Below are 72089 nucleotides of genomic sequence, written 5' to 3' on the forward strand. Positions count from 1 at the left end.
TCAAATCACCGACAATATACGTCGCGAGTGTCGCGCGGCCAGCTAGAGATAATTGGTTCAATAGCTCCGTGACGGTGCGCAAACAGATTCATTTATTAATAATTTTATCTTCATATTATCTGAAATTAGTATTTCCAATGATGATATCGGCAATAGGTAAGGTATAAGTAAAGTATACTTTGACGAACATAATCATTCGTAGTCTACGTGTCTCCGTGTATATTTTATATAAAACTAAATATGTCACAACAAAGGAATAATATAAAATTAATTACTGGTCAACGAGGCAATTTATTGGTTTTATTTAACCACTACAAATATAATCAAAATATAAAATATGCGTCTGGTGAAATAAAATGGAGGTATGATATTATATAATATTATAATAATAATATTCACTTATTATTACTTATTATGTATTACTTTTAATAATATATAATATTAATTTTATACCACTACTCGATTTTCTTCACTGGCGGAGTTTACAAGAACCCAATTTTACCTTTTTTATTTTTCTGACGGAGTTTACAGTAAAAAAAATGTACTTGTGGCCATTTATGCATGCAGGGGGGGAGGTTAAAGGGTTGTAACCCCCCCAAATTTTCTACGATGTCTAGGTTAATATTTACAAATTCTACAAGTTTGAAATATGAAGAGCTAATATAGAATATCTAGTATCATTGATTATAGAATAGTCTATTCTATTATCAATGCTATTATAAACTAACTACTCTGTAACCAATTTTTATACTATGGAAAATATTATCATCTGAAGAAACACATAACCTTTATTAAATGTAATTTAATAACCTACACACTTAATCATTTTTTCTCTATAATTATTTTCATTCATAGACATAAATATATGGGACTTCGCTGAGAGAAAGAAAATTAATATCACAGAATAGACTAATATCACTACCTAATGTTAATATCAACTTCTAGTGAGAGAGATAAACTACAAATACACTCATCATGGATTAATCCACGTACTATAATTATTTATTTCATTATTGAATGTAATGATAATCTTCCTATCCTATATTTCACCGGCTTTTTCATTACGATACTTATTATTGGAGAAATATCAAAACGATCAAATTTAATTTAATATTTAATTATAAAATCAACAGCTCATCTAAAAATTAATTAATTATTCACTGGAACATCAGATCGTATTTTAAATCAGTCCCCATTTAATAACCATCTTCTAAAAATTGTAAAAACATATATCAAAATAAGATTACTCTTCATTAATAAAACGAAACAGCAAACTAAAAATTAGATAATGATCATTTTTTACAAAACAAATACATTTTAGAAATCAATAATATGTTAACTTGAATTCCTACTTATAGTATGTAGGTACATTTGTTTGTTTTGGAAAACATAATATATACTCTATTGGACTCTTGAATAAACATATTATAATTTAAGTAATATTTTTTAAATGTTCATTTGATGGTTAGGACTATGTTTTGTGATATCTAATTTTGTAATAAATTAATCCTAATTAGTTTGTTTATTTATACATATATATATATATTTTAAATATTTATGTATAATTTTTAATTTGTATAAGTGATTAGCTCATGACAAAATAGAAATATTGTCATGTATTAACTAATGTATGAAATATACTTATGTTCTTATGTATGAAATGGATTTCTTCGTAGAAATATGAAGATAAAATATTAATATAATTAGATATTATCAGTGCCGTATTTCCCAAGAAACACTATAAGCTAGTGCTTAGGGCGGCAAATAATTTTTAATATTACATTTTTTTTATATGCAACTAAAACTAAAATAAATGCGACTAATTATAAAATGTTTTATTTTAATAAAGCCAATGAGTATCAAACTATTTAATTTTTAATATAATTTAAAAATGAACTAGGTATTTAAGCTTTTTTTACTACCATGCTTTTTATCATTATATTTTATATCATATCTTTATAGTTAAGTTTTTCATACAAATGTATGTATGAATTTTTATTACAGTCGTATATTTTTATTTTACATCATTAAAATTTTAAGTCATAAAGAAAACAACTTTAATTGTGTACTTTAATAACATTTATTTGACTAGAAAAATATTTATAATCAGGCATGGCGCCAGAATTTTCTTTCTAGGGGGACGGTAAAGGGCAAGTAAATTTTTTGAAGGGGCAAGTTCAACGATTTTACTTCTTTCAATAACAATAAAAAAAAAAGTTAGGTAATGACTATTGATTTATGTATCAGTAAACACTGTAATATTGTATAAGTGAATTTCTGCATGTAATATGAAATTATTACATGATAGTAATATTTGAAAATAAAAAATACAATTAAAGGATCTATGATTTAAAAATTAAAAAAAAAAACATTTTAACTGTATAGGTGCATTTCAGCATAAGACATAAATTTAATACTAATATATAATAGTAATTAGTTACATTTAAATATGAAAACATTTTTAAATATTTAAGTGAATTTCTGCATGTAACATAAATTTATTATATAATAGTAATATTTAAAAATAAAAATACAATTCAAAGAAAAAAATAAGAAAAAAATTTAAATAAGCATTATTTTTCGATTGTGATGAGCAGCAGAAAACTTGTCCACAACCTTTTCCATATCTAGATTTTTGGAAATGTTTTTTTCAATTGAAAGAATTGCTATATCTGTTAGTCTTGAGTTAATCATTTTATTTCTTAAATAAGTTTTAATTTGTCGGAGGCTAGAAAAAGTTCTCTCCACTCCGGCACTGGAAGGAGGTATGATAATTGCTATGGTACATAGTAAATATAGTTCAGAAAATGCCAATTTGTAATATTCTAATAATTTAATGAAATCGAGTATAGTGTTAATTTTAGTTTTTTTTTCTATCTGATGTCTTTTTATGAGTTTGGGTATTAACTTAAATTCAGATTCCAAGCTTTCAATATCAACATCATAATGCTTAGCAAAAGGTAATAATTTTTGAAAGTCTAAAAAGGATTTATTTTGAGGATTTAAGGAACTTATACCAGATAATATTGGATTATTATCAGAAAATCTACATTGTAGTTCATTGATCATTCTATCAATTACAGGATTAAATATGATTATCTTTACATCATTCTTGCACATAACCGTACTATTTTCAGATGTCGGTAGTTCTGTAATATAAGATGCAAATCTAACAGGCAATTTACGATTAGTTCTTTTACACATTATGTTTTCTTCAGGCAATAGAATGTTATTATTTTCCGCAAACAAAACAACTTTTTCCAAAAGCACATTAAATAATCTATCAACTGTTCGAAATTCCTTAAGATAATCAATTAATGATTCAACCATTAAGCAACTAGTTCCTATATCTGAATTGGGTAATTGTAAATAATCAGATACAATTTTTATTTGACTAAATGTATCACAAAAGAGATGTAAACAAAAAATAAATTCAAAATTAATGTGTACTAAAATGGATTTTGCCTCCATACTTTTATCAGATTTTGATTCCACACTGATTTTATTTAGTAGTAATAGTATAACTGAAAACGTTTCTCTTACAGCAACACATGCTGATATCTGACAAATCCATCTGGTTTCGCATAACTTTTTTAGTTCAATAGTATTCTTTTTAGGAAAAATTTTTTTCTGGTGATCCAAAAAAACCATATGTACAGTAGATCTGCTTACAAAATTATACAACTGTTGAAGAAGTGTTATAAATTGTTCAATTTCTGGAATATTTTTACAAACGTCCACAATAACTAAATTTAAACGGTGGTTATAACAATGTGTGTATAATGCTTTTGGTACTTCCTTTTGAAAAATTGCTTGTACACCATTTTGGTAACTACTCATTACGGAAGCACCATCATAGGTCTGTGCTATGCAATTTTGGATGTTTATTCCAGAAGCTGCTAAAGTTTTCTTAATAAATTCAAACAAGGCCTTGGCATTTAGTTCAGAACAAGGTACATATCCCAAAAACCGTTCATTTACTGTATTGTTATAAAAATAACGTACCATAATTGATAATTGTTCAGTTTTACTGATGTCTTTGGTTTCATCCGCCAAAACTGAAAAGTATTTAGATTTTTGTACCTCATTTGCAATTGATTCAATAACCATTAGACTCATAATACTAAGTATTTCGTTTTGTATACTGTGATGTGTATATTTTGCATTTTTAGGCAACTCATCGATTTTTTTTTGTAATCTTTTATCTCTTTTAGCACAAAGATTTAAAAGTTCTAAAAAATTACCTTTATTTATGCTTTCACCACTTTCATTATCTCCCCGTTGAGCAATGTTTTGACGGGCTGTAAAAAGTAATATTTCTGCAACTGTTGCAATATAATAACGATTTTCTTTTATTAGTGTCTCATTTTCTTTATTAATAAGGGCTAAAATAGATTTATCAGTTTTTTCAGTCATTTTATATCCTTCCCATTTAGTCATACATAATTTATGTGAAACTGATTTATCATGTTGCTTTATACCACTATTTTTTTCCATGGCATTTTTCCAATTCTTAAATCCCGATTCGGAAAATGGAGATCCAGAAGGATCAGTTGAAAAAATTCGACAAGGGAAGCAATAACATGAATTTTCCAAAATACTATATTCTAACCATGGATACAACTTAAACCATTCAGAATGAAAATTTCGCCATTCTTTGCCAAATTTTGTTCGTGGATAATTTTTTAACACCGGCTGAGTAGGGTTATCAGAAACAACTTGTGTGATGTCACATGGTCCACTTTGAGGTAATAAAGATTTAATGCTTACTTGATCTTTGTTACGTGCAGTTTTTACTAAATCACAATCAGCACCGTCTGAATCTGTTGACGATTCGTCACAACTGCCTATAAAACATTAAACTTTAAGAACCTTGTAAACTAAATAACGTATCTGGTACCTTTAACCTAAATTCACCAATTTAGCTAATGAATATTAGGATAGTATGATGGCTAGTGGCGTATTTACGGGGGTATCATGGTGATCAATCCCCCCTCATAGGCTGACAGGCTGTATAAATACAAATAATTATAGTCATCTAATTTTTTTTTTTATCAATTATTGATTTTGTGATGTAATAATTAACTCAACTTAATTCAATTTTGTTTTAATAAAATATTTAATCTCTAGTAATGTACAGGGCCTGATTTAATAAAATTATGATCAAGTGCACAATTTTTTTTGGGGCCCTCAAGTCAAAAAAATGTTCTAGAAAAATTCTACATAGAGAAGTGGGGAAATGTAATAATAAAAAAAAAATATTTATATGTTAAAAGTGTTAAATACCAAAATACCTATCTCAAAACTCATAAAATATTTGTACATTATTTCATATACTATAAATACAATTTAGTTACTTGGTCTAGTAAATTAAGGACAATGAAAAGACAATACTAATTAAATAACATAACAAAACTATACTATATTAAAATATTAAAAATACTTAAGGATATTATTTTATAAATTTCAATTTAAATTAATTAATTTCAGTCTTCCATAAAATTATAAAAATGGAAAATAACAAGCTCAGCTTTTGAAAAGAGAACCAATGTATTTTAATTTAATTTTTAGTTTGTTACTCATAAATTGTTTTTAATTGTTAATTTGGTGACAATAAATATTATTATTATTATTATAACTTATTAATTTAACAATTTATTCTATATAATTAAAATTAAATAAAAAATGACCAATTTTTATACAAATTTTATACAATGTTTTTAAAGGAATGTACAATAATATATTTTTCCAAATTTTCTGGAGTAAAGTTAGTACGGCGGTCCGTGATAATTGTCTAATATATGCTGAATATCCTTTAATATAATCCAATATATCAAATATAACGGAAATATGCTAAAATATTCTATAATATGTATTATGTACCATAAACTAAAATATTCTCTGAAGTCAAAATATGCACTAATATGCAAAAAAAACTTTTTTTATCTAACCTATTAAAATGTTTATTTAAATGTTAAAATATAGATGTAAAAAAGTAAAAAATATTTAATTATTGAAATATCTTTCACATAAGTATTACAATATGTGTTATTATACCTAATGTTAATACTAATTTAGTAATATAGGTAATTATAAATAAGTAATATTATATTATACTTTTTAGCCTATACTATTTAGGTCTTCAGATAATAATAATAATATATTATATAATGTACTAAAAATATTAAGAATTTTAAGTTGTTTTTTGAGAAAATTGAAAATGTGATGGCATCAATAAGTGATGCATTTCTTATTAAATAAAACGTTGGTATATTTGAATTTTTATATTTTGTGATGACGAGAAATTGCAAGGGCCGGTCAAATATAGATTTACCGGGCCGAAATGTTGCCCCAGTCCGCCCCTGGGCGTATCCCCCCTCGAGTTTATAATTACTGTATTAAGTCACATCCCCCCCTTTCATGACAAAAACCTAAATACGCCACTGATGATGGTAGTAAGTAGTACTGTTGGTTACTTACTTGTGTTTATGTCTAAATCACTTTGCACATCCCATGATTGCACCAAATTAGTAATTTCCGCCACTGTATTTGTAGTTTTTTGTTTTTTTTTGTAATTCTTCTTCATTAGTCAAACTAGTTTGAGGACCAAAGTAAGAATCAATTTTTCTAACACTCATTTTGATATTTTAACGTGTTAAACGCTTAAACTGGTCATACAGTCGTCATCGGTGACTATTAAGTATAAACTGTCGCGAGTGTTGCCGTTATGATTGTTGAGAATGTTGAGATTAATATAAATATGAAATGTATCTATTATATCTATATACAAACAAAATGCGGCAAAGCGGGCGCATTAACACACACATACATATACAATGAACAAAATATGTCGAGCAATGACAAGTTGTGTGGGAAACCCGACTAATAGGCGAACGCCGCTATTTTTAAACATTTAATCGTGGCACTTTTATCGATTACGGCAAAATTACGGAGAGTGGAACAATGAACATAATCATCCTATTTATTATTTACGATTACGAAATAATAAATCAAAATAAATACACTCGTAAACTGTACAAACTTTAAAGTATAGCACTACACTGCTACAGTGATGGTGAATAATCGTCGATAAACATTATGAGGAAACCAGCTGGCCATGGTCCGGTTATTCGAAATCTCAGAATATTACTTGTGTTCAAAAATCGTTTATATTACAAAAGTTGGGACTTGGGGCCGTTGGGGAAATAGCTTTTTATAGTGCTCCATAGTCACACACCAGTTAATAGGAGTTAAAATATCTGGGGGGGGGGCGAGAGCAGGGCGAGAACTAATCCTGGGTGGGCGATCGCCCACCCTCGCCCACCCTTGGCGCCGTCCCTGTTTATAATAAAAGGGGGCAATTTGTTTAATGCTTAAAGCGGCACAATGATTAAATCTGGCACTCGATATTATACCTTTATATATATATATATACTAGCTATCCCGACACGGCGTTGCCCGCGTATTAGTTGGTTTTTTGGCATTTTCGTAGGCCATGTATTAGTGTTATTATGTATGAGAAAATTTAAAAGTAATAGGTAAAGTATCTAAATGTTGAAATTAAGTACAAACCAACATATATATTTTCTGAATTTACGTCGTACCGAACTTCGCATTTTATACCTTTGAACATTTCTCGAAAATTCTATAACTTTCTTCATTACAACAATTGTAATGCAAAAAATAATATTGAGATAAAAACTATCCTATATATTTATTAAAATAATTGCAATGCAAAAAATAATATTGAGATAAAAACCATAGGTTAGGTTAGTTATATAATTCTCGGAACAATTCATATCTACACGCCGACGACGATAAAACACACACAATAGAAAAAAAGGTCAGATTACAGGTAGCTATATAGATACTTGCGGTCGGTCATGGGAAAACCCGAAATACACCATGCAATTATACACATTTATTAAAAAGTTAATTAAAATATTTAAAATATTAAAAAATTTGAAAAAAAACTATCCTATATTTTAAGTTGGACCAAATTACACACGGTGTAAAAAATTTCATCAAAATCGGTCCAGTAGTTTCGGAGATTATCGCGAACATACATCATGACACGAAATTTTTATATATACAGATATATATATATATATATATATACATAATATATAAATATTATTTATCTATGGATCTATTTTAAAAATTATAATAAAAAAAAATATCGTTGTATCCATGATAAGTGGTTTTCTTTTTTCTAGGTGAGGTGTAAATATAGTCTGTCTTTTTCATTATTTATTGTTATTTTGAAATATACAACAAGGGGTAGAGAACAGGCATTTCTTATCTTTATATTTCTATGTTATTTATATGTATATACATATTATTGTTTTTTATTTCGTAGATTGGCTCATAGGCCATAGATTGGCTCAGTAATGAAATGTTTTTTCACTTATCCTATCCTTAGCAACTACCTTTGATTATTTATAGGATCCTATACCCAAGTCTAACATGATCTGCTTCGTATAAGACTGTCTTGGTCTTCCTTTTCCTGGTTTTCCTTGAATTATAGATGTTACTCATTCATTATTTTTTAGGAAGTGTCCTATCAATTTTTTTCTTTTCAATCTGTTGTCCATATCGACCTTCTTTAATTTATTTTACTATACACGTCTTCATTTGACTTTTGTTTTGTCAATGAGATTTTTATTCCGCAACAATAAGTTTCAAAATCTTTTTTTTTTATTTTTTTTTGTATTATTGTAATGTACATATATATATACTAGCTAACCCGACAAACGTTGTTTTGTCATATAAATTATTTCGAAATATTTTGCTAGAAAAAAATAACTAATTTAATATAGGCATGTAAGGATGTGGATAAGGATAAGGATGTAAGGAAGAGTTATGGAGTGCTGTGAACGTTGTCGAAGTATAAAAATGAAAAAACATCAAACATTTATTTTTTTAATACTTTATTAAAATTGATCCATTAAAATTATATATAAAGCTAATTATGACAATATTAGTAAAAAATAATATCTATTCCTTAATGCAACTGAGTGTACAATATTTTTTGTTATCCCATCTTTCGCCAATACAAATTGAATGATTCGAGAGCACGCCATGTATAATTGTCCGTGTGAAAAATATGATGTGTTCAAATCTAAGCCATAGACAGACATCGTTTGGCCTTGAGACTTATTGATAGTCATTGCAAATGCCAATCTAATTGGAAATTGAAGGCGTTTAAATTGTATTGGCACATTTGTAGGTATAATAGGGATTCGCGGTAATAAAATATTTTCACATCGGAATTTGCCATTTAAAATTATGGCTTCGATAACATTTTTCATTAATTTTAAACGACTTATCGCGTGCCGTTTTACAACCGTGGTGGGGGTCAAATTACGAAGCAAAATAACCGAAGATCAAACTTTCAATTGCAAATTATGCGGTGGCATGCCTGGTAAATCCAATGAGTTTAAAAACTCTGTTGGATAATTTACAGCTTCAGTAGCATCGCAAACTGTATCAATAGATTTATGTGACACCAAGTCTCCTGGTAACAAATGTTGTATCTTGAGATTCAATTCGTTGATGTCCACATTTTTTGCTACTAAAATTGCTCTTTCTGCCAGCCACTCATGATTTGTGTATTGTCTGTGTACATTAGGAAATATCTGGTCAATGAAAGCATCTTGCGAATCAATGAATGTGCAGAAAAGGTTCGGTAGTTTTATGCAGCCCGTTTCATCTGTAGTAACTTTCCCATCACTGATATCTACCAATTGTTTTGAGAATCTTCCACACGCAGCTTTTTTTGATTGAATCCCAAGTATCGTAATCGTTCGCTCTCTATGTTTACATACATGTCGACCATGAATTGTTGACAAAGCTCGCGAGATCGTAGAATAACGTTGTCCTGATCATATCTAATCATCAACCGATATGCATATTAATCCTTCGAACTAACATTCTTGTTTGTTTTGACACCTGTTGCGGGATTTTGTTTAATATTTATGCAATACCCATCATTTAATACCAAAAATAAAATTAATAGTTTTATTTAATAATTCATTTGCGCAGTTATCGACCGGGTCAAAAATTATTAAATTAAACTATGATTTATTAAACAATAGCACTTTTCTAAAAAATTTTTTCGTAAAAACCTTCTCCTGGCAATTACGAACAATTAAAAAATTTGAGCCAAATCGGCCCAGCCATTCTCAATTCATGAAATATTATACATTTTTGGTCCCATTTTTATATAAATATAGATTATATATATATTTAAACACAGAAGCAATTATCCGACAACAAATTTTAGACTACCAAAATAATTATTTTTTAAAGCACTAGGTATATTTTAACACTTGACACGACCTCAAGTCGGTGGTAGGTTTTCCCCCGGTGAGGTGGCCGGTCAGAGTTGAATGAAATGGATCGTTTTTTTTTGAAAAAAAAAAAAAAGAAGAAAAAAAAGAAAAAAGAAAAACCACGAAACCAAACTGAATATGTTTTTCACGAGTTTAATTGTCAATGCGAACAAAAACAAAAACAGGTACGGAATGTGGTCCTCTGGTGATGGTGTTAGAGTCGGTGTGTCTATGTTGACCAAACCGGTGTCCGTTGTAAGATGGGGCCCTCGTCCGTAGACACCGCCTGCCGGCCGCTGGTGCGCTACCTTATCGGCATCAAAACCTTTCCCCCTCTGCCCGGTGTCCGAGGTAGGTAGGAAAGTGTTGGTGTGATATTATCGCCACCCGGGATGTGGCTGGAGAGAAGCTAACGCGGTGCGTGGTGTCGGTGTACATATTGTACCTACGACATCACGGTACCGCATCACACTATATAACAAAAATGGCTATTTTTTCATTATGTAGTCATTTAATATAATATTGGTATACTCGTTGTAATGATTACAATATCAAATCAGAGAATTTCATATTGAACTGATTATTTTATTACTGAGATAATTATTTCCATATTTTTCTCAAAAAAAAAAAATAAAGAAATATGTTCTATTTTAATTTTAGGTAGCTTACACTAAGGGATAATATTACTAAATTTAGTGGGACTGTATTATTTTACTATGTAGATAGAATTTTAAACTTTTTATTTTATACTAATATAACTATACAAAAAAAATCACTTATTTTTAACTAATTAATTAATTTTTAATTTTTTAACTTGTTAACAATTAGATTAAAGGATACCTGTTTAAATTCTAAGAATTTTCTAAAAGGTGCTGCTAATCATGAATAACACAGAAGATGATGAGCTAATGAGCATTGCACAAGTATAATATTTAATCTGATAAATAATTAGATCTTTTATAATTATATTTTTCGTTTTAGGTATTATTAAGTATTGGTCATTCATATGTATGTGGTTTAGACGAAGAAGTATCTGAACAAGAGCAAGAAGTAGAAGGTGAAGAAAAATTAAAAGGTGTAGGAGAAGTAGTAGAAGTAAAAGATGTAGAAGGCGAAGAAAAGGGTGGAGAAGAAATGGAAAAAGAAGAAAAAAGTCAAATACTCTATAATGAAAGAGTTAAAAATTTTAAAAATGAAATACAAACAGAAATGACCAATGATATAGAAGAAAATATGCAACAAGAATCTAGTGAAAAACAAGAAGAGTTGGAAAAAAAAAAAATTGATCATTCATATCTATGTGGCTTAGACAAAGAAGTATCTGAACAATACCAAGAAGTAAAAGGTGAAGATAAAGTAAAAGATGTAAAGGAAGTAGAAGATGTAGAAGAAGTAAAAGGTGTAGAAGAAGTAGAAGAATTACAAGGTGTAGAAGAAGTAGAAGGTGTAGAAGGTGAAGAAAAAGGTGGAGAAGAAATAGAAAAAGAAGAAAAAAGTCGAATACTTAATAAAAAAAGACTTAAAAATGTAAAAAATGAAATACAAACAGAAATAACCATGGATATCGAAGAAAATATGGAACAAGAATCTATTGAAATACAAGAAAAATTTAAAAAAATAAAAATTGATATTGAAGGAAATAGACAGCTAGAGTTAAAAGATAAAATGAAAAATGAAGATGAAGGAAAAAAATCATCCAAGTCGAATAATGACATACAAACAGAATCAAACAAAAACGTTCAAAATGAAGGTAATAAAGAAAAATATGAGGTTAAAAAAGAAGTAGTAAATGAATGTGAAGAAGTTGTACTACTTAATAATGAAGTTGTTATTGAAGTGAAAAAAGAATTTAATAATGAAATATACCTAAAATCTGAATCATACAAAAAATTAGACACTGAAATGCTAGTTGACCCAACATTTTTACAAGAATCTCATGGAATTGTGCAAGAAAAACAACAAAAAACTGAAAAAGATTCAGAAATAGGATTAAATATTGGTATTAAAATTAACCTAGTATCTCAAAATAAATTAGATGTTATTGTTAAAAAAGAATTTATAGAAAATCAGCAAATATTTGAAAATTTAACAGATGTACAGTTAATGATACAAGTTGATAATTCAGAACTTCAACAAGAACTTGATAGAGAAGTACAAGAAGAGTTAGATATAGAAAAACAAGTAATACCAGGCAGATCTATAAAAATTGAATTAAACATTGAAGTAAAACCAAAATCAAAAAATCAACCGCAACTTGATATTATAGTTCAAAAAGAAATTGATAAAAAAAAACAACTTATATCTAAGACAGATCAAGAAACAAACATGGAAATTGAAGAATTGGATAAAAATGTACTTAAGAAGTCAGAAAAGCAACAAAATATTGATGAAAAAAAAGTAAATGAGTATGTAGATGATAAACTTGAAGGGTTGGATGAAAATAAGAAACATACATTTTATGAAAATACACCTCCAGTTGATAAAAATATTCAAGTAGAATCTAATGATGAAAATAAGAATCATACAACAATAATAGGGCAACATTTTGAATGTGATTTACAATCTGTAACAAACAGTGAATTAAAAAAAAATACCAAAGAAGACCATTTAGAATCTAATAACATTTCACAAGAACAAGTGGATAAAGAAATACTTTTAGAAGTAGAAAAAGCTTTATATGATCACAAAATTATTTTAGGACAAGAGGCTAGAGCAAAAAAAAAAATTCAAGACCAAGATATAGAAACAGATATAGAAACATTTCATGGAGAAATTGTGCAAGAGATTGAGAAACTTATGAGTGATGATCAACAAGAAGAAATACAACCAAATTTAATAGAATCAATAAATGTAATAAAACAAAAAATTGAAGAATTAAAAATAAAAATTGACGAGTCAGTACAAAAATATGAGGACGAAGTACTAAAAGAAATAAATATGACACTTGATAAAACCAACAGCCCAGTAGTTCTAGAAAAATTTCTTATAGATCTTAATTTACTATTTAAAAATCAAGAAGCCCCATTCTTAAAAAAATTAGAACAAGTATATCAGTTATTTCCTCCGGAAATATTTCTATCTTTTGAAAAATCAACAGAACACGAAACAGACATATTTCAGGATTTTGGCAATATATATGAAAATTTCAATGAAAAAATACTGCATACATGTGATGATGAAGTAAATATAGATGTGAACAGAGTAAACCAACAAAAATTAAATGAAGAAATACAAGTTGCCAATGAAATACAGCATGAGGTTAATATAAACGAAGAGCAAGTTTGTGATGGAAATTGTAAATTTTACCAGGAAATAAAAAGAATTCTTAGAGAAAGACAAGGAACTAATGAAAAACTACAGACAAACGTAAAAATGACAAATAGTCCATTACATTTTCCTGATGAAAAAATATTCAAAGGAAAAAATGGTGATTATTGTTATGTATTAGTAGATTTTGAAAGAGTTAATCAGCGAACAAATGATGGACAGTTACAAGAGGTGGTAAAAATATCAAATATAGGTTATTTTAAAAAGTCAATGGAAAATTACCTAGACATACTAAAAAATGCTCAAGAAAAAAAAAATGGTCAATTACAATTTGAGAATAAAGTGAAAGAAATAGTAGACGATTTAACTCAGAAATGTAATGATTGTAAGACTAATTTGATTAAAGCAGAATTTCCTGTTCAGTTTGGCGTGGAAACAAAAGATATAATCAATGAAGAGTCTGATGAAATAAGACAACATTTTGAAGAAGAATTAAATATAAAATCCAAAGCATATAAAACAATGAAAGAAATTCAGCAAAATGTCGAAGAGAAAATGGATGTAGTTAATAATTTTCAAAATTATGAAAGTAAAGTACAAGATGAGCCTGTTGTATACATTAACAATTCAGAAGAAGAAATACAACTAGAAGATGAAAATAATTTGCTTGAAGAAATACAAGTAGAAGATACAAAAGATTCTTTTCTATGTGTTAGGGATTCGGAAGAAGAAACAAAACTAGAGACTGAAGAAGATTTTGATATTTGTATTGATGATTCTGAGGAAGAAATATCACTTATGTACGACGAAGAACCACTACAATATGATGAAGAATCTGAAGAAGAAAGTGAAATGTTAGGAATAGTAGACGAAAATGAAGTTACAGAAATAATCGAAGACTATATATCAGAATCTATTCCTTCAATAACCAATTTCAGTCCTAATAATGAAGAATCTTCATCAACTAAAGAATCTTTATCCTCGGAAGAATCTTCATCTATAGATAAATCTTCGTCTACAGATGAATCTTCATCTACAGATAAAGAAGAATTTAATTCTGTTGAAAACCTATCAAGACGTAAAGATATGCTACTTAGAATAGCAAAACTAATTAATGACGAACACAATTTCAATGGAAAATTAAAATATCAAAAAAAAAAAAAAAATTATGGTAGAAAAAAAATTGATGAAAAACCAAAATTAGATCCTAATAGAGGAGAAAATGCTATTCAAGAGCATAATGATCATATGGCTGATATGTTTGATGAGGAATACCAAGAATATTATCAAATTAAAGAGGATGTGACTCGTTTTAAAATGGATGTTGAAAATTTGATGCAGATTGAAACATTTGAAAAACTTCAACAAAATATGGATGATAATGAAATTAAAGATATTCTAAATAATAAAGATTTTCCAGAAGAGATTGATGAAGAAGTATATCTACCTAATCATTCCGATATTCTCAAAGATGTTATTAAATTACAATGTGATATCGATGAATTAAAACCAGTATTTGAGGATAATATTTATATTCCATTAGAAATTGAAACAGATACTCGAAATCAACCTTCAACGACAGAACCTTTTAATTTATTTGAAAAATTATATTCTATACATAGAAAAAAAATTCTCGAATTTGTTGATTCTAATACATGGCCTTATAATGTAAGTAAAAAAAAATTTACGTATTTTCACTAAAAATATCATCATAATTTTAAATTTGTTTTTATTATTATTATTTTAGTGTCTTGTTCCATCAGGTTTATTGGATGCTTTATATGATGATCCTTTAGAATTTAAACCTAATGCACTAGTAATTACATTGTATTGTGTAGATATTGGATTTTCAACAAAAATAACTAAAAATAAAAATGAACTACCAGTTGAAACTTTTTACTGTTATAAGAAAGATGAAATATTATTAAGTTTTATAGAAAATGAAAAATTACCACCACAATTACTGGACTCATTAAATGAAGCTGAACCAAATTTATTTTATAGTGGATGCGTTATAGCAGAAGTTCATGATTTACGAAATGGTACTTTGGATCAGATAGGTCGAATTTTATTGCGTCCTTGTAATGAGGTAAGGTTTTTGAATTACAGATGTATAATTTTTTATAATAGTTTATGGAAAACTTCTAATAATTTATTATTTCATTATTTTTTGACGTAAATACTTATGCTAATTAAATAATATTGTGATCGTATTCTGTAAAACTATAAGATATAGTTTTGATTGTTGAAACAGTAAAAATATCTTATCTATCCCTTGATTGTGAGTAACACAAGTATAAGAAATATATGCAATTCAGGGCTTATGAAATTATAAGCATTATAAATTATGATAAAATTAATTGGACAATGTCAATTTTATGTATAGTTATGAATAATATGATTTATATGTATTTATGAAATCAAAGTATATATATATATAAATATGTACTTTACTAATATGATTTATGTATTAATATTGAATAATATATCCATATGAGTTCCTAATGAAACAAATTATATTTTAAATAGTAAAATTATTAAAAAAAAGGTATTAAAATTTATAAAATATTAATGAACAAAGCTAAAAAAATATTAATTATCTTGATTACAATTTATGATAACATGCATTTTTAAATTTTCAAATTCAAAAGTTCTTCGATTTGGTCGTAAAACTGCCTTTATTTATTTTTATTTTTTATTACACCGAATAAATCTAATCTAATATTTTGACTTCCACTGATGTTATTGCAGTACTGACAGTATTGCATTTTGATTATGTCTGAAAGAGTAAGTTTTAGAATCTAGATTCATTGAAACTTCAAAAGAACGACCAGTGAGAATACTTTTGATAGAATTGGATGTATTAAATGATCGTATTTTCGGCATGGTTAGGTTACTGATCATACTGACTCGCTGTAGGTACTTCGAAAAATCAATCGTTTATCGAAGTCATGCCACTCAAACCCATACACCATAATACAGATAATACCAATAAGAAAACACGTTTGAGAAATACAATCATATATAACTAATCGTATACTAACAAATTGTTTAAATATGTAGGGAAAAATGGATTATTGAGAAATATGAAAAAATAAGTGAAAATAAAATATAATTAATTTCATTGGAAATCCCTTGAAATAAATTTATCACTTACCTTAATTAATTTATCAAGTCACAGAAAAATATATATTTGCATGTAAATATTTGCCCCAGTTGTGAATGAAAGAAATAACTTTAATAAATGATATGAGGAACACTCAATTCCGGAAGATTTCATAAAAAGTAAAACTATCATTCTACCCAACAAAAGGAATGCTACTGATTGCTCAAAATACAGAACTATCGCTACTTATCTCACTCGTCAAAGATAATTCTGAACATTATAAATAACAGATTGAAACACAAAGTGGAAGAACGACTTTACAATGTCCAGTTTGGTTTTAGGAAGGGTAAAGGAACGTGAGAAGCTATCATAGCTTTGAGACAGCTAATGGAAAGGAGATTTGACTAAACAGAGCAACGTTTATAACATTCATAAACTTGGAAAAATCATTCGACAACGTAGACTGGAAACTCATATTTAATACTCTAAGGCAGTGATTGTCAACCAAGAGGTCACCAAAAATTTTTTTAGGGTCGCATCATGTGAAAAAAAAATTATTTAAAATCAACAACAGCAATAGTCATTAAATTTATAAAATATTAAAATTTAGATAATTTTATTATTCAATTTAATTTTTTTTCTATTAATTAACGTCAATCGGCTTTTATAATATACTTTTTTTTGTAAAATGTGTACACAAATAATAATAATAACAAATAATAACAGTTTGTAAAATTTTTCAATGCTTACATTACAAAAAGGTCGTTAGATATATTTGTGACATTTTAGGGGGTTGTGAACTCAAAAAGGTTCAGAACCGCTGCTCTAAGGGAAGCCGGAATTGATTGAAAAGATTAATATTGAACTTGTACAAAAGTCAAACCACTGTAATGCGCACCCTACACGTGCATCAATTTACAATTTTTTTTAGTGAGTTGGGTGCCAATTTGTAGTTGTATTGACTACAAATGATGAAATATAATGTATAGTAATAATTATTTTCGTTTATTAATATCATTTACAAAGTTTTTAATTTTAGTATATCACATGTAATAATAATTTATAGTGTCAGTATTTGACACGGCAAATGTTGACTATAGAATAAAGAATATAAACAGAATATCGTGGAGGAATTACACTACACGAAAATCCCATTCACAATTAAAATATTGGTGTCTGTACTCACTGATGTACCAATTAACACAAGGCTTATTACCACTGGTTGTTTGATGGTCTTCACAATGAATCAGGTGGCACGGCTCACTCGGGTTCGGTGGCAGCGACACTGACAAAACTACGTCACGTATGAATTGATAAAAACATTCGTCACGGCGCACTCGGTTTCGGTGGCGGCGGCACTGATGGATACAATATCACATACGGATTGATAATATTCCTGTGGCATGAGGCACTCGGATGCGGTAGCGGCAGGGGTACAACACGATTGCGAACGTTACACCTTTTTTATAACACGATTGCGAACGAATGCCGCTTATCAATGATTTTTTTTTTTTTCGAAAACCGAACGATTGCGAAAGTTTTTTTAGATTACGTTGCCAAGTTTATAATTTCAAAATATTATGTTTTATTTTGTTCGGGAATTAAATTAAAAATATATTTTTTTTTTAAGTAAAAACTATTCAATATGTTATGAATAATAAAATGTTACATTATAACTACGTTACAAATTGAAATAAAATGATAAAAATAATAGATAATGTAAAATAAATTGAAAAAAGTAAAGTTTTAAATAATAATAATGTTTAAAATAATTTTTCTACATTTTTCTTTTTTATTTAAATTTTTTCCTTGATAGAAATTTCCAGTTTTTTGTAAATATAAAACAAGATTTTTATGGACTTTATAATCATTGTAATTTCTTATTGTTGATTTAATCATAGATTTATCTTTTTGGCTATAGGATTATGAACATTATTTTTAATAGAATTTATTATTGTCAAAGTTTATGCCAATATAGATATACCTATTATAGATAAATAATATATTAGTAATCCACCTATCTTATCGTCCGGCGTAATAGCAGATAGTCATTTATATATATAAACATAAATATAATTGACAGTTCAATGAATCTAGCAACGCCGCACGAAAAATGGCAGGTAAAAACGTACATAATCGTGATACGAGATAAGGTCCGTTCGGAATCGTTCCATTCAGAAATCGTAACCAGCGACGGCACTGAATGTCACGGCCGACCAATGTTAATTAACGCTCTAACCTAATGGCCAAGGAACACTGATGCAACTGATAACACGAATGACGACGTGAGATATGTAACACGCGTTGATGATACAACGATCAATGATTGACGCACCGAAGAATACAGCTAAATTTTTTTCCTAACGGAGCTTGTCACAATCCTTAGACTAAAAGCCGTAAGATTTGTGCCCAGATGTCTGTGTAATGTTATAGCTGAATGCCCCGGAACTAATGTTTACCTGGTGTGTCCGATGGGTATATATAAATCATCAACGTATATTGACGGTATTAGCGGATCCCGGGTCCTGGTGTATTTAATACTTAATATTATTGATGATCGGTATTCATATACCCTGTTGTTGTCTCTGACTGATCTACTGGTTACTGGTGGTGTTACGATTATTAATTATCAATTTTATGGTGATAATTAACCATTAATTGAATTAATATTAATCCTTAATAACATTTTTGTAATACGAGTGCTGCATAACGCTCTTTGTTGGCAATATCTTGGGAATAGTGTGGTTCCGTTGTTATTCCGTGCGGCGTAATTGTAGTAACAAACGCCATCTATGTTTCCATAAATGGTGTTCGTTACACCACTGAAATAGATGTAAATAGAAGCAAGAGAGAAGCGAAAATTCATCTAGGAGTAGGGCAAGGTTGCCTTTTGTCTGCAATTTATTTAATTTATTTATTGGACATGTAATATATGAAATGAATGATCACTCCAGAGCAATATCGATAAATGGGAAACTGTTTCACTCCATTCGCTTTGCAGATGATATAGCTCTCTTAGCTGACAGCGAGGAAGAATTGAGTTTGATGCTTCATATACTTGACTCGTCTCTAGATAAGTTCAAACTAAAAATTAACTCCAAAAAAACAAAAGTTATGGTTATAAGTAAAGTTATAACAAATACAAACGCTTAACAATGAACAGTTACAACAAGTAAACGAATTCTGCTACTTAGATTAGCTTGATAACAGATGACAATCAATCTGCGAAAGATATAAGAACATGAATTACATTAGCTAAAAAAGCATTCGAAAAAAAACGGACATTTACTAATAAACATCTAAGTATGCGCTCAAGAAATAAATTAGTAAAAGCATACGTTTAGAGTATATTACTATATGGTTGTGAATCGTGGATGATAGGAAAGTATAAAAAAGATAGACTGGAAGCTATGGAGATGTAGATGTAGAGGAAAATTATTGAAACAACCTTGACAGAACATAAGACGAATGAAGTAGTGCTGAACGAAATAAATGAAGAAAGAACAGTGAACACAATATTGTAAATAAATATAAAGCTAATTGAACATCTACTAAGACACAATTTGTTCATCATTATCATTATGGAAGGAAAAATAGAGGGTAAAAGATCCAGAGAAAGACCACGTAAGTCTTTCTTTGAAGAAATCTTCCGACGAATGGGTAGTACCTCTTACTAAAGTCTCAAGAAGATGGTATACTCGTATGACAGACATGATTGGCTACAATAACATTGCCTTTAAAAACTGATGATGATGATGAGTTATGAATAATTAATTCTGAAAGCGTCTCCTCATAAGACGAGAATATTTTTGATATTTATTTTCATTTATAAAACCCATAGATACCATTAGTATTTAGAATATTAAAATATTATTACTGAATTTAAAATTATCGCAGTTTTATATATATTATTTAATATTTTAATTATACTGACACCAGTTTTAATACTTAACCTATAATTTTTGTTCCACTTCAAATCAATTTGCATGTGTGTGTAGGTTAATAATAATTAAATGTAAAATATTTTCTGAACTTTAATTTCTAATTTATTTTATTTCAGTCGGTTTTAAAAGATACAAAGAATATAATGGAACTATTTAAAGATAGAGATTGGACATATGAAAGTAAATTAAAGCTGGAAAGTAAAATTTTATTATTAAATTACTCAGTAATGTGTGGAGGTGTATTACCTGCTACTGGAGCAGCAGTTAATTTACAACATTTATTATTAAGTGCTCGTAAATTAGAATTTAATCCACTTAAAAGAAAATATTTTTCTTCAAAATTAAATACGGAAACGGATTTGGTTGATGATTACAACAAATCTGAGTCAACAAATGAATCACAAATATCTTCAGATTTGATGGTTAGTTGAACATATATTTGACTGTAATATATTTTTAATACAACTATTTATCTTATAAAATTTGTTATTAAGGATAATGCAAATGACAACGTTTATTATATTTTATGGAAGTTTGACTATCGTTTACCATCACAATCATTTAATATTTTTAAATTATATGTTATTATTAGTTCATTAAATCCAGAATTTTCTATATTATTATACTTTAATTCAAAATTTAGATCTATAACTAACATAAGGTAAGTAAATCATAATAGTTACCCTAAGATTATAAAAGTTTAAATATGTTTTGGTTACAGATTTAAAATTAATCTTGAAACAAATGAAATAAAAACTTATATCATGCAGATATTAAGTGTTATTCATCAAAAATTAAGTCCTGATATTGAAGTAATTCGAAGGTATAAATGTGATGAAAAATCATCTGCTCGATCTGTTACGTGTATTCCAGCATTGTTTGATAACAACATTTATGATCCTAATTATGCAGATATGAGTCAGGTATTAATTTATTAATTGATCTATGATTTTATCTTAAATGAAAATATACTTATTCTCAAAATATTAATTGTATTTTAATTTTAGTTGATAAATGAGTTGTTAAAAAATAAGTCTGAAAGTCAATCTAATGTAATTGAATGTAATGAAATAGAATCTCCTATTATGCCAATTAATAAGTTGTCTGGTGATACTCAAAATACTGAAATAAATTCAATAGCTAGCAAACAGGTAAAATTTATAAAATATATATAATATCAATAATATTGTTAATTTTTGTGTAGAAAAAAAAGAAGACACAAAACTCATAGGTCGGGTGAGGTATATGTATGGATAAATATTTCTGTATTGGTCTTTTAAGTACTTGTATCATTGTTCTCGAAAAACAATTCTAAGTGAAATAGGTCAGATGAATTAGCTTATATTTTTTAAGACTTCTGGTACAGTTGGAACTTTATGGGATAATTTTAAAACTTTTTGTCAAACAAAAACTATTTTATGTCAACATTTTGAAATAAAGTCTAAGAAAACATGATATTTTCTACTATCTATAAATTGTTTAAAATAATCTTGAAAATTATAATATCTATAACTAACAGTGATGTAAACATTCAGTAAAAATGTTAAGTCTCTATGATTATTATTTTGAGTTATGATGAAAACAAAAATCAAGTTTGTCGAAAACCGATATGCCATAATTTTTGCCTTTTTTTCTATAACTTCTACAGTTTTTCACAATTATTAAAAAAAAAAAATGTTGAAAAATTCATAAAATTACTTTCTTCAAATTACCTACCACTAAAGTAATCAACTAGACAACATTATCTATGTCTATCGGAAATCTCTTTTTGATTATCTCAATCGTCACGATCAGAATAATTCTTCTGATCAAAATTGGGTGTACAGACAAAAAAGCGTAGTAGAATCTAAACATTCCTTGTTTTACTTAAAATTTAAATATTATCCATTTATAAATTATTTAAATTATTATTCTATCCAATCAGTGGCTGTTTTAGGGAGTGGTTCAGAAGGTCTGGACCCCCCCAGATCATGTAATTAGGTTTTGTTATATTTTATTTTATATGTGAATATATGTTTGTACGTACATTTATATGGTTGTATATAAATCTGGTGATTTCAACCGTATGTCCATATATTTGAATGTTTGTTACAGCTATTGCCTATTTGGGTATTTATATTTTCCTTAATGGGTTAAACATTTTTTGTCTTCATATATTATAAGATAATGTAAAATGACCCCTCCTCAGAAAAAATTAAAAAATTGCCACTGTAACCAATCAGGGTTTTATAGAAGGAAATACAATTTAAATTACTCAAATTAAAAGTAGTTGTAACTTTAAAAGTAATATTTGTTTGCATATGGTTACTCAACTCGGTTAACAATTGTGTTTAGTAGTATCTAACAATATTTAAAAAATTTGGATGAAAATAATTGTAGGCAAATACATAAGGAAAGATACATTTTTAACAAAAATAAGAAATATATGCTTATAAATCAATATCCATACTTCAAAATAGTAATTGTATTCAACATTAAGCCCACTAATATATATTATTGTTCATATTAGAGTCTCTCAATCTTATATTGTTAAATTAGTATGACTTTAATTTAATAATAATATTAACAGATAATATATTTTTATAGATGGATCATACTATTCATTTTAGGGACGCTAACAATTTAACAAGAAATTCAAATACAGATATAAGTAAGTTAATTTTTAATTTTTAACATTTTGTATATAATCACCGCTATTTTTCTGTCAAAAAAAAATTACTTATGGTATAAAATTCTTATTGATAAAATAAACTTTTCGATAATTGATAAAAATAAAAAATAATTTTGTATGGTTTCGTCTGTTTTTACAAAAATCATTTCAAGTAGATTAGATAAAAAATATTTAGATTATTAAGCCCAAATAAATATTTTAATCAATTTTCATCATAAAATTATATGTTAATTAATTATTTTCAGTCTTAATTGGGAATGTCTGTACTCCAAGCGCAATATCTTGAATATATGCTCCTGAATTGATATATATATACCAGCAACTTATTTTGAATTATTTGAGTTTTCCAAAATAAAAAATTTTATTTCAAATATTTATATTTACTAATATAATATATATAAATATTTTTTAAGATTTTAACATCAAAGGTTATAAGCTTGTATATAATACAAAACGAGTGGTTATGAGACACCCTCATAAGAAAAATAGAGGTACAATATATATTTATTGTGGGAACTTCTGTGTTTTCTACGTTAAGTGATCACTTGAGAGAGGTTGAGTTGGTGAAGATTTTTTGTACTTAGGCTTATTTCAGGCACTTGCATACCTTTATCATAAGTTAGAGCTGGTTCTTTGATGATGAGGAAGAAGTGTGTTAAATTAGTGTATCCTATTCTGGTCTGAGTTAAAATAACTTCTTCTCTTCTCTTAAGATTTGAGGGGAAAGTTCATTTTTCAAAGGAGGGTTTAATGGGTTCCCAAATTTATTTGAAAGTTGAACATTATTCAAATTTTTGTTCTATTTTTCCATAATTTTGAGGTTTATGATGATGTGTGTCTCTGAGAATGTGGTTAGATTTTTTAAAGCGTAAATATAATGTATAATACTAAATAATTTAAGGTTTCTTGATATGTTATGATATATATATAGTTTTTGAAAATTCTTTAATGGATGTGTTTTTTAATTATTGAATGATTAAAAATATAATTTTTTTGTAAATGGATAAAATTCATGTATAAAATAGAATAGTTAAAAATAATTTTTATATTTGTTAATTTTTGAGTTGATTTAAGAAAAATTACAACTCTATGTAAAAAACATGTTTAATTTTATAGATAAGTTTGATATTGATCTGAGAAGATATAAGATACCAATTTCTGAATTAAAAATGTTAGATAAGAAGTCAAATTTTCATATAACTGAATCATTATTAATCAACACAAAATTTGCTGATTCATCAACATTAAAAAGTCCAATAACATCGTTTGATATAGCAGTAGATCATGATAAAATGTTATCAACAAAAGAAAGTTCATTTATTTCTGAGATAAACTCTGATGTTGAATCATCATTAACTAGTCAAATGTTGATTGATTCACTTGGTGATACTTCTGTTAATATAAATCAAGAAGAATTAGGTTCACCATCATGTTCTATGGATGCAATACCATCAGTACATAGTTCTACAACTATAGTATTATCCAGTACTATTAATGTTTTATCATCATTATCAAGCCCTATAACTGTAATAGCATCAGTACCAAGTTGTATAACAGTGGTTTCATCTACAACTTCAAATATGTCATCTAAAATATCTAAAAAATTAACAAACCATAAAGAATATGATGTATACTTAGATAACAACTTAAAATCAGGTATACTATTAAAAACTATATTTTTAATTTTTTAAATAATTGAGAAAAAAGAATGATTTATCTCTGCAATTAATTTTTTTGATTCTATAGAGCATTATTCACCAACTATGTATGATGTTATGAAATCTGACCCTAAGACATTATTGAAACAACCTATAAGTTCTCAGTATGAAGGAAATATTCCAGTTGTGAAGCATGTGCATAAAAATGGAATCTGTATAAAAGGATTGAAAACTGTAATTAATAGCAAAGCATTACCTCTCAAAGCTATTTTAATACAGAGTAAGAATTAATTAATAAGAATTATTAGAGAAAATTTGATTTAAATTTAAATAAATTTTTATAATTTAAATATTAGAAAATTATTATTATTAAAAAACTATTAAAATCAGAAAACAAAGTAGTTATAAATATTAATTTTCATCTCAAGAATGTTTATATTTATTTTTTTATTATAAAATTAATAATTTTGTATTATATGGTTTTAAAATCATATGTAAGTATAGGCTCTGTCAGAATTCTGTCAGGGGGTGCATCATACATAGTATATATGCTGATATCTAAATAATGCTTAAATTATTTAAGTTTAATATGTAGGAATATTTTTTTAAATTTTATTCCAATACAAAATTATTTTTGTTTTATTTTATGGCTATAAAGTAATTCAGGCTACTAGAAAATCTGATAATAATAAAAATAACCTATATCCTACATTTTTTTTCCGGGTTTACGATCCATCAAGGATCTTTACCGCTAAAAATACCTCCTCCCATTTCTCTCTATCATATGCTATTACTCGCCAATCCCCCCACCATGGGCTGCCGCATTCCATATCTCATTTATACTGCCTATCCGTCTTCTTCGTGGTCTTCCCCTTGGTCTCCTCCCTGCTAACGTCTAAGTCATTACTCCTTTTATTAGGCATCCGTCTGCTCGCCACGCATGTCTGGCCCATTGCATTCTTATACTTTTAATAAAATATTTTCCTTTTTGTATAAATGTTCTAATTGAGCATCTTACATTATTACATTTTATTATTATTTTTTTTAAATATAGGGGGTCCAAGTGCACCCTCTTGCACTCCTCTCATGACGCCTATGTATGCAAGGCTAAGTTTGCTTAGTTCTAAGAAATCATAATATTAATTAAGCACATTTATTTTTAAAGGATTTAAAATTTATAATGTATTAAAAACCATAAACAACTAGCTGATCCGACAAACGTTGTTTTTTCATATAAATTATTTCTAGAGAATATTTTATTAGAAAAAAATTACTAATTTAATTTAGGTGTGTAAGGATGTGGTATATAAGTGAAAGAGGTATGGAGTGCTGTGAATGGTGACGAAATATAAAAATGAAAAAACATCAAACATTTATTTTTTTAATACTTTATTAAAATTGATCCATTAAAATTATATATAAAGCTAATTATGACAATATTAGTAAAAAATAATATCTATTCCTTAATGCAACTGAGTGTACAATATTTTTTGTTATCCCATCTTTCGCCAATACAAATTGAATGATTCGAGAGCACGCCATGTATAATTGTCCGTGTGAAAAATATGATGTGTTCAAATCTAAGCCATAGACAGACATCGTTTGGCCTTGAGACTTATTGATAGTCATTGCAAATGCCAATCTAATTGGAAATTGAAGGCGTTTAAATTGTATTGGCACATTTGTAGGTATAATAGGGATTCGCGGTAATAAAATATTTTCACATCGGAATTTGCCATTTAAAATTATGGCTTCGATAACATTTTTCATTAATTTTAAACGACTTATCGCGTGCCGTTTTACAACCGTGGTGGGGGTCAAATTACGAAGCAAAATAACCGAAGATCAAACTTTCAATTGCAAATTATGCGGTGGCATGCCTGGTAAATCCAATGAGTTTAAAAACTCTGTTGGATAATTTACAGCTTCAGTAGCATCGCAAACTGTATCAATAGATTTATGTGACACCAAGTCTCCTGGTAACAAATGTTGTATCTTGAGATCCAATTCGTTGATGTCCACATTTTTTGCTACTAAAATTGCTCTTTCTGCCAGCCACTCATGATTTGTGTATTGTCTGTGTACATTAGGAAATATCTGGTCAATGAAAGCATCTTGCGAATCAATGATTGTGCAGAAAAGGTTCGGTAGTTTTATGCAGCCCGTTTCATCTGTAGTAACTTTCCCATCACTGATATCTACCAATTGTTTTGAGAATCTTCCACACGCAGTTTTTTTTGATTGAATCCCAAGTATCGTAATCGTTCGCTCTCTATGTTCACATACATGCAGGCGCGGATCCAGGAATATTTTTTTGGGCGGGCCCATAAACTTAACCACAAAAGAAAATACAGTAAAATTATGATTTTATTTAATGAATCTCTCATTTTCGAATATTCTAGCCATTCGTATTTTGAATACCACGAAATATTAAATGATCTCTGTTTTCCGCCGATGTTTCGTCTTGGAAACGTAATGTTGGGTTGATTTGGCCCTTTTTCAACGTTTTGACTAATATCGAAAATATTGTTTTGAACATCGCGATCAATGACACCTATTGAAGTAGAAGATTTACGAATTTTTTCGGAAGTAACAGATTCAATAACAGATTGATCCGATTGTAAAAGGGGAACAAGAAAATGTTTCATGGCCTATAAAAAAAGTATTTATAAATAAAATAAAACAGGATTTTAGAATCTCAGATATAAAGAGTGGTAAATTGTTCTTATATGTGAGTAACTATTTATTACAATAACAAACTACGTATATATACTGTACATATATGTTGTTGCGTGCCGTCGCTCAATCGTAATTGATGGTTAAGTTTTTAAGGATAAAACTTCAATAAAAATACTCAATTGTAATTTAAACTGTTTATTCAATAATTTTTCTAAGTACAAAACATTAATTTGAGAAATAATATGGCGTGAAGGTGCTTGCGACTGTACATGTAAACCACATCTGAATATTGGTCTATTCGGGACTCCCTTATATACCCCGCTTCTCATTGCTGACCCGGATCTAGCGAATGCTAAATCACTTTTCATTTGTCAATCTGGATTGATGCTGATGCTACTTGTATTTTGTGAGCCCAACCCAAGATTGTCTATGTAATCAGTTGACCTCGTGAATTCCGCATTTTGCATATGTTCTACTGATGCCCGTCTATAATAGTTGTTTTTAATATTTATTACATACTATTTGTCTTCATAATATGTGTTTGCGTTACCCTCTGTTTTAAACTAATAGTTCCTTTCTATTATTGCGAATATTATATTACTCATAATATATAATATAATATATACTTATAGTATATAATATATACTATTATTATGTATATAATATAATAAATACTCATTCCGCGATCTCTACTATTTATGATTTATGTGGTCCCGCTTGTACTGTAAGAATCGTAAGGACCTACATTCATGTATGTCCGCAACAATGTATTTGTTTTCGTGTAAGTATTCAATATTGAATAATTCCACATTTTGTTAAATATAAAATAAATAGGTATGCCTTAATAAATAGTTAAATAAACAAAATAAAACTTACCTATTTGGTGTATGTGCTCAGCACGTCAGCAATTCGTGGATGGATTTCCAATAAATTTTAATATTTATATTGTTTAGTTAAAATGTGGATTTAAGTATCGCTTATTGGAAGTTGACAGCAGACAGAATAATATTACGAGTACACGTGTGTCATTTAACAATATTTGCTGGTCGGGTAGGGTCCAGTTTTACGTATACTTATTATATCTTATCGGGGTTCCATTGGCGTTCGAACGACGACAATCGATATTTAGATAAAATCACGTTAATCACACGGACAATTACATGTTATTAATAATAACTTATTATAAAAGGTAGATATGTTGTTGTTTTGTTACTCACCATGCACGATTAATACGTTTTATATGATATATTTGATAAAATCAATTTTAATGCCAATATTCAAAATTAAAATTATTGTTTTTAAAAATTTTGGGTGGGCTAGAGCCCACCCTCTGGATCCGCGCCTACATGCATGTCGACCATGAATTGTTGACAAAGCTCACGACATCGTAGAATAACGTTGTCCTGATCATATCTAATCATCAACCGATATGCATATTAATCCTTCGAACTAACATTCTTGTTTGTTTTGGCACCTGTTGCGGGATCTTGTTTAATATTTATGCAATACCCATCATTTAATACCAAAAATAAAATTAATAGTTTTTAAATAGTTATTAATAATTTTTAAATAGTTATTAATAGTTTTTTAATAGTTTTTTAATATTGTAATTTAATAAATCACTTTCAATTAATTGCGCAGTTATAAACCTAGTCGAAAATTATTAAATTAAACTACGATTTATTAAAAAATAGCACTTAAGAGTAAAAAAAATATATAAAAACCTATTCACAGACCTTCTAAATTTATGTACAAAATTTCATTAAAATTGGTTAAGCCGTTTTGGAGAAAAATGGTAACAAACACTGTGACTCACTCTCCATTTTGATCCATTTTTTTTTAGTGTTGGCCGGGGGCCCCATTTTAACGATTAATTATCTCTTATGGACAATTTTATAAACTAAAGCTTGCTGTAGCTTTTTCAATTCGAAAAAATATTCAGGAATTCAAAAAATCAATCATCAAAAAAATGTTTAAAAAAAAAAATTAAAAAAAAAGGGTTTTTCCAAACAATGTTTTTCGTAAAAACGTTCTGGCAATTACGAACTATTAAAAAAAAAAAAAATTGAGCCAAATCAGTTAGCCGTTCTCAATTGATGAATTTTTATACATTTTTGGCTCCATTTATATATTTAAATATATAAATTATTTTAACAAATATTTACAACTATAGAGCTACAGTAACTGTCTTTGCTCAGAAATATTTTTTAAATGTATAAATAATTTATAATGGCACCATTTATCAATCAATTTAGAGCTAACCATTTAAGTAGTTCAACATTTTCTGAGTTATAACTATGAACTTAGATTTTTTTATAATTATTTAAATTTGCATACCTCCTAATATGTAATATTTTTATTTATTTTTTTTATTACAAAATGCGTGTAATGAGCAAGAGAAAAATTTGTATTAGAAAACATATTTTAATATATTTTAATATATAAATAAACAAATATAAAACAATAATAATGATATTAAAAAATAAAATGGTGACTCATCTTTTTTCATATTCAATCACGATTTTATTGATTTTGTTTATACCTGATGATACATTTTTAATTGGAAACCAATCATACTTTACAAATATAATAATACTACAGACTAAGCTTTTATTTATTGATTTCTATACATAAACTAATTGTATATTTATTTATATATTAATTTATGAGTATTCAAATTGTACATGATTAATTAACTAACTTTTTATTTATATTTTATTAATATATTTTAGTAATATAAAATCCTTTTAATACAATTTAATTATAAATTATATATGTTAAATTTTTTTTGTAGAAAATTCTTCAGAAAAAGAAACAACTACAGACCATCAATTAAATTACAATAAAAAACCATTAAAACTTTCTGATATATTACATGCTGATCCATCTAATTTGCAGGTGCGTATTTTCAATATTATGAAATTAATAAATTACTATGAATATTAATGGATATATTGAATAATATGTATTCATTTACCATATTAGCTAGACTTTTAATGCTTTTACATAGATTTGAACATAATATAATATTGATTCCAATAATTGGAAATTATTTATTTAATAAATCCATCAATCGTTTCAAGTGTGTCGCCATTTTTATGGATCTTAATTTAGATGTCGGTCTACAAAAAAGGTTGAGAACCGCTGCCCTACAAAATCAAAAGTAGAATCTGAAATAGCTCGATAATATAAACCAGTTCCGTTTCCGTTATAAATGTCATTAGATGCACATTTAGACAATGCAATAAAATCCTTTAAGTAACTTTTGCAGCTTTAAAATCTGCTTTTTATCTGCATATTTTTTTGAAAACAATCATTTTTCTGATTAATGCGGTACAACATTACATTTTCACATTGATTAGTTCAAAAATAAAATTATTTTTAAATGTCAATCCGTTTGAAATATCAAAAAAAAACAATAAAAATGTTTATAAAAGTGACTTATTTATCTGGTACATTGTGCTCCTAATGAAAGGTCAATTTAAAGGTGCTGTCCCACAGCGCGTTTCCCGAGAGTATTTTACTACGAGCCTCTCCAATTTCTTTTGGCGCGTGTCACAGATACCGACAATCGTCGGAAAAGGACGCGCCATGGGATCGCACCTTAAAATAGTAATATGAGATTTGGTTTTGGATTATTTTTGTTTTTTTGATTCTAATAAACGGGTGGTTCTATAAACCAGTGATGGCATTAGTAAAATTCACTGTGTTATTAATAATACAGAACATTTATTTATTATTATTTTATAGGAAGTGTTCAAGAAAAATGTTCCTCGTGATCAGGTAATAATTCACTTAAATTTAAATAATTAATTTAATGAGTGCCTAGTTAGTCTATTGTGAAATTAAATAACTATTTTAAAAATGTAATTTTAATAACTACCTATAATCATTTTATGAAAAGTGAATAAAAATTAATTATGTTGTTTAGTTTTAAAAAAAATATATTATTTTAAATATAGAAATATTTATTTTAATTATATATATGATTTAGGTCAGCGCGAAGAGAATGCAATATATAGAATATGATGGTAAAGTAAACTTTTTATTATTAATAGTAGACATAGATTAAATTCATATTTATGGTATCTGACTAGACTAGGATTGCCATCCGTTCCAATATATCAGGACTGTCACTGTTATTAAGCTATCTGTCCCGACTAAAATCTCTCGAATTAAACTGCTTATTGCAAATTTCTCAATTTTTTTTTACTTTATACGAATATGAGATCGAAAATAAAAAAATATATTTTTAAACTTATATGACTAAACGTACGCTAAGAGTTTGTTCATTAATATTAGCCCAGATGAACGAAATTGGCTTCTCCTAGAGACTATGGAATCGATTTTACAGTGTCAAGTCAACATGACTTGCTCAGAGTTCTACAGACATGTTTAAGGAACAAAGAACTGTTGAAAAAAGCAAAATCTTCTGAAAAGTATGGCCATCAATGTATTTTTACATGTAAAACATGACAAAATATGGTCAGGGGCGTATATAGACTTACTCCTAGGGGAGGGGAATCAAATTTTTTCTTTAATTCAGGCCCAAAATTTACAAGTAAAATTGTTGGTTATATTTAGATTAGGTTAATCCTTAATATTTATGGTTTTTTTTTTATAATTTAATGCCGGTTCAACTTAGAATCAACTTTTGTGTAGTTCTTTTTTAACACATGTGTTTTGAAAGTTACGCTTGTGATTTATTTGATTTTTCACTAAGTATGGACCCGAAAAAAAGCCCAATTCAGTATTCACAGTCACGCGTAATTTGATTTCGTTATAAAATGATCCACATTAAAAAATTTGAAATGTGTATCTCACATATAATCGATTCCTTAAATGCGGATTCAAGGGGGGCATTCGCCCCCCTAAAATACGTCCATGAATATGGTAACCCTAGACTAGCTCAATTTTTATTCTTATTTTTATCAAATGATTGAAGCAACTATTTGTTAAAATATCAAACCAAATCAAACTGCAATTTAATATACTGTTTTGTCTACTTTAAAAATATCTAACTATAATTGGTACCTACTTAACTATTTTACAGATTTTTAAATATTTGTGTTATTTTATTTACAATGTAATTAAAAATGTTCTAGTTTGAACATAAGTTTGGATCGGAATGTATACTAAAATTAAAAAAAATCCTATTCTTTTAGTTTTAGTTTGATATTTGGAACTCATATTAAAGTATCAAACCTGAAACAAATTTGAAGGTTTTTCAATTTTTGAGCTTTGAATTGTTCTACCTACCTCTAACTAATCTTTATTGAATTTAATCTTTTATAATTAGTAGCACTATAAATTAATATAATCATTAATTTATTGTGATCTTATTAATTATTATAGTTAAAATTGTATTTTATTTAGAAATTATTTTTTTATTACTGTAGATTCCTTTCTTCAATATCAAACATTGAATAATATGAAATCATTTAAAGTGGATACAACCCCATCCATAAACAAAATGGTAAGATTTAATATTGTATATGTTAATCTTATAATAAATAAAATGTTTATAATATTATAATAATGATAATAGTATACAGATATCAGTATAGTAGACAATGATATTAGTATAATAAATTGAATATAACCAGTTTTATTTTATTTTAATAAAATAAAATTGGTTATCTCCTCTCTGCCTTCCATTATTTATTATAGCTAAAAGATTAATGAAATTTCATAAATTTTGTTTAAAATAAATGTTGGCCAACAGAGCAAATTAAAAATTTTGTATTGTTAAATATATAATAAATAGGCAATTGTATTCTAAGTTAAAATATTGAATATATTAAATACTATTAATTTATATTAAAATGTCTGTAGTAATTCAACAAATAAGTTTACACAAAACAATAATAATAAAGTTATTAATAATCATGTATGGATGAATTAACCCAATTATAGTATTCAAATTCATGAATTACATTTTAAATTTGTATGATATTATTAAAATTTTTAAACCATATAATTAAAAAATTTTAAATTAAATATAATTTTTGGTCATGTAGATAGTAGAAGATTCATTTCAAGAAACAAATAATCAACCTACATCTTCAGATGTTGAAAATTGTAAAGGAATAAAGCGAAAACTATCTACATCATGGATGGAAGGTTTGTTTAATTTTGATAACATGATAACATATGAATGTATAATTCATCTTTAATAATCTATGCTTTACAAACAATTATTATTACACCTATTACAACTTCCTATGAGTTAAATTTCAGTTATTTATTATTCATTATAACAACTATATTCTAGTTGCCATGATATTATCAATTTACTTTTGTTAGTTACACAATTATAAAAATATAAATAATTTACTATTTAAAAAAAAAAATTCTTGTAAATTATGTACATAATATACATTACAAATTAAGAGTAAAATTATAATTTTTTTATTATCTATTTCTGATTTAGTTAAAAAGATTATATTCATTTTCATTCAAAATATATTAATATCATATTATTTACTTAAAATCTATCTCAAGGCTCTTGTTAAACTATTGTTATAATTAATTGTATATTTACATTTTATACAGTGCCATAATAAGAAGGAAACTATCTAATGGTACTGCAAAGTTATGGGTGCATTGATGTTGATTAAATTATAGACTGAATTTTTGATTTAATTTTAGTAATAAAATGTTTTGTATGTATCAATTCCTAATTTATTTTAACATTTAGTTCATAAACAAAACTTATTTTATATATATATATATATATATATTTTTTTTTTTTTTTTGTAGATATTAAGTAAGAATTATATCTATATATTTATGTGGGATAATAAAAATAAAACAATTAGAGACGGTTTTAAAGGAATGCCGGTTACTAAAACTGCTTAGGAGGTTAGTTATGGTGTGGGATTGTATATATAAATTATTTATAGAAATAGTTACTTTGTTTTTAATATCAAGTAGTTTTCGACAAAAATAAATACCTACATTAAATTTATTTAAAAAATATTATATATAACAATGCAACAATTATGTTCACTTGACAGAATATTTTTAAACCAAGTTATAAATTCAAATTTTTGTCTTATTTAAATTATTTATGAGATAAGTTATTGTATTTGTAAATATCTATGTATAGTTTAAATGTATAAATTATATAAAGAGATTTACAAAGATTGAAAACTTTTAAAAATAGATAGTATATATACTATATACTATTGAAGGTTTGTAATTTTTTATTTACATGAATATATAATTATTTATATAATTAAAGACAATGTATTAAAAATTTTTTTAAAAGTATATTTAAGTAACGAAATTATATTATAATAATATGTTTTCACATTTATTTATATTAATTTTTTTTAGTCAAAGTTAATTAGAATCCTAATATATTAAATATAAAACAAATTTTTGATTAAATATGATGTTATAAATGTCTAGTTCTTATTAATTTTTTATGGTTATGTTTGAACTTAATTCATATTATTTTACTATGTTCAAATACAATATCAGTATTGATTTTAGTATATTAGTTGTAAATATTTTACATTTTGTTTAATTATTGTGACTTATAGAGCTGTCCCTTGACCATGTACAGATTGCCATATTATACATTAAAAAATATGATTGATAGATATTAACATTATATTTTTACCTTAACTATGAATAATTTATTATTTCTATTGGTTATTTATCATTATGAAATATTTTTGTGATTGGTACTTTTATTTGTACATTGTAAATAAAATCTATTGATTTAATTGTGTTATTATTTATTTTATTTTTTATTGTTATTATTTTATCATTATGTATTTCATTTTCGAGTCATTCCATTCCATCAAAGTATACTTTATTTAACCTCTAGGAAAAAAATATTAGTCATAAGTAACCTTTTGTTATTTACTACTATTGTGTATATAAGACTACCTAAGATTATTGTAATTGTTTAAACTATTAATTTTTTTATTATTGTTATTATTTTATTTTAGTACAGATAATTGATTTTTTTTCTCAAATTTTATTTTGTTTTCATTTTTTTTTTTTTTTGATAAAAATTTTTTTTTATTAAATAATTAAATAATCATATGTCAAAGTGAAGCAAAATTAATCATAAGACAATTATATAATTACTATAAAAATTATATATATGGTATTATTTATATGTAATAGGTATATGATAATTTAGCTTTTATGATTAATTTAAAAACTATTTAAAGTTTAATATACATTTTTACAAAGAAGATTTTTGGTATATCTGAATATTTATTTGTTAATAATAACTGAATATATTCCAAATTTTCAAGTTCTAATAGCTATAATCTTGAACAATGAATATAAACTATAAAATAAGAATCTATCCATACATTATTAATTGTAACTTGTTCATGATGGACTCAAAAAAATTGTAATTTTATAAAGTGAAATTAAATCTTATCATTCTTAAATTGTTTTCTAAATATTGTTTTATTAAGTAAAATGTTTCCAAGTGTTTTTTTTTTTTTTTACTAAAATACTGTTATAAATAAAAATATTTTAAAATGAAACATTATGCATTCAATTTTATGTTGGTTGAGAGTATCTTTTATACTCTACTATCTATTTATCTTATCTGGAATTTTGTTAGTTAACTTTTAAAAGTGAAAATGTGGAATCAATACTTTCTAGGTTTCATTTGTTTATTATGCATAATTGATTCCATGTTAGCTATTGTCAAATTTGTTTGCATACCACAGTTTTCTCATTCTTACATCAAATAATTTTATTTAAATGTGACACTCTGAATTTACTTTAATAATATCACATTGAAAAAACATGGTATGTTATCAATTGAAACACATACCTACTGAAAAAGTTATTTATTTTAATTATAATGATAAGACTTCATAATTTCTTTATTCATTTTTTAACTTAATAAATTACCAAAAATATTGATTAATTATAATTTATGATTTATTTATTTTGTCATGTATTGATGTTGTTACAAACTTATTTTTATTTAATTTTTGGCTGCAGTTTAAAAATATATATATTTACAAAGAGTTAACCATTATAGATAAATATCCCTGTTTAGAGTTAATGCTATTATATGTTGTTAGTTGCTATAGATAATACATTTTATGGTTTTACCTATATAAAAATAAATAAGCTATTAAATATACATTTTGGTACCTATTCAAAAGTATTTAACACTAGAGTTAATTCATAATTTTAAATATGTCTATCTTGAATGATGATATAAAATTGAATATCCTTTCTCAGGATCTTTTAGTTTACATATCTCATCTAGAAGAATCTTTTAACGAAATTGATGAATCGGACGAGAAAACTATTATTCAAGTAAATTTAAACTAAATTATTATTAATAAATATCACCTTGAAGAAAATCATTCCCAAGAAATAAATTCTTCTATATAAATGGTTAGAAAATTAAAATCTTTAGATGTTTAACTTTTATATTCATAAAACTATGTAGCCCAATGGTTATGTTATGCATATTTGATAACAGTATTGACTTGTTTTTTATAAGGAATGGTTACTTTTGATCCTTGAAAATTCTAATGAAGACATAGAGGATGCTCGTATCCGTAACATGGCACTGAGTCAAATGTTAATGGACATCGAAAATAATAAACTGAGATCTCCATTCAATGAAAAGCCATCACTTCATGCATACATGAAGTTAGTTGATTGGTTAAAATCAATGTTGAATCAAAATGCGTCATTAGAAAAGGAAGACAACACTAATGTATTACTATCATACTATAAATATACACACCTATTTCCAATTTGATGTATGTATGTTGTACACAGGCCTATTCTAACCTACTTTGTTGCCTATGTTATACAAACAAATTTTCTGTCCCCTTCCTAAATTTCTTATCTGAACACTGTTCACAGTTTTGTTAACTTAAAAATTGTTATTAATTTATATTTATGTAGTTGTTACGTGCCACCGGCTCGATTTCAAGTGTTGCGAGTCGAAGATGTGTTTAATTTAAATAGACATGAGACTTTTAATACATTAATACATTTATTTTAATACTCAAAGTGTTTAACAAAATTCTAATACAAAGTGACGTGGAGTAGCTTGTAACATAGTATTTAAAACATATTTTTTATTATGTTTACAATAAATGATTATTCTACAAGTATTATTATGATTATTCTTTCTGAGATTTGATTTATAAAGTCGCCTTTGTTTTTTGAACACCTTGTACACCTGGTTAGTTCGGCCCTGGTAGTATATTGACCCTAAAGGGTAGGTTTATCTAGATGATTTGATAATTTTTAATTTGTTATTTCAAATGTCATTAAAAAATGTATTGTTAAATGATCACTACACAAATAAATGTTAATTAAACATTAAATTATTTGATATTGTCTGGATTAAACAAAAGGACCAATTCGTTTTCAATCTTTCTTTAGCTAAGGTATTTACTTGGGTATATTCTAACTTATCAATTGTGAGAACAATATCAATAGATAACATTAACAATATAAGTATATTTTTATATTGTCACAAACTTTATCTTACTTTATTTTGTGGACATATTTACCTCAAGTGACTTGTTTTAAAATAAAATAGTTTTTTTTTTTGGCAATAAGTTTTATTTAAACACAAAATAAAATTTCCATACCCAAGAAATTTAAATATTAACAGTGTACGAATTGTTTCACGTGCACATAGAAAATATAACTTAAAAGAAAGTTATTTTTTATTTTAAAAGTTATTAAATTGCATATAAAGTTTAAGTTAGTTAGTATTTATTAAAATGTCTTTAAGAACTTCTATCGATTTTACAGTATAATGTGGATAAGGAGCCTGAGAATCGCGATTTGGATCTTGATGAATTTGAACATTTAATGTCTGCTGATAATCGTACCTACGTAGCAATTCGAACTTTACCAAACAATAGTGGTGTTTTCGGTTATGTAGCTATTTCGATGGGTGATGGAGATGATACTCAATGGTTGAATTGTAAAGGCCATCCAATACAAACACCAATTCCATCACATTTGCATGTGGAGCATCTTAAAGGACATTTTCAAATTTTAGAGCCCAAACATCCTGACGTTAAAAAAGTATGGATGATTTTGAAAAACAGGAGACCATTATGTACAAGAAATGATTCTTATGGTTTTTATAAAACATTATATGAAAATGTCCAACAAGAAATGTTGGCTGAAAGAAATAACACAAAATGTACTCATCCGTTCATTAATAAGTTACTTAAATTTCTTGAGGTAATAATTTTTAAATTAAGTATATATAAAAAAAAACATACTTAATAATAGTAAATAATAGAAGCAATATATATTAAATATCTAATTTTATAGATTGACTTGAAGGCTATTGGAGTGAGTGATCTTAAAATGTTTTGTAGAATCAAGATGCTTTCAATATTAAAGAAGCAAATCAAATCAGTATTGATTGAAGTAAGAAGATATATTATCTACTAATATAATATAATTTATTTTTAAATTGAAAGGAAATATAAAAATGATACATACATTGTAAACGGATAGTTTATAAAAGGTTCATATGGGCAATAATATTAGTGTGTGCGTTGTAAATGATCATTATTAGTCGATGACGACTAGATTCCGAATACTCAATTACGAAATAATTTCAGATTACTTCAGAAATAATACGGGTGATTCACCCGGTTAATCACATTTTATAATTAAAAAAAATAAAATTTTAATATCGACGAATACATAGTTTAATAAAGCTGGGCACATATCGACTGGTAAAAAGGGTTAAGCGACAACTTTACTACTTTTCAGGAGAGCAAAAACAAAATTTTCATATTTTCTTAACTTTGGCGTTGTCACTTCGGTATTTATTTAAGCATTAGGATTCCTAATTTTAGGAATAAGGTAATTATATATTTCCATTCTATTAAATGTTATCTTACTGGTCTGACACTAATTACATTGAAATATTAAGTACATTTTTTATCATAACCAATTTAACTAAACTTACCTTTTTTTGGCGCTTGGCTTTAATTTTTATTACGTAAGTTTGTATACCTACCTCGGACGTATAAAGACTTTTACTCATATAATCACTTATATCAATATAAAAAATGGTTTGATACACATAAGTCATATTATTATTATTATGAAAGTTGATAAGCAACCATCGTAGGGGCTAAGTGCCATGAATTTGTCGCTTAGCCAATAACATTTTCAAGAATTTCGCTTAAACCCTTAAAAAAAGCGTTTTACCCCACTTTTATAACAGTTGGATCGCTTGTCCCAAAAAATAGAAATTCTTGTACTTACTAAATGGTCAGAACAACACTAGCGTTAGTGCTACGAAAGCAGTGCATACTACTTGCGTCCGAGATTATTATGAGTAGGTAATTTGCGTCCCACCAAAAAAGGTTCAAAAAAGGTCATAACCTATTTGCGTCCAAGAGTACCTTTTGTGACAGCCAAATTGCGTCCCAGCACAAATAAGTCATAAACATAGGATAAAATAAGTATTACAAGTAATTAATCACATTTAAATAAATAAAATTATATAAGCTATTTACAGATCGTGTAAAAATACATTTATTATTATTAGGGCAGAGAACTTGTAGCTCTAAAAAATTACCAAGTATGCACTTAAATATACAAAATATGCATTTTAAAATTCATTTTTTTGAACATAAAATAAGAATTTTTCTGTAGGTACTTATTATAATGAAAACATTTTATTTACAATTTTATCTAACTTACAAGTTAAAAATAATTAATTGGGTTTATTTTATGGGTTTTCTTATCTGGATACTTATTTTAGGCATTTTTTATAATAAATAGTAAATAGAACGTGTTTGGACCGTCAACCGTTGAGAAACAGCGATTACTGATATATGAATATGTCCGATATCGGCGTCAGGCGTCCCCGTGGCCCGTATCAATATTTTGTGCGTTGAACAATATTATCTCATCTGTCTATAAATAAAATTTATAACTCGATAACAATACTACTCTCGTGACGTGTTTTTAGAAAAACCATGATGGGTCCGGGAGAAGTCAAAAACCATATTAATATTATGGTTAAAATTTAAAATAATTTTAAATTCAATGTTATTTTGTTTGTATAAATAAATAAATAAAAACGTAGACGAAAAAATATTGTTATATGATAAATTATTTAAAATATGCATCTAAAAGTATAAAATGGAAGAAATATGCCATAAAAACAAAAAAACCGCAAAATATGCGTTTATATGCACAATAAAATTTCAAAACTAGCTTTGCGGAAGCACGAAACGTATTTGTTTCGCAATCTGCTATTTTTGTGACTGTGCAACAAAAATATGCAAATGCTACAAGTCCTCTGCTCTAATTATTATTAATAAAAACAGATGAAATTGTCAATTGTTAAAAAAAATAGAAAATTAGATAATTTATAAAACTATTAATTATTTATTTAAAATAATGTTGGCTGAAATTTGAGTGAAACTTTTTTTAAATATATAAAAGCAGAATTTGTTTTTTCTTTGAATTTTTTTATTTCATTATTTAATAGTCAATTTTTTGATATTTTTTTCTTTTATAATCTTTTTTGGGCGTATTTACCCTATTCATTAACATATAAGTATTAATTTTAAATGATTTTAAAACATTTATAAATTTATGTATATTTGGATGGCTTGAGTAAAAAGATGAATTTAATTTGGAATGAAAGGCTTCACATGCGTTTGTTGTTCGTTGTACATTAATCGAACATTATGCCAATATACTTGGAGGAAATTGAGCATTTTAAGATAATATAATATGTATAATATTCTAATATGTAGTCAGTAAATTCTAAATATTTTTCTGGAATGATTGGATAGATTTTATAGACAAATACGTCACTTAACATTTTTGGAGATAAAAATGTAAGACCAAAACAAATTCTAAGAAGTGAACCTATTTCTGATTTATATCAAATTAAATCAATTTTATTTTGTTTATATCATATAGGTACTACCTAAGCTGTATTTTAATTATGATAATTTTGTAATTGTTAATAGGTACCTACTCAATTACGACTGATAGAAGTTCCTAAGAATTGGTATCTTTATAGGATTTTTAAATTTTAAATATAATGTTTACCTAAATACATTTTTATTTTATTTTTAGCATATAGGTACTAAAATGAGAATTAATTATGTTCATAATCTATTTGTTATTACTTAAATATGAGTTATGACTGATAAAAGTATCTAAGCATTGATATTTTTTGTTGTTTTGTATGAGATCTTATTTTTTTCTATTAATTCTAAACTGTTTAAATTATTAAATTGTTAATTTTGAATTTTGAATAAAGGTTATTGTATTATTTAAATTTTTTTGATCATTTTTATTTAATCAAATAATAATTTGTATTATTTTGTGAAATATATCGTGAATACAATTTGTATGAAACATTTTAATAAAATTAAATAAATAAATAAATTACTTAAAAATAATATTCAATAATTTACCTTGAGTAATTTATTATAAAATATTTAATATTATCATAGATTAAATATACAAAATATTTATTCTATATTTCATTGATTTATCTTTGTAATATTATACACCAATCAACTTACCCCAAGTACGGGGTAAGATGACGAATACAGAATTTTTTTTGTAAAATTTATAAGTGATAAACCATTTAATATTAAAACTTGAAATTATTACAAGCTATTCTTCATATTTAAGACAATGCTTATACAAAATTTCATGATTTTCCGACTATTATTTAATAATGTAAATATTAATCAATCCTTATGTTCGTCCACTTACCACACTCTCTCCTATCTCTCACATATTTTTTCCTTATTCTATCTTCTCTTATCAATCTACTCATCCATCTAAGCATTCTCATTTCCGCAACACTTATACTCTGTTCTATTCTTCCGTCAATTCATTCTGCTCAACTATTACACTAGTGTAATAATACACTACTGCCAGCCGTTCATGACTTTTTTTTTTTTAATTTGTATCTGTATCTAGTATGTGGAGGATTAACTTTGCATCAGTCGGAGTTTATCGATTTTAGCAAATTGTTGACGAAAATAAAAATTTTACAATTTATAAATTTGTCAATTTTTAATATTGAATATTAAAAAAATTAAATATACGCTCCGACCGATTCAAATTTGACTTGTTTACCAATTCAAACAGCTTTACATTTTTTAAATCGAACCTCTAGAGTACCTTAATTTTTGTTCGTCGCTAAGGTTGTTTTGATGAAAAATTAATAGGGTTTGCAGGGGCGGTAAATATCACTGTATCTAAACGTCCGACAACAGTTGGTAACTTAATGTCCAGACTATAATCGGTAGAATAAGGAACGCCCGACCATGGTCTTTAAGATAAGGAATGCTCCACCATACTAAGTTAAGAAATATGTGAATAAAAACACCGTCCCTCACAAATATTACCTATACAATATACAACATAATATATTTAGAATTTTTACCTAAGGCCCTTTTTTACTTATAAACTTCTCTCACTACTATAATTTAACTGAAAAATACATATCCCTAACTTACATTTATAATTATTAAGTAATAAGTAAATTACAGATACTAAAAAAAAAAAAATTTACATATTATTTGTTTATAGTTGTAATTTATGATAATTTTTTACAAATTCTTTTAATATTTAAAAAGTTAAGTTAAAGTTTAGTAATTTCGTTATTGTCTATTTCATTAGATATACTTTTTTCAATATAAATTACTGATAAACTAATGAAACGATCTTGTTCCATAGAAGTGCACAGCCAATTTTTATCCTGCGTATGGCTGAAAATGGCCTCTCACATGATGCTGAACCTTGTGGTATTGTGAGCGCTAATTATATAAATTTAAATAAATTTAGATAAATAACACAATTTACAACTTTATAAGTTTTATCTGAATATTTTTTTTGGGGCTAAGCCCCCCTTAGTCCCCTATTTACGTCTATGCTTATGTTTTACGCTTTTTATGTATACTTCGATATCTCATTGAGATCAAACTTGATTATGTTTTTGCAGTGTCTTTTGGTATTCAGGATTTATTTTTATTTTTTGTACTATAGGGCGTTATTTATTTTACCGACCATGTCGTATAAATATGGCGTTTTAATATCATTGAATTTCATTGTCTTGTAGCATTATAAACATAAGTTTTAAAATTTCTGTATAGATTGAGAAAAGGTTTGAGACTTTAGAAACCGCAATAAATGTTTCAACGATTTCTCCTATGGTTCCATTGCCACTGAAATGCTGTTATAGCTTTGTGTCTTCCACTCTATGGAATGATTTGCATCAACAACGGCCTAGTACTAAATATATGGATATCTTGTCACATGAATATCCTCAATATTTATTTCCAAAGTAAATACAAATTTTTTTATTAAAATAGTGGTGTGTATTCATAAAATGAAATTTATTTAATGATAATAACTTTTTCCAGTTGAATAATGAATTTTGTACAGGTTTGGTATAATAATTAATAAATAATATTGTTTTAAGTAAAAGCATTGTGAATTTTGTGCATACTAAAATTATGGAAATCCTCAAATTCTGATTTTTGGTATTATGTACTTATAGACTATATGTACATATCAAGTTTAGTCAAAATTCGGACAAGTCTTTTTAGAATTATTCAAATTTGAAATTCTACATGAAGATGGAATTGTGAAATAATTCAAGTTTGGTCTAGAAAATTAGAATACCCATATGATTTTTATTTGTGATTGATAGACATTCAAAACAAATTAACTAATTTTATTATATTGGCGATCTTGAAGTTATAATGACAAAATATAAATTATCTAATCGTTTTACACTACTTATAACTAGTTTTAAATTTAAATAGTTTCGAAAGAATTGGTCTGAATTTTGAGATACAAAAAATCCATGTATTGGATAATATAGCTTGTTAGTACATTTACAATTTCTAATAGTCAAAATTTGAGTAAATTGCAAGCATAAAAAGATTAAGAAATTTAAAAATCATCCTGCATAATATAATTTAGATAAAGCTTAGGTACATTATTAGGATACAGGACTTTTAGCTCTAAAAGGGCACTAAATATGCAATCATTTATGCACTTAAAAACACTTTAATATGTTCTTATATTTTTTTAAAATGATTTGTATAAATAATATATAAATCATTTTTAACAAAATATGTAGGTTATAAAATTTAATTTCTTGAAAATTTTTCTTCTGACCCTAAAAAATAAATTTCCTAGTATTTAAGTAAAATTATTAAAACTAGTAGATAATTAAATAAATGTTGTTTCAAATTGCCTAACTGAAAAAATTAGCTGTAACAGCACAGTGTGCACACAACTACCGCACTACATCGACCTAATTAACTGGGATGTATTTAAAATAGATTAAATCAATTACTCTTAAGTTAAATATATAAGTAGATCATTTATTAAAGTTGTCATGTTATTTAAAATTTAATAATTTTAATTTAACTTAAAATTCTGATTTTATTCCTATTTTCCAATTGGACCAGGGAATTTACTTAATTTTAATTAATATTTTGCTATAAATTATTTATAATATGCATATAAAAGTATAAAATGCAAGAAAAATATGCCCTAAAAATAAAGAAAATTCGAAATATGCACATATATGCCAAATAAAATTTCAAGGCTAGTTTTGTGAAAGCAAAAAACGTATTTGTTTTGTACTCTACTATTTGTGTGATTGTGTAAAACAAATATGCGAATTCTACCAGTCCTTTATCCTAATTATATTTATTGCATTTTGATGAATATATACATATATGTATGATTTGATCTCAAATTAAACCAAATATTTAGAAATTAATAAAAATTTATGGTTGATATTTTTTAACTTTTTTAAAGATATTTTGAAGTATTGATAGAAGAAAAAAAAGAGATATTGACCAGTATTTCCAGTAAATACTGTAATATATTGGACGAGATGTTTGCCGATTTGGAAAACTCAATTATTTCAAACATAAAGAAGTATAGGGACGCTAAATGGGAATGGCATCTAGCTCACGAGATTATTTATGCATATAATAAAGAAAAGAGTTTTAAAGATAGTTTGTGTGCAGTAGAAAATTCTGCTGATGAAACTGCAGATTCATTTTTATCAGTAATTTTAAACGAAATAGAAATGACTCAAAATAAACTAAAAGTATTTATTTATTTTTAAATATTTTAAAAGCTTTCATAATATTTTTGTAAAATAAATATTAACATCTGTTGTATACTAGTCGTTAACAATAAAGAATGATAAATTAAAGGAACAATTACCGGATTTAAGAAATGAAGTCGCAGAAAGAAAAAATATATATAAAACAACAGTAGATCAATTTGAAGATGATATGGATAAATTAAAAAAAGAAATCAATAATGAAAAACGAGATATATTAAAAAGGGAAAATACGATAATTGAGCTTCAAAGAAAAGCAAACGAACTTGAATAAAATTTGTATTAAATACGTTTATACAAACATTTTTTTATTCAAAACATATATATATATATATATATATATATATATATATATATATATATAATTTTATTTTAAACGAAAAAATTATTTTTATACTGTATTAAATAGTTCTAAAATGATTCTTCTCAATCATAATTTTAAATAAAATATTTGAAATAATACCTTTAAAGGTATTTCTATTTTATGGGGCACTCTAAATTTTGGAATTTTTTTTTATTTTGGTTTTTTTTTTTTTTATATATTTTTTGACACTGAATACGATGGTGCAAATGAAAATTGGTGCTGATAATTAGTTTTGTAGTTATAGTCATTTAAAGTTTTGCTTAAATAGCTCATGTTGGTAAATAATTTAAATCTGTACCATGGAGCAATAGATAACATGGTACTTAGAAGTACTTACTGGAAGTTAATAGAATGATGTGCCTTTTTTTGAAATTTTTTTTTTGTTACGTTCAAATCAGTACGATAATATAATATTATGTGTATTATTATATTTGTCGAATTTTACTTTTTTGTCTTGCGATCTACTTGGGGTGGTGTTGCATGGCAAATTGAAGGATGTTTTCGTTTTTAACTGTCCAAACCGGCGAGTAATCTTGCCCGGTCTTGAGATGCACTTAAAATTAATTTTTTTTACCCAATAACCTACTTGAAGTGGTGTCTTAATATAAAATATTAAGGTTTTTCGGCTTGAAAATTATAATTTTAAGTAGTATAATTTAATTATTAAGAGTACAGTTAATTTTTATGAATTTTAATTATACTTTGCTTCTCAGATCAAGATTTTAGTTAAGTAGAAATTAAATTATAAATACATCAAATTACTTAATTCAGTGTTGAATGAAACAAACTAATAAACCAATAATTTTTTTATTGAAAAATAAATATTTTATAAAAAAGTAGTAAAAAACTAATAAATTGACAAGGAGATTTATACTTGGTTGGAAATTATTTTTAACTTTAAAACCTCTAACTTCCATATGGTTTATGAAAAATGAATTAAATATTGATACCATTATTCTTCTTTAATTGTTTTAAGTTACCAGGTACCAAGATGGAAAGACCCAATCATTGTAGAAAATGTAGAATCTCAATAATAAATATCAGTATATAATAGGATACAATGTTTTATATTAATTAAATTAAAATTAAAATAAACAAAAAAATGGTAAAAAAATGACAATTTAGAAGGAGGAATTTTTCATTCAAAAATTAATTTAATTTTATTAAATGTAATGTTTATCAATACTAAAAGATAAAGTATAATCAACAAATATATACTTCATAAAAATACAAAAAGTTATAAGTATTAAAAATTCAAACCAAAATAATAAAATAAAATTTTATTGTACTGATTTTATAAGTTCATGAACTGTCTTGGCTCTAATTTTGGCATACTTAACACAATTTTGAATCTGATTATCTTTTATGTAATTTCCTCCTGAAAATAATAACACTACATTTTATTCAAAATAAATAAATATAATTATTTATAAATATCTAATAGGATATTAGGTAATTACAATAACTTAAATATTATTATGAATGAGGAGATTTGGCGCAGAGTTTTACTGAAGTGTTTATGGATATAATGGAATACTTGGCAGATACTTTTTGATTTTTTGTCTGGATTTTTTGCAAGATAAAAAAGGAAAGTTTGGGTTATTTACTACCAACTATACTGCAGATAAAATTGATAGGATTACAGAAAAATATTGAATTTACTATGGTTAACTATTAAATACCATTAAAGAATCAGTAAAGAAACTATTTGAGCCAATTTGGAAGACAAAAAGAGTATGTAGCGTCAACATACACAATGCCTCGATTTAAGTTTAATTGTTTAGAAGGTTCAGATAAAATGAAGACATATACATGGTTAAAGTCAGTATTTGAAACTGAAACACTAGTGTTAGTGGGAGAAAATTCAAGTTTAGAAGATGAATGCGAGTTCAACAATAAAAAACAAAAAAGGTTTTTAATAATTACAAAAAACAACTATTACTGAAAATTAAATGAACAATTATTTAAATTCTCAAAATCAAGAAATATCATCATTATTTATATATCCATTAGTTTTAAAGCTATTCTTAGAATACAACACTCCACTACCATCAAATACATTTGTAGACTTTTTTTAATTGATTCCATAATGAGGATTGTTCAACGATTCAAATTAAGCGATGATCTTTTCACCTTGTAATTTTAAAACAATAGAAGCATTATAGCTGATAATTGAAATGTGCTATTTATTTAATAATATTAAACATTTTTTTTATAATAAAGTACCTATAGTCAAATTAAAATTTGCATTAATTTATGTTTTGAGTAAAGTATAATATATTTACTATTTAAGAAATATAAGAAATAATGTTTTGTATACATTTACTTCAAATTAAAACATTTAGCATGTAACGTAAAATAATTTTATAAAGATTTATTTTTTATGATAAACTAAGGTTAAGAAACAGATGATTTTCTTGAGGAACAAGGAAAATAAAAAATTACTTTTTTTATAGGAACAAAGAATTAAACAAGTTCCTTTTGATATTAACTTTACGAGAAACTGAACCAATTTCTATTTATACTAAATAAATGATATACCTTATATAAAATAAATGTTAATAATACTAGTGTTCAACTTCCAAATAACAATATAATTAATACCTACTAAAATATTATGATGGACCACTTAGTATAATACAATAAAATATAAATTACAGACTTGCAGTATATTAACATATAGTTGAAAAGTTTGCTTTTTAATGCATGGCAAAAATAATTATATAAATTAATGGATTACCTGGTTTATGTAACGAAAACAGTAAATTACCATCAGTAACAACTGAAAATTTACTGATACATAATTGTTCTTCTTCTTCAGTTGGATCAGCTAAAATATATTTATCATTGAATACTCCAAAAGTAGAAGCTACAGGTAAACAATTTAATTTTAGAAATTTATAATCTTCAATAACATTTATTTCATCAGTTTCTTTGTCATATTTTACTTCTGGTAATTTAACTGAAAAAAAAAAATAAATAAATAAAAAATTTAAGTAAATACTAACTTTAATATTAAGTCTATTTTCCATAAGCAACTTTGTATTGTCACAGAAGAGATAGTGGTACCACTGAAAAATTTACATTGTGTTGTCATCAAATTTAGATGCCACAAATGTGCTTATGTGATCAGTTCTTGCTAGAAATCACGTCACAGTAAGAAATACTCTAAATTAATGAATTAATTCCATAAGAACTACAAGCCTACAATAAGTTTGGGAAATAGTATGTTCTAGAATAACAGATTGTGATATTTCTAAAAAATTCCATAGAATATAAAAATGTCTGATGGCTATGATGATAATTAGTTATTGTATGTGGTAGTACCAAGTTGAATGATTTTATTATGATGGATGAAAATATACCATTTGTATATTTTATTGTTTGAGTCTTGGCTATACTTAGCAAGTGTAATAGAAAAAAAAATTGTCGATATTGGGTTGAACCTAAAAACAGCTCTAACTATTTAATGGTATTTATTCCCAAAAAATCCATAAAATATTATACACTATACATAAAAAAAAAATGTAAAATGTACAAAAAAATAAAATTGTGGTTATTATATGAAAACCATATGAACCATATGGTTAGTATAGTATCACTGTCTTTTCTGTATTGGCACACAGTGGCTCATGCAAAACAGACTTTACCTGTCTGTAATGCTGATAACAAAGCTACAAAACATGCATCTAATACAGATCCATCATAGTTTAAACAGTATATGTCGCATGATAGAATCCATACTAATTTATCAACACATATACACAATTGTTGAAGGTCTAGTATTTTGCAATTATTACACACTTCATTTAGGAAACTGGTGGTTTCCATTGCTTCATCACATGGAATTCCAGGACGAATTTTTTTATAGCATAGACTAGGTAATTCTACATTTACTAAAAGGTATCCAACATCAGGACTTTCAGCTTTAGGAATACCTAACTCCTAAAAAAAAAAACAAATTTTTACAAATTGATAAAAATTATTAAGATTAACAATACTAACAGCTTTTATGCCACAAACTACAGCTGTATTTCCAATTTTTATTACCGATGATCCATCTGCTGTATGTATTGAATTAATATTTAAGGATGCATCACGAAAACCTGTCAAACCCCTACCATCGCTTCTTTTTTGAAGCGCCTAGAATTATAATATATCATTATAATGTACAATTATTAAGGGTACACATAAAAATAATCAATTATTCAAAATACTAATAAACTTACTAGATATTCTTTGATGTATGTCTCTTGTATATTTCTGAAAATAAAAGTAATTAAAACAAATTATTATTTTCTATAGAAATAATATGAGTCATATACTAGAATATTTTAACTAATATTTGTTTAGCTATATATTTCTATTAGGGCTGAGCAAAAATAGTGCAGTAGGCAAAATCAAATTTTACCACCTCTAAAAATAAAAATTTGAGCTCTTATTTTAACTTAGCCCCTCCCCCTATTTTTTATGTGACATATCTATGTAAAAAAAATTTTAATTTAATATAAAATTATACTTAAAGACTTAAAAATGATTTCTATAATTATAAATCAAAACCATTCACTATCGTGACTGTTGGAAATCGCAGAAGTGATTGTGTGGTTATTTATATTTTTGGAATAATTGAAAATGTCCTGCGTAGGTCATAATATAAAATAATATAATAACTTTAGACAATATTATTTTATTAAATAGGTAAGTGATTTTTACGAATAAAGTAATTTAAATATTTCTTTTATAAAACACTGACAGAACTAAAAATAATGTATGTGTCAATTTTGAAAATGCCACCTCTACTAAAATACTTAGCTTACCTATACCTTGAGCTGGCCCTGATCTCTAAAATAAATTAAAACAATAATCATTAAAAATAAATGTACTGTAATAATTTGTGCAATAGTTATGTCTAAAAAAAAAATATTAAAGTAATAAATAAATTAGAATGATTAAATAATCTCATTCTTAAATAGATGTATAAAACATTGTCAATAATGCTTCTGATTTGGACTTGAAATAATTTTTTAAAGTTATTAATTTAAAGTTGAGAGTATATATTCGTATTTGACTATAAATCTACATTGATCATGAAACCGGTACAAACTAACTGACGTGCAACATGTTATAGCAGGACTAAACCTTAGTATAAAATTGAATAAAAAAAGGTTGTACTCACAACTTGATCGAGTTCATCTCGAGCCGTGACACCTTCGTCCACGAATACAATCAGTACACTTGATCGTCGAGGAGCAGTAACAATACCAAATTTTTATGGGAGCAATTTTTAAAATTTCAATCGTTCATCGAGGACTGTCATTCGTCAGTTTCCCAAGTCTGTAATTCGTTATCTCAACGTGCACGGTTTGGTCACAGAATATAATAGTTTGGTCGTTGGCGGCCGCCGGTCACATGGACGTTATCAACCGCGGTAAGGCTGTGTGCAGTGTGACCAACAAGCAACGTCGGCGACAACCGGTAAAAAAACCGCCGGGAGTGTCGTTGCTCGCACAACTTGCTCCGTGCACCATGACGCCACCGTCACTGCCCCTACTCACTGTTCACCGACACCAGTCCGATACTCCGAACACCTGTCATTTGAAAAAAAATAACCGTTACAACTCCCTTGTCCGTTCGAATTTTTGTTTGCGCTACTCTTTTCCACTGCTGGCGGTCGGGTCGCGTACACGGAATCCGTGTGGATCTCGCCGGAGATTTTTTTCCCTCCCGTCAAATTTTCGCACCATTCATTTACGGCCCAGTATACGCGTATTGTTTTTCTCGTATCCGCTCCGCTCCCCGCGCATTTGCACAGTGATTGTGATCCGATCAAAACCGGTATTATATAATAAAATTATTTCGCAATCATTTTAACACATTTTATTTCTACCGCGTAAAAACCATCAGGTCTCCCGATGTCGACTATTCGAGCCTGAAGATTGTATACGTCAAGAGCACATCACAACACTCCCGATAGTTCGATACGTTCGTTCAGCCGCCGCCGCCGCCGCCGTTAGTTATTTGACACACATCATTTGATCGCGGAGAGTCGAAGAGATGGAGTTTACGGTTTTTAGAGACCAAGAGAATGCGGGCAACGTTTTGCGTAACAAGGAGAATAACTTGCCGAGAGACAGACTGACCAAACGACGGTCGGTGCTCGGCGTGCTGAATTCCAAGCAACCGTTTAACAAACAAGAGCAGCAGTCGAAATTGAAGGTACAGTACCCTAGTCGTTCTCTTTAAAGTTTTTTATTTTATTTTACCGTAGATTGTGTATGGTGATTACCGTTTATTCAGAAGTAATTTCGTGACGTGTCTCGAGTTATTTTTAACCCCAACACCCGCAGTCCCTATTACACATGTGAATACAATACGCTCAGTGTTTCGTCAATTCGCGGTATTTCCATCTGTAAATTTGCTTATTAATAATGTCTTGACAATTATTTAGATTAGACTTCAATCAGACGAGGGGATGTAGATTGGTCATTTGTAATTATTGATGGCTGTTTTATAGTCGTTTGGCTTTATTTTGTTTTAATAAAATTATTGTTCGTTATTGCCAGTCAGTTATATATTTCTTTTACATTTTTCTCACAATACAAATTATTTGTTTAATTACTTATGTAAATTAACTGTCCTTGGGGAAAATATATCTAGAAAATTTTTGTTTTATTTGTGTAATCTTATGCTTAGAAAGTAATATCTGGATTCATGATAAATCAAAGCATGAAAATATGATAATTATTAAATTTATGTTTGAATGTAGGTAATATTATAATAGCTAAGTAGTGTATTATCATTGTACAATTTTAAATTATTTAATTTAAGATTGATACTAAATTGTTTTTTATATTACACTCAATTTGAAACACTTTTATAGGTATACTTATAATATTTAAAAAAAGTTAAAATTAATTTTATTTTCATTAGTTTTTAAGGTAAACATATATATAAAGCAATATAACTAAATATTTTTAATGTTATATTGTTCAATATATTTTAATTTTAAATATGTTTATATTTTAAATGCTTTTTTTGAGGTCTATCTATTTATTTATTCCAAAGTATTTAAAAATTGTTTGATTTGAAAATTATACAAATTAAAATAATATATGTACCTCTTGCTTTAGTTATTTTATTTAAAAACCTACAACTACCTAATTGAAATTTATCAATAAAAATAATTGATTTTTAGACCCAAGGAACTAATACATTTTGTTTTCCTACCAAATCTTCTATACCATTTACAATTCATGAAGATGATGCAGTTGATTTTAAAAAGGCTGATGAAAAGTTATTTGATAAAAATGTGGAAAACACAAAACCAGCAGTACTTAAGAATGAATCTAAGATCAGTGAATCAGAGGTAAATAAGTCAGCAACTTAGTATTACATAATGAATTCAATTAAAAAACTAACTTTTTTACTAAGGTTATTGTACCCAATATATCAGCAAAAGAAAGGAAACCGCTATCTGATTTATGTCAAGTTAATCAATCACCTGTAAAAGCTGTTGGTGAAAGTGCTGACAAAAGTAGTGTCGTAGATGATGATGATGAATCATTGGAGACAAGTCGTGTGTATTGGCCCATGTTTGATCATGATAAGTCTATGACTGCACATCGATTAAGTTGTAACATAGACACTTACACATGCGAATTATACTTTTACCTTAGGGCTGTTGAGGTAATGAAACATTATTATTCTTATCCAGCTGTAACATTTATAAGAAATTATTTTTTATTTATAGAAATCTCACCGTCCTAAACCTGGCTATATGAGAAGGCAACCAGATGTTACATACAGTATGAGAGCAATATTAGTTGATTGGTTGGTTGAAGTAGCGCAGGAGTACAAATTACAAAATGAAACTCTGTATTTAGCAGTTTCATTCATTGATCGTTTTCTTAGCTTAATGTCTGTAGTCCGAGCTAAACTCCAGTTGTTGGGTACTGCGGCTATGTTTGTTGCATCGTATGTGTCTAAATTAATTTATATATATATAATTTAATAACAACTAAAGAAATAATATTTTTTATTCAGGAAATATGAAGAAATTTATCCTCCTGATGTTAGTGAATTTGTGTATATAACTGATGATACTTACACAAAAAAACAAGTGCTTAAAATGGAACAGTTAATATTGAAAGTTTTAGGATTTGATGTATCAAATCCTACAACCATTATTTTCCTTTCTCATATTTGTGTTCATTGTAATGTTTCGTTGAAAGTCATGTACTTGGCAATGGTAATATATAATATTTATTTATACTTTTCTGTAATGGTATTAATAATGTTATTTTTTTTTTTAGTATTTAGGCGAATTGAGTTTATTAGAAGCTGATCCTTACTTATCATTTGTGCCTTCCATGATAGGCTGTGGAGCAGTTGCATTAGCTAGATTGATATTAGAGTATGAAGATATTTGGCCCAAAGAAATGTCCGATTTAACTAATTACTGTTTAAATGATCTGATACCAATTCTTAAACATTTAAATCAAACTTACAAAGGTGCACTGCATATCCAACAGAATGCCATCCGATTAAAGTACAAGTCTACTCGGTATGTATTGTTCATTTAATTTAAATATCATAATAATGATAACAGTTCAAATAATAAATAATGCTGTTATGTATTTTATTTTCAAAACATGAAATGCATTGTCTTACATGTATCATTCTAACTTTTTATTTATTATCTTTAAAGTAGTTTCAATATTTTTTAGTTATTATATTTTTTTAGGATATTTTTAAATATATGATTAATTTTTTTCATTTCTTATTGAATTTTTAAAAACTTAATATTGTGACTGGCTTCATTTATTATAAATTTAAATAAAAGTTATAGATGTCTTAAGTTCTGAATAAAGAAATATTAATACTTATGCTATCAATCATTAGTTATTATTAATAATTATTATATTAAGTAATAATTTATGTCTCATTATTATTAGTTTAATTAATACTATAATTCCTATATTGGAACCAAGAATTTTATCTTATATTGTATTTATTTTTAATTATGTATTTTTAATAGTAAAACAAATTACCTTATTCTCTGTTTTAGATACCACTGTGTCTCTGATATCGAGTATAAAGATTTAATTGTTCCCGAAGAAACAACTCAAAAAGAAATGTCAGAAAGGCTTAAGCTGGTCGATGTTCAAGACAAGTCGTGATTCAATCGTTATTTATTTGTTTTCGATTTTTTTTTTTTTTTTATTATTATTATTTTTAATTCTTTTACAGCGAATGAAACATTTTTTGACACTTTTGAAATTATATATTTTTAAGTTTAAAAAACAGAAATAAGTTCAAAACGAACCATAAAACTGGAGATTCTTATATTTCGCGCTTATAGAGTCACGTGTAAATACAAATTTTTTACTTTCATTATAATTCAATTTTTTTATACTTAACTAATATATTAAATTAATAAATTATTTTTTTACTCTTATTAATTTAATTATAATTCAAAAATATTTGTGTTTTTCAATTGTTGCCGTTTATTAAAACAGGTATATATACACTTGTTAAAAAAGATGATGTTATTATCATAAAATCACTTATTATACGGCATATTATTTTACTTTATATTATATTATTTTCTTTTTTTTAGTGAAATTTGTAAAATCGAAAAAAAATAATTTTAAAACAAATTACCATTAGTAAATTTTGTTGTGAAAATTGTTTTGACTTGTAAATCCATTTTCAATAAAAAAACACAATATTATACAGAACTAATTTTTTTTTTTTTACGTTCAAATGGTTATTACTGTTGAAAACAAAACAAATCTAAACATGAAATTAAAAAACTTTTAAGTAATTATTGAATTTTATATCTAAAATTGAATTTAGCATTATTTCTAAAGTAACACATGTAACTAGTGATTGATTATTTAAAAATATTTTTAGTACATTTTTATTATTTTATGTGGCTATTGCATTGTTAAATATGAAATACTTATACTTAAACATTTGTTTATTCAAATAATTTTTAGGGTTGTTATCTTTACTTTTAGTTTATTCTTTGTTGATTTTACAGAAAAGGGAAAATATGATAATTTAATCTTTTTACTTTGTACAGGTGGGAAAATCAAAATGTAGATTGGGCTAATTTATGTTATAATAACGTTCACCTCTGAACTATTCATATTTCTGGTTTAATTGTTGGGAACATATTCTCTATATTTGGTTCAACTAGATATTACAATTTTGGCAGGTTTACACTTATACAGTATAATTTTTTATAATATATAAATATTTATTTTTACATATTTTTAGACTGGAGAGTCGGACAGATGTATGGAAAAAAGATTTATTTTCAAACAAGAAACCCACCAAATTTTGAAACAATCTGAACTACCAAATACATATTAGTTGCTTGTATTTGTATAAATTTGATAATTTTATAATGGTTCATTTTTTTGATTTTTGGTTTTACTACATGTTAACTAGGTTTTAAATATAACAGCTGAACGAAAATAAGTTACAATATTTTTTCTTCTATCTGTCTAAGTTGGGGTATTAGAAAATTAAGCACTAGTAAATTTTCATGTATCGTTCTTGGAATATTATTTTGAACAGGCCAGTTGTGTGGAATAAAATTATTTCTGAACTTTCATCATTAAAAAATAAAATAAGAATTTATAAACTGAGTGAAACGAGGAATGTATTGGTTTTACTATAATGTGTTTAAAATATAATGAATATTTATATTAGCATCACATACATTTAATCAAAGGCGGATCCAGACTAAAATCTGGGTTAGTTACAATCTCCATACATTTAAGATAACCAGGTTTGTACTTCGGCCGTGGCGTAAAATATAGCTTAAACTGTGGAAGGTAAACGTTTACCACCGAATTCCAATAGACTTTTTTTATGATAAAAGGAGCCTTGGGTCTTCCTCTAGTTATAATAATTATCTTCGTTATTTTTAAATTGATGTGATTGATGTCCAAAAGTTTCATTTATATTTTTTTGGTCAAAATTAGTTTAAATAACCGGGCACCGAAATGTTAAGTCCTTATATTAATACCATGAAGTAATATAAATTATTTTTAAAAATTTGAGACTGATTCATCCATCCTGCTTAACTCAGAATCATTTTTGAAATCAAGAGTACATTGATTTCAAATGTATATGAATGAATCACCTATATTAGTCATCTATCCCTTTATCTCATCTGACCACAGTATGTCATCCTTTTATTTAAATTTATTAACGGATTATTTATGTCAATGGATATTCGTTCTAGGAGTTAATAAAAATTTTTCACGTACAGATTCGTTAAAAGATGTATGATTTCCACACTTCCAGAGTTCATATAAAATAGTTTACGACATTCATGACTGCATGTCAACTATAGTTGACACGAATCATCTTAAAAATAACTGGTGTCAACAATAGTTGACATGCGGTGGTCTATATTATTAAATAGGGTTTCCTAATATGTGGTTTTTTTTTTGACGACTACAAATTGTATGATTTTATTCAACACATTTTTCTTTATCATATGGTTTCATTGTTTTTTGAATAGATCCAATAGATCATGCTATATTTAATTTATAAAATTTATTATAGAATTTTACGATCTGTTTTCCTATAAGGATGCCCATTTTGATATTCGGTCATGAACGGTTTCAACAAAACCATAACATATACGTAAAATAAAAAAGCACCTTAATATTTTATAAAATAAAATAGTTTCAATAAACATATAACATCTGTAGGAAAAGTAATATATTTGATTATAAAAACGAGATGATATAATATATAGGTATATATATATACATGTTACGATGATCGGAAATTCACGTTAAAAATTCACCGGGAAACGCGTGTAGTTGCCTACTGTTTTTACAACACATGTCTTTGCTCATACTATGTTTAATAACAAATATGTATGAGAATTTTTTTTTTTTTTTTTATGACTTTGGTATGGCTTATATAAATACGGGATATCGTTGTTTCAGAAGATGGTGAAATCCTCAAAGGCACAATAGATATATTTTAAATTCGTAGTGCACGTATAAATTGTATTATCTTGTAGTGCAACATCCATAAAGACGACTTAGCCCGTTTTCAAGGGTATTAAAACTGGGTGCACCTAGTTTGCGCACATTTACTTAAATTACAACTTGTTTGCGCATATTTTTACAACTCGTTTGTGTACTGAATATTTCTAGTGCAACCATTCGTTTGCGCACAGATTATTTCTAAAGCAACCACTCGTTTGCGCACATATTTCCCTTCCCACTTTTACTGACTAAGGACTGTCAGTGAATATTTTAACTTCACTGGTGTGGTTAAAAATGTGTTTTTTGTGTATTATATTGTGTAGTATATGTTTCAAATAATTCGAATTTTTCGATTTTGTCATTTTTATTTAATGTGTTTTTTGTGTATTTTTTAAAATTTATTACTTCAATGGTTTGCCTTGGAAGCAGTTACCAAGTAATTTAATTGGTCTATTTTGTTATTCGAATACTTGGTCCATACATTTTTCGAGTATTCAATTGCCTGTAGCACTTCGTTCCGGCGATAGTTTTTTTGACATTCATTTTTATTGAATTTAATTTAAATTCCGTTTCTGATTGTATGTTTTTAATTACATCAATAACTTGTTATACATGTGGGTGAGGGCTATAGAATTGATTATTATAATGCCTATGGAAAGCTTCAGCTCCATTAGTTGTTTTTGGTTGATCACCTGGTTTTCCAGCCCACAGAGATGGATTGAAGTTTGAATCAGGCAATATATATAATGCGAAAATATAATCAGAAAATAATAATCCATCAGGTGGAGCAATAGCTATTAAATTTGAAAATGCTATTTCTATTTCTTCAGGTGGAAAATACGGCAAACCAAAAAAATATTTTAGCCATTTACTTACCTCTGAATTATTATTTTTATACTCCCGTAATAATTTACTACTCTTTTGTATTCGACGAAACCATGATTGAGCTAAATGAAATGTACAGCATATAATTTTACACTGAGGAAAAACATTTAAAATTGAGTTATGAGCTGATTTTTCAAAATCAACATGAAATTCTTTAATATTAAGAGTCCGATCGAGAATGTGCGTATACCTAGAGATTTTGAAGTGTTTCCCACATAGTTGTGTATGTTGACGTATGTTTATCTTCTAAAAAGCAAAAAAACTACTGGTACGTAAAAGAATGTTGATAAATGTGAATGATATATAGCTGAGAAAATAATTTTGGGCAATACGAAAATGTTCCATCTCCAAATTCATGTTTAACGCCACATAAATCACTTAAATTTGCTAAGTATGCAAACATTACTACAGAATTATCGTCACTGAAATATACGAATTATTCATCTTTGAATTTTACTTCAAATTCTTTCAGCTGTAATACAGCCTAGTTAACAGTATTTGGGAGTTTCGGAAAATGTTTTTTTCTTGTTGCATACATTTAATTTCGTAACAAATGAATGTTACCATGATTTAAATTTAAATCGGATTTTAGTAATAATTCTTGTCTAATAATTTTACTTGGTTGTGTATGCATATCTTCAATGGCCTTTCTCTTAACAGAACTTTGGATAATATCTTTATGTACTTCGTTCTGAGAATATTCGCTGTGATTATGTTTGTTTTTATAATTAATAATAATTGTACACTGACTATTAAACGTAGCCACTGATTTACATTTTTTATTGGTACACCGGAATAAAAAATTACCACATTTTAATTTTCTGTATTTCGAAAATTTAAAATTGTTTATAGACACACACATTGTGTCGCGACGCGTTTAGTATATATTAGATATTTCGTATTCCATGTTCGCTATACGAGAGAAATGTCGAAACTAAAGTTGAAAAATTACGAAAATGTATATCAGTACAACAGTACCTACTAGTTATTTCATGGGTAATAAATATTGATAAAGTTTATCGAAGTATAACGAGCTGTCGAAATTATGGATAAATCCGTTATTTTCGACAAAACCATTGTATTTTTATTTTATTTCGAAACCTAAGTGGTTATTGGTTATCAATAAAATATGTCTACAAAATGTTGTGCGCTGTCGAGTTGTTCCTTCTATAATAAGTTGTGCGCAAACGAGTGGTACCTTCTACAATAATTTGTGCACAAACGAGTTCAGTTCAAACGAGAGGTTTTAACTGAACAATTTTAAAATGTGCGCAAATTAGTTGTAGCCATTAAAACTACACAATCCTTATGTTTATAAAACAGGATTTTTTTTATGTTTCAATTTTCTGACGATACCATTGAACTTTTTTCCAGTATTTTATCACATAGTTGTTCGAAATACTCCTTCGACTGATCAATTTTTTTCCAATTTTATAATTTCCTACTTAAGAAAATGCAAATTCTGTTGTTTAAAAATCCGTGATTTTATACACCAATTCAGCAACTGAATTGTAATCCGTTTTTATGTTTGAAATATACTTTTTATGTCTGTTGTTTGCAAGAAATGTACATGCTTTGATTAAACTCGTATAATCGTTCACGCCCGCCGTCGTAAATAAAGACTAGCCGAAAATAAAAGTTTGTTTTGCAATGACAATAAATAAAGTGCAATGTCAGATTTTAGCTAGGAGCTTTATTGGAAGGGGGTGAAAGTGTGCGAAGACAATACTAACTTAATAGAGAATGGTAAATTACAAATTTAGGTAATCTCTTTCATAGACATAGTGTTATTTTCTACAAAGTATAGTGTTAACTCCTACAAAAGATAACATAATTTTTTTGTAAAAATGATTTTCATTTTTATTTTATTATTTTGTAGGACTTAACGCTAATTCCTAAAAAAGATTGTGTTAGCTCCAACGGAATAATATAATTATTATATTAATAATAATAATGAAAAAAAAAAATCATATTTATTTACAAAATATAAATCGTATAATTACCATATAGCATTAAATACAAAAACCATATGATTTATGTATATAGGCAGAAAAATCAAAATCATAATGATTGTTTGAAAAAGATAAAAAAAATTTAGTAAAATAATTGTCATACTATTTACGTTTATTTTTTGATATACTTTAGAGATAAACTCTAAACGTAAATTTTTCCTCGCGTATATTTAATTTTTTATGTATGCATAAATTAATATTTTGACATTTTTTTTGCCAAAAAATAAGTGGAAATCAAAATTAAAATCAAAAATCGTGTATTTAATTAACCTGGATATTTTTCAGGTAAAAAAGACCGTGTAGGAGATAATTGTATCTTTAATTTGCTGGTTAAAAGGTTATTTGTGTAGGAGTTTGCATTTGGCCATTTTAACAGTGTTAATAATTGGTACTCCATTAATGCTCCTATGCGTCGTTATAATTCATTAATAAAATTAAAATATTTATGCATGTAATATACTCTCTCTCTTTCTATATATATATATATGTAACCAACAATATGGATAATCCGGTATTTTGCAAAATGCTAAACATCACTCAGCAATATACATAATACGAGCTTTGCCTTGGTCTTATGTATAATGCCAATCGTGGAGTAGGCAAATGAAGAAAACTTACAAAATTGGACATCCCCTATTACCAACAACTTAACTTATCATTTATTATAAATGTGCGTTCACGATTAAACGCAATAAAGATTAATATTCTTTTACTATCTACTATAATAATAATTCTGAGATAAAATATTGAACGTACTTATAATTTTATTATAATTTCGTAATATTTCTCGTCATTTTCATGTCTCGTTTTGGTGTTACAACTTTAGTATATGCATACGATTTATATGAAGTCAAATTTAATAATAAATTCCAACTTTTTTTCAAAAATGTAGTCATTAATACTAGTTTTTTATCTGATGAACAGTATAATGAGTTGATAAAAATTGAATCTACAAGAATTGGCCAAGGGTTTTAAAATGTGTTGGTAAGTCCAAGTGTCAAAATAAAAAGTGTATTTGCCTTAAAAATAATATTTTGAGCACTTCAAAATATCACTTTACTACAACATGTTATAATAAGTAAATAGTAGTTTAAGTAAAATATTTATATAATAGTAACAATATAATAATAGATAAAAATTAAATGTTGTCTGTATTATGAGTAATAATGTATAATAATTATAAGAATCTTAATGTAGTATAATATATAATAAAATGTTTTGTAATTTGCCTAAAAAAAAAATAATATTGAAAATCATGAAAATGTTTTATTTACTTTGCCTAAAATGAGTCAGCAATTTGCATAATTCCTAGGTATTTTGCAAAATACCTGATTTATTCATATTGCCGGTAACATATACATAAATATTTAGGTATTAGTACGAATACTAGCAAAACCTAGGATACACAAAATTTAGATTGACTAAACCTCTAATGATTTTTGTAGTTCGGACTTTTGCAAACAATATTTAGTAAATCATAAGATAAATATCCAGCATTAGTAAAAGCCGAAAATATTTCACAAATGATGTATACTACTATACGCAAATAATAACTATTATTATTTTTAAATATGAATGTAAAGCAAGGGAAAAAATATCATATAAATGGGCAGGGACGGACTGGGTCATATTTCAGGCCGGCAATTTTCAGGCCAAAAATGAACAGGGGACTAACGATTTGGTCATAAGTAGGGCTCAGAACTTAATACACTTAAAAAGTACTAAATATGCATACACTTATGCGCTTAAAAAAGTACAAATATGCTCTAAAAATATGCACTTATATTTTATTTTTGTACATAAAATTTTCATTTTCACAAATATTATATAAAATTATAAATATAAAAAAAGCAAAGTAATAAAAATAATTCAAATTTTTAATTTCTAATCATAATTTAAAATAATAATAATAATAATAAAATAGCATTAAAAATGTTTATTGAAAAAAAAAAATGCACTTGTAGAATGTTTAATAATCATTGAGTTATTTTCCTAGAAAAGTATTTATAGAAAATCATCGTATTTCGATAGTAGCTGTTCTTATTTGATATTTGTATAATACTTTATTTTAGATAAAGCTAGCTTGTTTTTAATGTCTAATGGAAATTTGAAAAATACAATATAAGAATATCAAGAAAATTCAATATGAATGTATTTATTTTTTTATTTTTCGAATTTTCATACTGAATCTTCAAAAATCATACAATATGTTCTAATCAATGTAAAATCAAGATATATGCTCTAAAATCTAAAAATTACTAAGTATACAAAAATATGTACTAAAAACTTTTGATATGTTTTTTGTAGTATCTTGGAATGAATTTCTAACTCAGCAATAAATCCAATGGTGTAAAAAAACATGCAAATGCATCAATTTCCGATCCCTATTCATAAGTATGCAAAAATAATGATAATGATAAAAAACCTTTATTATTTAAAAAATATTTTCTACTTTTTATGTAGATATATAAAATTACACATATTATATAAGAAATTTTTTTTTATAGATACAGAGTACACATTTTAACATAATACCTATGTATTAAAATTAACTCTAAAAGTAATTCGTTTTTTACATAATAAGGTTTTTTTTTATAATTTCACTAGGTTCCTCAATTCTGTCGATTAAAATATCGTAATACTATATTTTTAATTTCTAAAATATTATCAGGCCATTTAATTTATTATTGTAACGGGCCACCTGGATTTGTCTCGGTGTCCTGCCAGGCCAGTCCACCCCTGTGAATGGGTGAAAAATGTCTACCAATGCTGGTTGTTTATCACAAGTTCTATCAAATCTCGTTTGCAAATGTCCGAACTATAAAAATTATTTGGGGTTTAAATAAACTATTTTGTGTGTCCTACGTTTAAACTGAATCAATCGGTAAATGTCCAAAACCCGGACATTAACTGACTGCAGTCGGCTTAATCTAAGATTTACCGGTAATCAGATTTATTCATATGTTGAAACTACGACGAGTTAAGCGCGTTTTGTTTGAATAAAGTTCGTGCTTACGCTTTAAAGCTTGCTGCTGACAGTACAGGTGGTGTTACTATTTGGGAGAAACGGTATAATGTAATAGTACCTTTATGGTTTAACGAATATAACTAAATGTTGATGTGGGGCCTCAAATGTATAATTTATATATACGGCGTCTTATCATCACTTACTGATCCCGAGAACTCGTAGCGCCAACTATTTTGATATTATACTTCTTCCCATAGGTATATATTTATAGCTGTCCATTTAGGATCATCGCCGCTTCTAAAATACTTTCCCATCTCTTTCTATCCAACACTGCTTCCATATCCAGCAATGGAATGACTCTCTTTAGATAACATTTACAAACATTTATAATATATATGTATATACAAGTATACATAATTTTTTTTAAACGGCCTGGTTAAATATTACAATTAGCCTGTCTAAAATATCGCACACCAGGAAAAAAACTGAAATAACGTCCTTGATTTTAGCTCATCTTTTAGCCTAGATTTAAAAAATAACTGTTTCTCACGCGGACATTTGTATGTAGCATGTTTTAGAGTTAGAAGACCTGACTACTGTATATAAAAAGTTTTTACGTTAATTTATACATTTATAAATGGTATTACAAAATAAAACTTTAAATGTGGTACACCAATAGGTTTTAACTAAAGTAATTTTAGAATTGAGTACCTAACTCAGTATACAATCATTTTTAAACATCATAAATTAAGTTAAATTACAAAAATTATTATATATTTTATGGCTAGGTTCTGAATTGTATAATAATAAAAAAAAACAAATTTATATACAAATCAATGAGTTATTTTTAATTTGCCCAAAAAAAAGTACACTGATATTTAAAAATTTGCGAAAACACACTATTTGTGGAAAATTAAATTTTCGAAGTGTTATGTAAAGTCTTGTTGCCTAGTAACCCGCTATGATTTTATGAAAATATAATTTTTCGTCTGCTAAAAAATGCAATAAACATATGCCTACAATTTACATAGTATTGTTCATTTCCCCATTTTTGGTTAGAGAATATAACTGATAGACAGGAAGATTGCACTTGATATATAACTATTTCATAATCTATGAAATAAAAATAATTAAATAATATTATTTAATACACGAGCAAAGCCGGTTTAATAAACTTGAACTGTATTAGTTGCTACATTTTAAACGTGTTCTCAATTCAAACCAGGGCACTAAAACGTTTTTATAACGTTATGAGTATAACGTTAAACTATTCAAAAAACGATCGAAAATGGATAACGGATAACGAAACAGAAACGAAAAACGATAAAATTATTATCGAATAACGTAACAGAAAACGATTAGCGTTTGAAACATAAAAGAAAACTTCATGGAAAAACATTTATAACTATCAGTAAAATATCATAGATATGGAACTTGGTTATTTTTGTATTACTGATTTTAATTACTAGGTAATCTAAATAAAATAAATGTAAAAGGATGTTTGGAATGGGTTAGCCTATTGTTCTTAAATCTGCATTATGCAATTTATAACGCGCTGCAAATGTCTATCTTGTGGTGTTATATTTTATAGTTTTAATAGAAATTATAAACATGGAGTTACAAAGGATTAATTAAATTTTTTCGAACGTATCGAGAGGAAAAAAATTGTCAAGCGAAGTGAGAAATTTTATTTTAGGATTAATATCAATATTTTTTAATGCGTATACCCACAAATATATTTACCAATATACCACTGGTTAAAGGTAATATATATATAATATAATATTTAAAATATATAATATAATTTTACATAGTATTGATTGCTAAATAATACATTTAAAAATGTTTCAAATTTTACACTAATTTAAATAACGCAAAACGCTAAATTGTTCATAACGTTTTAATTGTCAATAACGGTAAATGGAAAATTTTTAATCGTTTAAATTTGTATGACTTTTAAACGCTTAAAACTTTAAATTATTTATAACTTTAAACGCTTAATTGCTTATAACATTTAAATGTCCCATAACAATAAACAATATATATTATTTTGATTTAAGCCCTGGTTCAGACGAATAGATGTTTACTATATATTTAATTTTTAGAAACCAATTCTCGATGGCATTATGAGTTAATATGAACAAAATTTAATGCTAATTTCAGCATAAGATAGTTGTATGTAATATAAATTCAAAATTAAGATCAATGACGATTAATCTTTTGAATATTAGAATAACATTTTTAGTGGATCTCGATAGAGGTAAGTGTTTAAGGTCAAATTTAGTATAAAATAAAATTTGATTATATTATTTTAGTTTCTGAGTGAAACAATATTTTATTATGATGTGCGAATATGTTTTTTTTAAGTATATACCTACTCGACCGACTAGAAGTGCTCCGATTATCACAATCATAAAAAATTATTGATAGGAAACTCTATCTAATTGGTGTTTTGAAGTGGGGTCATTTTACGATCTCCTTAAAAAATTTTCTTAATAATTACAAAAAACTGATAAAAAATAATAAAATTACAGCTACATGTATGGCAAACTGGGTTTCGATTAAATTATTTATTTTTTTTATCATAATTCTAAGTTTCTTTGATTGATTATATCTCTATTTGCTATAGATGTTATAATTTTTTGGAATAGTTAAAGAAATTTTAAATGTTCATGATTTTTAGCTTTAATTTAGATAATGTCGATAAAATAATTTTAGTTTGACCATAAAGTTTAGTAATTTTAATGCAAAGTTTTTCATGCATATCTATAACTGGTTAAAAAAAAAAAAAAGGTTGTATACAATTAAAAAAAAAAAAATCAGTGCATTGAACCACTTTTAATATTGACAAAAAAATTACAAACATTTGCTAGTCTAATCTAATCTGGTAGTTAAATATTCATACAATTTTAATTTATATTTAAGACTTGAAAATTGTACACAAAAGTTTTCATATATTATTTGTAGCAAAACAAAAAAATTAATGGAAAGTCGCAAAAATGATTTGCAAGTAATACAACATTTAATTTAGAGAAATTCGAATATTTTGACGAATTTCCATTAAAAAATATTAGGTATTTCATAATTTTAGACTATTTTGATATAGATATTGATAGACACTTAAAATTCTTGATACTCCCTAATTTTAATTTGGTTCTTCTACTACTCGTATATCAATGGTTTCAATTTTAAAAGACCAATACATCAATATTATTCACCCATCCCTGTATAACTGTGAAGTCTTATCTGACATAGGAATCTCATATTTTTTTTATTTTTTTATTTTTACTGTCTAGCGGATAGAACAACACGTGTTTTGAATCGTATTCAAAGGAATCAGGTGTCATTTTTTTATCATATTTATATTGTTTTATATTTATTCTGATCTTATGTCACAAAGATAAATGTCCAATGATATTTTCATTGTTATTTTAAGATTTTTAAATATAGGAAAGCAGTGCATTGTTAACCGCCGGGAGTATTTATTCTATAATTTTTGTTTTTTGTATAGTGTGTAAATAATAATAAAAAAAAAAAAAAAATCAAATCATACACAAATTAAGTTAAATACTGTATTGGCCATAAAAGTAAAATTATTACTGATCTGTATTCACTACAACACAACATATTTGTATTGTTATTGTTATTGATTTTATGATTGTATAGTTGCGATACTTGCCAAGTTATTTACTTATTATTATTATTATTGTAAAGCCCACCGAATTACTATGATCATTCGAAAATTTTCACATGTCCACTCATTACACAAATCGCAGTAGTGGGTGTCTACGAGACCGAGTTGTCGATACCAGATAGTGTGCACCAGTACATAGTGGTTCCGGGGTGCGCGTATTAAAATATATATGTATATACCAGTTGGAACTTATCTGCGTTTAAAATACGTCGAGTGCGATTTCGCACGGCACGGGGAGGGTAGGTAGACTGCACTTCGCGTAAGCCATAATTAACGCGATTTACATTAATGTTGTTATTATATCGTTTTCGCCAGACACACCCGCCGTGCACTACAACCCGTTCGGCTCAGTTGACCGAGGCCCGACAATTAGTATTGAAAAAATGAAATAAAAATACAACCCCTCTCAATGGACAATGTCCACCCATGATAGATTTAGTCGCGTCGAAGTGATTTATCGCTTTGCTGCTATAACTATATATTAACGTTTTTTTAACGTTAATTTTTAATTTTTTTAATGTTCATTTTTCGAACAAAGCATATTATTTCTAAAACTATTAAAGAAATTGTAGTATACACTTTTAAACGAAGTTTAAACATCATTTACACGTGTTGTAATGGGTGCGGTGTACTGCGGTTGCATGCCTAAAATGTGTCGAATTTTTACCCCGTATACGCTGGCACGCGTTCGAAATTCAGTTTGTTCGGCGAACGAGCAGCGGTAGAAGCAACTGTCCGAAATTGTGAAACCAAATTATTGTATGTAGCCGACATCAACGTGCTGACGCAGGGATCGGTTAAGAAGAATTATCAGTTATATCCTTACTTTATGGTTAAGATCTGTAAGGCTGGGTTAGTCAGTCAGCAGGATAAAGGCCTAATGCATTACAAACACTTATTGACATAGATTAATCAATATATCAATTGATATAATATTTAACCGAACGTGTGCATACACTTTTAGCGACAGTCGTCACACAACAAAGTCGTAAGTTTACAAATTATTGGATATGTACATGCGATGTTGAAAGGATGATCAGAACGATTATCAAAAATATAAATCAAACGTTGAACATTAGTAAAAAGAAAATATGTATACATCGTCAACCAGTGGCGGCGCGAAATATTTTACTTCATGAGTCCTATTAGGATTTTGAACACCCACCCTCCCACCTAAAAAGAAATTTAAGGATAGCTTGTAAAAAGAGCTCCCCCTCTATTCGTTATACATGCTACATATCCATTCAATACCCAATTGTTAATACCCACCCACTGACTTGAGTCCAAGGACTCAAAAATCTGCCGTCACGCCGCCACTGTCAGAAACTGCCTTGCGTCAAAGTACCACATTGACGAAAAATAAAAAAATTAAATTAACTATATTAGTAAAGCGATTTCAACACGTCCGTAGTTCAACAACTTGGTCGATCTCCATCGGTTCCTCTGGTTATCGTAAGGGGGCTGTACTTGGATAACGGCCATAGGTCGAACGTCAACACCTGTCCACGGACTTCGTCTGGCCTGGCTTGGTCACCACGAATGCGGTCTAGCACATAAAGACATGGTAGGTACTCTGGAAAGCACTGGTAATCCGAACATTTAGGTCCATAATCGAGAGTGATGTTGAACGTGAAGATGATTATTATCGACCGACAAAACGATATTAAATTCGAATGTCTATAGTTACCGTGTACATAGGTGTGTGCAGTGGGTGTTCAGGGTATGCAACTGCACACCCTAAACATAGAGCCTTCTTTCTAAAATTACAAAAAATTAATAAAAATTATGACATATTTTTTCTTATGTACATTATGTGATTTTGTATTACATTATGATTTTTATTATATTTTTATATTCAGTCCCAGACAGTTTAATTTATTTTTGAAACACAAATCATATGCTATAATAACGATTTAATGTGTTAATGAAATTAAGAAGTACAATAATTCAAGCGAGATTAAATAGCTATCAACTACAGAACAAGAAATGGCTATAAATTAAAATCCCGAAAACATTATTGGTGATATTAAGAATTCAACTGTACGCAGAATCGTTTTATGATTAATTTTGATTATTTATCAAATTTATTTTGTTTTTCATTTAAGTATATAATTACGTTTTTATTTATTTACCTTATTTAAACGTATTATTCAAACCATTTCAAGTGTTATGTACTTAAATTTTTTTTTTCGTAATTTATTTTAAATTTTAATTATGAAAACAGTTATAACGATTAAGAAATGGCTATTCAGTTACTTTTTTCAGGAAAAAAAAATTAAAATTTTAAATTAAATAGTTATTAAGATCAGAATTTCGAACGTTTAAATTAACTTTCAGTTTCAGGAGGGGGCTAGCAGGGGCATCCTTTTGCATACCCTGAAAAAGAGGTCTGCGCACGCCTATGACCGTGTAACAATAAATAAATCAACACTCCATGATATTATTGTGTTAACGATGACTTTTAAATTTTGAGGCTTGTCAAGGAACATTTGTTGTCTTTGAAAACGATGATTTTTAAATATACATTTAAAAAACCAGTATTAATACAGTAACTTGTTTTTGTTCTCTATAATTTAAAAAGATTTTGGTTTTTGGAAAATTGGGTACACATTCATATAAATGCAAAAATCAAAAATATTGTAATGAATACGTTGATATTTATCATTGACAACGTGTGGCAGACGACTACAACTTGTTTGCGCATAATTCATAATTTTTACCTGAAAAACGGAACTCGTTTGCGCAACCAAAAATAATATTTTTTTGAAGAGTAAGTCAATTTCAACGTATAATACAAGATGGATAACTGGTTTTTTTTTTAAATTTCATAACTGAAAACAATTGAATCGTATACTTCTTTTTTATTTACTAGGTATTCATATCGGGCAAGTGTGTACAATATGTCACCATCATAAATCATTATGTACAATGCGCCAATAAAATGTTTAATATTAATATAAAAATTAACAATAATATTTAGAGGCGTTTCTTGAGTCATGAAATTAGGGTTAAATACATATAAGTGATATCGAACTATAAATAAACATATTTTTTCACTCTTTTAAACAATTTTTATATTATTTTAATAATGGCTATTGAATACGTTCTGGACTAAGATGCTATTAATGTAATCTGAAAATTCTTGCTGTTATTTAAAATTGTTTTTAAAAAAATTTATTTGAATGATTATTTATTACTTGTACAGCCTATTAAAATGTAGCATTTACGAGTATTACATTTGTATGTGTTCAGAATTAAAAATTTAAATTCTATTCAGTAAGTAATATCCAATTTTATTAATTTTTATTTTTTATTTTATGCTGAGGTTTAGCAACCATAGGTGGTGTGGTTATTTCGAATTTGGTTTTTTTTTTAATTTTTGGTTCTAGAATTTTTTGAATTCATATTATTTGTGTGTGGCTGAATTAGGATTCAAAAAAGGTATTTATGGGTCGTTAGATTCACTTACAAAATTTTCCATGTCAGTATTAAGAATCAAATTGCTATTTAATAAGTTTATAGAATGAAGAAATGGATATAACTGTTCATCATCAATAGATTCTAAGAATCTTTTAAGTGCCTCTAAACCAAAAATATTCACATTTAGATCTAAGTATAACTTATTGGTCACTAGGATCCAAGTCTTCTTCGGAATCATATGGAGGTTGATTGTCCAACAATTATAGTTTATCAAATTAACTCATCAGCAGCAACCGTGCGTTATTGGTATACAAATAAAGTAGGTATTGAATTTATTTGTGTAATCTTGTTAATAATTTAAAGCTTACGTGTATATATGGTAAATAAGCTTATATTTTTATTGATCTCCTTTATTTTATGTGGTAGTAAATTGTTGAAAGAAAACCCAGAACAATGTTATATTTATATGTACCGATGCATCGACAAATAGTTACATTTTTTCAATCATATTCTGTCATTTAACGGTTTAAAAGTAATTTATGTAATATATTATTATATTAGGTGTGATTACAGCTGATTTATATTATCTAACATAAGTTATTATCTGATTATAATCGTTTTTATCGATTGTTGCCGAGAGGCAACACTATGTATTGTAGGGTTAACTCTATCATAATTTAATATTTTACATATTATACTTTATAGGTAGACTCCAAAAATACTTAACATTTTCTAAATGTATCTAATACACGTATATTCAATTTAGCATACAATTTGGTGAAATTTTAAATTATTATAAGTTATTTTCTGAATTTCAATTAAAAGATCGAAATCGATTTGCATAAAGTGGATTTTCCAATTATCATTTAAAACCAATTGGTTTAAGTAAACTATTCGATAAGTACTAAGTCTGAATGTAACTATT

General features: G+C 26.8%; 5 protein-coding genes across 7 annotated transcripts; 3 read left to right on the forward strand and 2 right to left on the reverse strand.

Annotated features, from left to right (window-relative positions):
• Nucleotides 1-2562: 2562 nt before the first annotated feature.
• On the reverse strand, nt 2563-7458 carry LOC112686844 (zinc finger MYM-type protein 1-like). Its single transcript, XM_025559303.1, has 2 exons — nt 6481-7458; nt 2563-4847 (listed from the first exon to the last, which is right to left on the reverse strand). The coding sequence occupies exons 1-2, from the start codon at nt 6584-6586 to the stop codon at nt 2563-2565; spliced, it is 2391 nt and encodes a 796-aa protein (XP_025415088.1). The 5' UTR covers nt 6587-7458.
• A 4353-nt stretch (nt 7459-11811) lies between these two features.
• Nucleotides 11812-34360, forward strand: LOC112686817. Of its 2 annotated transcripts, XM_025559261.1 has the most exons (15): nt 11812-15269; nt 15349-15690; nt 20768-21073; nt 21146-21312; nt 21373-21574; nt 21659-21802; nt 23238-23301; nt 24439-24978; nt 25069-25260; nt 30454-30557; nt 31410-31442; nt 31654-31690; nt 33059-33135; nt 33680-33782; nt 34215-34360. In XM_025559261.1, the coding sequence occupies exons 1-15, from the start codon at nt 11892-11894 to the stop codon at nt 34220-34222; spliced, it is 5697 nt and encodes a 1898-aa protein (XP_025415046.1). In that variant the 5' UTR covers nt 11812-11891; the 3' UTR covers nt 34223-34360. The 2 variants fall into 2 exon arrangements, with proteins under 2 accessions (XP_025415046.1, XP_025415047.1); XM_025559262.1 differs by lacking the exons at nt 24439-24978; nt 25069-25260.
• Nucleotides 34361-36848: 2488 nt separating this feature from the next.
• On the forward strand, nt 36849-46072 carry LOC112686845. The gene is made up of 7 exons (XM_025559304.1): nt 36849-36971; nt 37162-37380; nt 38439-38879; nt 38973-39071; nt 43799-43989; nt 45483-45780; nt 45860-46072. The coding sequence occupies exons 1-7, from the start codon at nt 36849-36851 to the stop codon at nt 46070-46072; spliced, it is 1584 nt and encodes a 527-aa protein (XP_025415089.1).
• A 1355-nt stretch (nt 46073-47427) lies between these two features.
• On the reverse strand, nt 47428-51605 carry LOC112686820 (exosome complex component RRP43-like). Its single transcript, XM_025559265.1, has 6 exons — nt 51339-51605; nt 50392-50425; nt 50168-50305; nt 49813-50107; nt 48903-49124; nt 47428-47540 (listed from the first exon to the last, which is right to left on the reverse strand). Exons 1-6 carry the CDS (start codon nt 51353-51355, stop codon nt 47443-47445), a joined length of 804 nt encoding a protein of 267 aa, XP_025415050.1. The 5' UTR covers nt 51356-51605; the 3' UTR covers nt 47428-47442.
• A 177-nt stretch (nt 51606-51782) lies between these two features.
• On the forward strand, nt 51783-55587 carry LOC112686819 (cyclin-A2). Of its 2 annotated transcripts, XM_025559264.1 has the most exons (8): nt 51783-51997; nt 52067-52378; nt 53358-53528; nt 53594-53848; nt 53913-54136; nt 54206-54410; nt 54475-54725; nt 55230-55587. In XM_025559264.1, exons 2-8 carry the CDS (start codon nt 52217-52219, stop codon nt 55339-55341), a joined length of 1380 nt encoding a protein of 459 aa, XP_025415049.1. In that variant the 5' UTR covers nt 51783-51997; nt 52067-52216; the 3' UTR covers nt 55342-55587. The 2 variants fall into 2 exon arrangements, with proteins under 2 accessions (XP_025415049.1, XP_025415048.1); XM_025559263.1 differs by having other exon boundaries at nt 51783-52378.
• The last annotated feature ends 16502 nt before the right edge of the window (nt 55588-72089 follow it).

This window comes from Sipha flava, unplaced genomic scaffold (genome assembly GCF_003268045.1).
Source record: "Sipha flava isolate LNK unplaced genomic scaffold, YSA_version1 325_pilon_pilon, whole genome shotgun sequence".
NCBI lineage: Eukaryota > Metazoa > Arthropoda > Insecta > Hemiptera > Aphididae > Sipha > Sipha flava.

Excerpts from the sequence above, each read along its gene's own strand:
- LOC112686845 (XM_025559304.1), top strand. The coding sequence starts at position 36,849 with ATGTCTATCTTGAATGATGATATAAAATTGAATATCCTTTCTCAGGAT. Across the intron at positions 36,972-37,161 it reads ACGAGAAAACTATTATTCAA|GAATGGTTACTTTTGATCCT; the intron begins GTAAATTTAAAC and ends GTTTTTTATAAG. Across the intron at positions 38,880-38,972 it reads AGTTACTTAAATTTCTTGAG|ATTGACTTGAAGGCTATTGG; the intron begins GTAATAATTTTT and ends CTAATTTTATAG.
- LOC112686819 (XM_025559263.1), top strand. The coding sequence starts at position 52,217 with ATGGAGTTTACGGTTTTTAGAGACCAAGAGAATGCGGGCAACGTTTTG. Across the intron at positions 52,379-53,357 it reads AGCAGCAGTCGAAATTGAAG|ACCCAAGGAACTAATACATT; the intron begins GTACAGTACCCT and ends ATTGATTTTTAG. Across the intron at positions 53,529-53,593 it reads CTAAGATCAGTGAATCAGAG|GTTATTGTACCCAATATATC; the intron begins GTAAATAAGTCA and ends TTTTTTACTAAG.
- LOC112686817 (XM_025559261.1), top strand. The coding sequence starts at position 11,892 with ATGGATATCGAAGAAAATATGGAACAAGAATCTATTGAAATACAAGAA. Across the intron at positions 21,074-21,145 it reads AAATATCTTCAGATTTGATG|GATAATGCAAATGACAACGT; the intron begins GTTAGTTGAACA and ends TTTGTTATTAAG. Across the intron at positions 24,979-25,068 it reads AGATAACAACTTAAAATCAG|AGCATTATTCACCAACTATG; the intron begins GTATACTATTAA and ends TTGATTCTATAG.
- LOC112686820 (XM_025559265.1), bottom strand. Across the intron at positions 50,108-50,167 it reads TAGTTTGTGGCATAAAAGCT|GAGTTAGGTATTCCTAAAGC; the intron begins GTTAGTATTGTT and ends TTTTTTTTTTAG. Across the intron at positions 49,125-49,812 it reads GTTATCAGCATTACAGACAG|TTAAATTACCAGAAGTAAAA; the intron begins GTAAAGTCTGTT and ends TTTTTTTTTCAG.
- LOC112686844 (XM_025559303.1), bottom strand. The coding sequence starts at position 6,586 with ATGAAGAAGAATTACAAAAAAAAACAAAAAACTACAAATACAGTGGCG. Across the intron at positions 4,848-6,480 it reads TGATTTAGACATAAACACAA|GCAGTTGTGACGAATCGTCA; the intron begins GTAAGTAACCAA and ends AATGTTTTATAG.